This window comes from Macaca mulatta, chromosome 11, assembly GCF_049350105.2.
Source record: "Macaca mulatta isolate MMU2019108-1 chromosome 11, T2T-MMU8v2.0, whole genome shotgun sequence".
Lineage (NCBI taxonomy): Eukaryota > Metazoa > Chordata > Mammalia > Primates > Cercopithecidae > Macaca > Macaca mulatta.
In genome coordinates this window covers 64,122,418-64,184,828 of record NC_133416.1, presented here as the reverse complement: position 1 = coordinate 64,184,828, position 62,411 = coordinate 64,122,418, and the positions used below count along the sequence as shown (strand labels likewise).

Here is a 62,411-nt window from a genome sequence, read left to right as displayed (position 1 = left end):
TGAGCATCCCTATCTTGGCAGAAACTGGGATCCTTTGGCAATTTAGCCTGAAAAGTGGCCCAAGGCTGGAGGGCTTATGTATGCTAGGAGTGCTGCGGAATGCAGGGTCTCCTGAACGTGGGAGAGCGCCATCACCCCCTCTACTCCCACACACAACACAGGGCTGCATCACACCAGCCTCCCCAACACCCCCTTCCTTCTCACACACCCGAGATGCCAAACTGCTGCCAACAGTTATCTTGCTCGTCGCTGTCCCACAGCTGGGGCCTGCAGCAGGTGGCCCTTCACTGGGAGGCTCCCTCATCAAGACCCTCCCATCCCTGTGACCTGGCCCTTTCCTCTCCTCTTCCTTTATTTTTCCTGCATCATCGTCATTATCTTTTTCTCACCCTCCCAACTATCTCACACCGTCTCATTGTCCCTGTTTCTGTGGGCTCTGACTGATATCAATATGTAATATTTTGTAAAATGCTGTAAATATTTTTCTACTCCCCCTCATATCTATTTTCTCATAGATTCTGTCTTGTCTCAGCCTCTCACCATCCTGGCCCCTACCTTTGGGGAACAAGCTGCTCATATATTCACAGTAAAATTTAGATCTGTGGTCTGTGAGAGCTTACCAGGGGCTGCCTTTGTTTTTGTCTCTGGCTGTCTCTTCCTCCTTTCAAGATCTCTACCTTGCCTATCTCTTCCCACTTCCTTCCCTGAACTCACTGTGCCTTGAGACTGGGGTCTCCCTCCACTTGACTTCCATCTGCAGGCAGCTCACGGCCCGGCTATCATGCTGGCCAGGGAGAACTGATTAACTTCTCTTCCTGCCTGCAGATTAATCTGCTCTCCGAGCACAAGCCACTTGCTTCTGGCACACCCTGCTCTAAGCTGAGATAGGACCTGGGGAATCATCTGTTTTCAGGCGGGTGAGGGGCTAGAGCCTGCCTTGTTTGGGAGAAGGGTGGCTCTGTTCAGAATAGGGGTAACTCAGGTTCTGACCAGCCTTCTCCCACCCCCCAACAGCTCTCCCCATCCTTGACTTCTCAGAATCAGGCCGAGAAGGGCCTATCTGGCCGAGAGGGGGGTGGTGACCTGCGCCTCATCGCCCCCGCTTTCCATCTCATCTCCTGCTCCCAGGGCCCAAATTGTCGTCACTTTCCCAGTGAAGTGGTCATTTTCAGAAGCAATTTCAGGAGAACATGCAGCTGCTGCTCCCTATCCTGCATTTCCCTTCACAGGGCTAAAGGCACTGTCAGCTCCCTGGGCTGTGGGTGGTGGGAGAGGGGAAGGGCTAGGGCCCTCACCCCTGTCCTCAATGTGCCCATCATGTGGATGGACTGGAGTTCGGGGAAGGGAAGGCACTCCCCTCCTCCTTTACTCTTCTGTCTCTTCCTTCCTCCTCCTCTTTCCTGTCTCTGCCTCTTTTCTGGAGCCCGAGTGTGTGTTTTCATCCCCTGAAACCAATAGGGACTCAGTTTCCTCACCTGTATTACAGGGTTGGAATTAGCTCCATCACTGTGGGAGAAGCTGGAGTTCTGCTACCAGTCCTCCCCTCCCCAGCCCTGCCTCTTCTCTCCTAGCCCTTTCCCTTCTGCCAGTTCAGCGCTGTCAGAGTCTGGGTTGTTTCGGCCTCTGAGGGGGACAAGCCATCCTGGATTCCCCTAACCCATGAGGAGCCATCCTAGCATCTCACAGCTTAAACCAGCTCTAGCTCAGTCCTCCTGGCTTAGTCCATTTCTTCCCCAGGCTCTGAGGGCCTCTTGTTCCTTGCTCTGTGGGGTTTTCTCCAGCTGTCTCCTGGCTGCAGGACATGGCAGGACATAGAATGCTGTCATCCTTCCACTCTTCATTGGTATCTCCACCCAGTGTCACATATGACCCTAGCCCTGCCCTCCCCTCGCCAGTACCCCTCTGGGATTTTGAGAGAGTCCACAAGTTGTGCGTGTGGTGGATATATTCAGGCCATCTCGTGTGCACAAGCTAGAGGGTCTGCTTCTACCTCTGGCCCTTAGTGAATTGCTGACTAACCTGTCTCATCACAGCACAACTGTACACACCTTTTCCTGGCCTCATCCCTAACCCATCATAGCGGCAAAGAGGGGAAGTTGCAGGGGAAGAGCTGCTAAGGACCCTGGACTCCAAGTACCCTGCTCCTCTAGGCCAGGGACATCATCTGAGATGTGGCTCAAATAAAGGGTGGGTGTTCAAGAAAAAACACTTGGGCACTCTATAGCTGCAACACCCACTTTACGTGCCATTTCCATATGATTTGTAGGCAAAATGAAGCCCAGGCTGTCCTAGCCCTCCAATACCTCCCTCCCTCATCACTTCTCCAACATAGCCTAGCATTAGCTCTTTCAAGTCTTTGCTAATCCCAGAGATCAAGGGGTGATCAGCTCTCCCTGCCATCCCCTTGTTCCCTGCCCCCTGCCACCATCCTTGGCTCCTGCCATCCTCTTTGAGATGCTGCATCATCAAAGGACATTATTTATGGTGGACCTTTGCTGAAGCCCTGCTTCCCTGGTGCCAGGGCTTGGGAGCAGGGACGGATGGGTTGGTCGGGGAGAGGATTGGATGCAGAGATTAGACCCAGGAGGCTTTTGGTCCTCAGCTCTTGGCTTAACACCTCCTCCTCTTGCACACGCAACTCCCTTCAGCCTGCTTAGCTTGGGCCTCCAGCTCCAGATTGGTGGGGTTAGGAGAGGAGGAGGAGGGAGATGGATGGATCCAATTAGGAACAGCACCTGGGCTCCTCACAGGAGTGAAACAGTCATGCCATTTGCATGTAAACAGCTTCCCACTTCTCATCCTACCAAATGCTCCCAACCCTGGGTCCTGGCCCATGTTCTTTGCCCACATAGCCCAGTAATTAGCTGGGTAATGAGAAGCTTTTAATGAGTCCCATTAGCATCTTGTGTAATAAAGAGGCCTTGAGACCCAGCTGCTGTCCTCACTTTGGGATGAACACGGGTCCCTATGTAGCCAGTGACTTCTGTCAGTACAGTCTAAGTTCTCGGGTGGGGTGGGAGACAAACATTTCAGGACGCCAGCAGCACTTGAGAGGTTCCATGGTGGATTCATGTTTTTGACTGTGATACAAGAAACTTGGCTCTGGCTTCCTTGTTCATTTTGTAAATAACATTTTTTCTTCTTTTAGGAGACAGAGTCTTACTTTGTTGCCCAGGCTGGAGTACAGCAATGCAATTATAGCTCACTACAGCCTCAACCTCCTGGGCTCAAGTGATCCTCCTGCCTCAGCCTCTGGGATAGCTGGGACCACAGGCGTGCGCCACCATGCCTGACTAATTTTTAAAAATGTTTTTGTAGAGATGGGGTCTTACTTGCTATGTTGCTCAGACTGGTTTCGAACTTCTGGCTTCAAGCAATTCTCCCACCTTGTCCTCCTAAAGTGCTGGGAGTATGGGCATAAGCCACCATGTCCAGCCTTGTAAATGTATTTTTATTGAGCACCTATTTTATGTCAAACATTATAAAGTGCGGGATACAGTAGCAAACAAAACAGACAAAAATTCTTGCCATCATGACACTTGTATTCCTGGGTGGGAGTGGTGGTAGAAAGACAATAAGTAAAATACTTAGCGTGGTGGATGTAATAAGTTCATGAAGGGAAAAATGGGAGTGAGATATATGGAGTTTTGGGGTGGTGATAATTTTAAATAGGGTGATTGGGGAAGGGCTTATTGCACAGATTGTTTTTGTAGTAAATATGTGATAAAGATACAGTTCTTTCCCAATCTCAAGATGTAGAAGAGCAGAAGGTCCCAAATATTCAAGTCTCTTGGAGAGGGGGGCTCCCCATTCCCTCTGGGACAGTTAACTGTTCCCTCACAGGTCAAAGTTTATGCCAGTGCAGTAAAAAAAAGTGGGAGACCTGGGGTGAGACAAACCTGGATTTGAGGCTGTTCTTCACTGATTAGTAGCCATATGTGCTAGAGCAAGTGACTGAACCTTCTGGGCCTTTTTCTCATATGGAAAATCAGAATATTTCCTACTTACATGGTCATGGTGATGAAAACCAGATGGACTGCTCTACACCAGAGCACCCTGCAAACATTCAAACCCTGTACCCATTACAAACACTGGGCTGACGGATGGCTCTGGCTTTGCTTTTGCATCTCCGCTGTCTCATTCAGCAGCAGCAGCTGGCTCTGGCTCTTGGCTCTGATCCTGGCTCTGACTCTCCCCTAGGGCTCTCTCCCTTGGGTGAGAAATAAGCAGATAATCTCCCTCATCTGTGTGGGGTGTGAACAAGAGGCTTGAAAGGTTAGAGAAGAAGATGCCTGAACTGCAGGGAGACAGATTAGAGTGGGGAAAATGTAACTCTGAGGAAAAAGGGAAGCAATTAAGAGATCAAGGCTGGGGGCGGTGGCTCATGCCTGTAATCCCAATACTTTGGGAGGCTGAGGCTGGAGGATCATGAGATCAGGAGTTCGAGACCAGTCTGGCCAACATAGTGAAACCCCTCTCTACTAAAAGTACAAAAAAATTAGCCAGGTATGGTGGTGTGCACCTGTAATCCCAGCTACTCGGGAGGCTGAAGCAGAAGAATAGTGTGAACCTGGGAGGCGGAGGATGCAGTGAGCCAAGATTGAACCATTGCACTCCAACCTGGGTGGCAGTGTGAGATTCTGTCTCAAAAAAAAAAAAAAAAAAAAGGAAAAAAAAAAAGAGATCAAGGCTGGGGAGGGGATGGGGCAGCACAGTTATCGAGTTCTGTTCATCTTCTCTGAGATTACATCAGGAAGCATAAAAGAACTCTAGAAGGATGCAGGTAAGTCCAGCTAATTCAGGGGTCAAGAAGGATTGAGGTGGGAGAGGCATGAGCACTGCTGAGGAGTGGAGGGAGGCTGACACTGGAGCTTTCTTTGCCCAACAGCAGGGGAGGGGTGTGACACTCACAAGGACCAATGTGATGGGGCAGCTCCCTCAGGGAGGGGGACGGGAGAGGACTGGAGGGGATGCTCAGCTCACCTTGTAACCCTCAGGGGCCTGAGCCTGGTGGTCCTAGGTGGGGAGGGGCGCCTGCCTGAAACTGTTTTAGCCCAGGAGTCAAGCCTGAAGGTTAAAAGGCAAGGAGCTGTTGGATGAACAAGGTGGGGAAAGAGGCCCAGGGTCCACATCTACTGAACTGGACTCAGACATGGGAATTGGTGTTGTGAGGGCCAAGACACGTGGCCTCCTAAAAGTTTGCTGAAAATCACTGACATGAGACTAATTGATTCATAGGAGAAAAGGGAGATACATTTATTTAATATGTATATATGAGCGCCTTTAGAATGAAGACCCAAAGATATAGGGGAAATTGCCAGTTTATATATATATATATATATATATATATATATTTTTTTTTTTTTTTTTAAATTTCTATTTTTTGGAGACGAAGTCTTGCTCTGTCTCCCAGGCTAGAGTGCAGTGGCATGATCTCGGCTCACTGCAACCTCTGCCTGCTGGGTTCAAGCGATTCTCCTGCCTCATCCTCCTAAGTAGCTGCGACTACAGGCATGTGCCACCATGCCTGGCTAATTTTTTGTATTTTTTAGTAGAGACAGGGTTTCCCCATGCTGGCCAGGCTGGTCTCGAACTCCTGACCTTGTGATCCGCCTGCATTGGCCTCCCAAAGTGCTGGGATTACATGCGTGAGCCACCGTGCCCAGCCTGAAATTGCCAATGTTTATGTTTATGTTTTACAAAGTATGGACAGCTGTGTAGCAATATGGCTGGACAGAAGGGCATGCTGTAATGTTAACAGACTGAGTGGGGAAACCCAGGAAGGCCTGTTGAGATTCCTCCCGCCTCTCACATTCCTTCCTTCTGGGTATGGGGCACGACCCTCTCTGGACGGGGGAGGCAGGGAGTCTTAGGACCTAAATCAAATAAGGTAGGTCAGACAATTTTTTATGGCCAGTTTTTTTTTTTTTTTTTTTTTTGAGACGGAGTCTCGCGCTGTGTCACCCAGGCTGGAGTGCAGTGGCGCGATCTCGGCTCACTGCAAGCTCCGCCTCCCGGGTTCACGCCATTCTCCTGCCTCAGCCTCCGAGTAGCTGGGACTACAGGCGCCCGCCACCACGCCCGGCTAGTTTTTTTTTTTGTATTTGTAGTAGAGACGGGGTTTCACCATGTTAGCCAGGATGGTCTCGATCTCCTGACCTCGTGATCCACCCGCCTCGGCCTCCCAAAGTGCTGGGATTACAGGCTTGAGCCACCGCGCCCGGCTTTATGGCCAGTTTTTACATAGAGTAATTTTAGGTTTTATGGCTGGCTTTGGGGAAAAGAGGTTCTGGTTTGTATAGCTGGCCTTGGGGGAGAATGGGACCCAGCGACAGGAGGACAGGAGAGGGTCAGAGAAAAACTTCTGCTTTTGAGGTTGCTACTGAGGCCTTCATTTTAGGGTATTGTCTTCTGAGCCCCAGATTTCCTCGGGGTTAAAATTAAAAAAAAAATGTTATAGTCCAGAAATTGAGTTGGTGAATTGTCTTATAAGCCATGGAACTAGTCTCTTAGTCCTGAGAATAGGCCAGTCTAGTTAAATAGTTATTAGTTGTGTCTCATTTTAGGCAGTGGTATTGCAGATGGGCTTCCACCAAAGCCAGGCCTCTATATGATATGAGTAATCAGTTATTTAGTAAAAGGCATTTTTGTCTCAAAAAATAAATAAAAATATATGAATAAATGAATGTATGTTTCTTATCAGACTAAGTCTGTTCTATCATTAATTCCAAAAGGGAGGAGGGTCTGGTTCCCCCTTCCCATCATGGCCTGACCTAGTTTTCAGGTTAAGTTTACAATACCCTTGGCTGTGAGGAGTGGTCCATTCAGATGGTTAGGGAGCTTTAGAATTTTACTTTTGGTTTACAAAGTCATGTGAATTAAACAGACATTTGAGTTAAAGTTTTTATTTTTTAACAAAATACTTGAAGTAGAGCTTATAGATTTATCCTTTTTTTTTTTTTTTTAAATGAGACAGATTCTCCTTCTGTCACCTAGGCTGGAGTGCAGTGGTGCCATCACAGCTCACTGCAGCCTCGACCTCCAAGGGTCAAGCAATCCTTCTACCTGACTGACTAGCTGGGACTACAGGCGCGTGCCACCATACCTGGCTAATTTATGTATTTTTTGTAGATACAGGGGGTTTTACCATCTTGCCCAGGCTGGTCTTGATCTCCTGGGCTCAAGCAATTTTCCCAACTTGACCTCCCAAAGTGTTGGAATTACAGGCGTGAGGCACTACGCCAGACCAGATTTTTTATTTGTCAGTTTCTAGGTAGTTTTCCCCAACTTCAGACTATCAATTTTGTAATTATCTGTTTTATGTCTTAATTATTAACTAGGCAACTCTAAACTTGTATCTCTAAGACATGACTTTTAGGTGAAATGAGGTAGAAAATGTATATTTCAAAGGCATAGAATTTAGATCTAAATAAAAGTAAAGTTATCTAAATTTTAAGCCATTGTCTTTTCTATTCTAAAAGGTTTTGGAGGTTTGGGTGAGAGAGGGAGATGCCCTTACAAATGGCATTTTTTGTTGTTGTTGTTGTTGTTGTTGTTGTTGTTTTGTTTTGTTTTGAGACGGAGTCTCGCTCTGTCGCCCAGGCTGGAGTGCAGCGGCACGATCTCCACTCACTGCAACCTTCGCCTCCCGGGTTCAAGCGATTCTCCTGCCTTAACCTCCTGAGTAGTGGGGATTACAGCTGTGCACCACCACATCCAGCTAATTTTTGTATTTTTAGTAGAGACCAGGTCTTACCATGCTAGCCAGGCTCATCTCGAACTCCCAATCTCAGGTGATCCACTTGCCTCGGCCTCCCAAAGTGCTGGGATTACAGGCATGAGCCACTACGCCCGGTCTTCTCTGAGTTTTTTAAGGAGTCTGAGTCATTAGAAGCCTTTTCTAGATTTTTTTAAAATGTGGTATTGGAGATGGCAAAGAGGAAGGAGGAATAGGGTGGAGTAAAAGTGAACGGGAGAATAGATTTTAAGAAAGGAAATGAATAGAGACATCAAGCACATTTTTAAAAAAAGATTTTAGTCGACTGAACAAAATTTGTTTAAATAGGATTTAAAGAGAAAACACAGGAAGGCTTTAAAAATATACACATAGCTTGAATATTAGCTTTTAATTAAGCTGACTTCTAACCATGGAGCTCTTTAACAAAAATTCTTTTAAATTTCTCTGTCTCTCTCCCCCTTTAAAACTTTTTGTAGACATGGGGTTTCGCCCTGTTACCCAGGCTAGTCTCAAGCCCAGGGAACTTCTGGGCTAAAGCGATTTGCCCGCCTCGGCCTCCTAAAGTGGTAGGATTACAGGTGTGAGCCACTGTGCTTTGCCTTAAATCTCTTGTTACCAGATTTTAGTTGGGACAAATGCTGATATTTTAAAAATCACATAAATTTTAAGCTGAAAAGGACTGATTTCTGATTAGGAAGGAAACCCTAAGCCACGGCGGGAATTTTAATTATTACACTGTAAAATGGAGCAGCCTCCATTGTTAATTTTGTATGGAATCCAAAATGGCAGTTTGAGTGTAATTGTTTTAAGTCAGGTTTTCATGCTTTAATCAAGACAAGTTTTAAGGATAGCTATGACACTATTATGTGTCCTTTTAATTTGGTCTTTCTATCAATTCTTTAGAACAAGTGATTTTTTTTTTTAATTTAGGAATTTTAGTCTAAAGGATTTATCTTTTGACCATTGACAATTAGATTTTTTAATGGGGTATTTAATTCCAATAGCGACTTAATCCAAAGGTTTCTTTATATCAAAGAAGACAGAAGCCCAGGAGGGATGAGACCTTGTGAGACAAAACTCCTCTAGGAGCTTGGAATGTTTGAAAAGACATGTCTTGGGCTCCCAATCTTTTCATACTGGCTGTGATGTTACCCGAAAATCACATCCTTTGGATGGTGGATACCAAGCGGGAATATCCCCATCTAGTCACGTCATGCTTTCAAGGACATAAGACAACAGGGAAACCTCTCACCCTGTTTTTATTTCAGGGACTGGCAGCAAAGTTTGTCGTAACAGAAATCAGTCTAACCAGAACCACGAAACTGACTGGTTTGCGGGGCCTGCTCAAACAGTGGGTTGCAGGCCTCTTCTAGCCTAGGGTACCCCTCCTTATGACAGAACACCAAAAGACAAAGACAAAAACAAAGGAAAATGGCAGCAACAACAACAAAAAAGCTATTTCTGAAAGGAACGGGGTCAGGCCGGGTGTGGTGGCTCACGCCTGTAATCCCAGCACTTTGGGAGGCTGAGATGGGCGGATCACAAGGTCAGGAGATCGAGACCATCCTGGCTAACCCGGTGAAACCCCGTCTTTACTAAAAAATACAAAAAACTAGCTGGGCGAGGTGGCGGGCGCCTGTAGTCCCAGCTACTCGGGAGGCTGAGGCAGGAGAATGGTGTAAACCCGGGAGGCGGAGCTTGCAGTGAGCTGAGATCTGGCCGCTGCACTCCAGCCTGGGTGACAGAGCGAAACTCCGTCTCAAAAAAAAAATAAAATAAAATAAATAAGAAAGGAACGGGGTCAAACAATATGAATACTCATACCACAAAGTACTAAAAAATATATCAGACTCACTATACCAAGGTTAGTCACACACAAAACCTGTTCTCTCATTAATCTTACATTTGGAAAGGAAAAGGAAAACAATGATTTTTACTGTCCACTCATCCAGAGTCCACAGAGAGAGAGAGGAAAACTGGAAAACTGGGAGTCTGGCAGGAAATTCTTACTCTTCTGCTGGCTTGTCAGGTTCCTGTATTTCCTTCTCTGCGGCTTCCAGAAAAGCACAGTAGCTTTGGTGGTCTTATTTGTGATGCCAAACTTTAGGTGGTCTTGGCCCCCTAAAGTTTCAGTGAAAATCACTGACATGAAGCAGATTAATAGGGAAAAAGGCATACAAATTTATTTAATATGAATGGGAGCCTTTAGAATGAAGCCTTGCAGCTATAGGGGAAATTGTCTATTTTTATGTTTAGGTTTAACCAAGTACGGACAACTGTGTAGAAATATGACGGGACAGAAAGGGCATGATCTAGTGTTAACAGATTGAGTGGGGAAACCCAGCAAGGCCTGTCTGTTGAGATTCCTCCTGGCCTCTCTCATTCCTTCCTTCTGGGTGTGGGGCAGGACCCTCTCTGGAATTCTGGAATGGAGGTCTTATGACCTAAGTCAAATAACGTAGGTCAGGTAATTTTTTTTTTGAGACGGAGTCTATCTCTGTCAATAGGCTGGAGTGCAGTGGTGTGATCTCGGCTCGCTGCAACCTGCGCCTCCTGGGTTCAAGCCATTCTCCTGCCTCAGCCTCCTGACTAGCTGGGATTATAGGTGTGTGCCACCACGCCCAACTAATTTTTGTATTTTTAGTAGAGACGGGGTTTTACCATGTTGGTCAGGCTGGTCTCAAACTCCTGACCTTGTGATCCACCTGCCTCAGCCTCCCAAAGTGCTGGGATTACAGGCGTGAGCCCCTTTTTTTTTTTTTTTTAGAAAGTTGTATTTTGGGCTTTTTAACTAGCTTGTTTTTTAATTAGATTATTGACTTTAGGGTGGAACCCTTTAATAAACAGGGGGAAGAAAACATAGTTTTTAGGGCCTTATATTTAAATGTGTAAAGCAGGCATAGCTGGAAGGCAGAATACAGATCCTCACCCATCAAGGATCCCATTTTTATATTGAATCCTAGGCCCCCCCAAAGAGGGAAATGTCATGGGACAAGATGTGTGGCATTTTTATTGAGTGCCCCACTGTAAAGATGCTCCCCCAAGGCTGGCAGGCAGCCCAGTGCCGATTAGCCCACTCTGTGCTTAGCTTATTTTTATTTTTATTTTTTTTGAGGTGGAGTCTTGCTCTGTTGCCCAGGCTGGAGTGCAATGGCGTGATCTCGGCTTGCTGCCTCCCAGATTCAAGCGATTCTCCTGCCTCAGCCTCCTGAGTAGCTGGGATTACAGGCACCCACCACCACACTCAGCTAATTTTTTGTATTTTTAGTAGAGATGGGGTTTCAACATGTTGGCCAGGCTGGTCTCGAACTTCTGACCCCAAGTGATCCACCCACCTCGGCCTCCCAAAGTGCTGGGATTACAGGCGTGAGCCACCACGCCCTGCATGCTTAGCCTATTTTTAATGGGAGTTTCATCCTCAATGGTGAGTGCTTTCATTGTCCTTAGGTGCCCCAAACCATGTGTTTAAAAATTTAAATGCACAAAGAAATAAGTAGCCGTGTATAGTAGTAATAATTTGTTGTGAATAACTGTCATAAGTCATCTCTAAAACTGTATTTTTTATCTAGTTATTATATATGACTAGCTATACGTCTAGTTTTTTTTGTTTGTTTGTTTTTTGAGACGGAGTCTCATTCCGTCGCCCAGGCTGGAGTGCAGTGGCCGGATCTCAGCTCACTGCAAGCTCCGCCTCCCGGGTTTACGCCATTCTCCTGCCTCAGCCTCCCAAGTAGCTGGGACTACAGGGCCCGCCACCTCGCCCGGCTAGTTTTTTGTATATATATATTTTTTTTAGTAGAGACGGGGTTTCACCGTGTTAGCCAGGATGGTCTCGATCTCCTGACCTCCTGATCCGCCCATCTCGGCCTCCCAAAGTGCTGGGATTACAGGCTTGAGCCACCGCGCCCGGCCTGGTTTTTTAAATAATACAAAGTAATTTATTTTTGGCATCCTCAAAACCAAAGAGATTAGGTAATGTAGTGTAGAAGAGAGCAGAGTTTTAGACCTGAGAAGAATCTGCCCATGACTCTTGAAACTCCACAACGAAAGTAGGAGACCCCAAAAAAGGGGTGAGTGTCATCTTTTCTGAGGTTTTTTTTTTTTTTTTAGATGGAGTCTTGCTCTGTCACCAGGCTGGAGTGCAGTGGTGCAATCTTGGCTCAGCCTCCTGAGTAGCTGGAACTACAGGCATGCACCACCGTGCCCAGCTAATTTTTGTATTTTTAGTAGAGACAGCATTTCACCATGTTGGCCAGGATGGTCTTGATCTCTTGACCTCGTGATCTGCCCGCCTTGGCCTCCCAAAGTGCTGAGATTACAGGCATGAGCCACCACTCTCGGCTGGTCAGATAATTTTTTTGGCCAGTTTTTACATAGAGTAATTTTAGGTTTTATGGCTGGCTGTGGGGAAAAGGGGTTCTGGTTTTTATAGCTGGTCTTGGGGGAGAATGTAACTGAGTGACAAGAGGACAGGAGGGGGTCAGATAAAAACTTCTGCTTCTGAGGCTGCTGTTGAGGCCTTTATTTTGGGGTATTGTACAGTGTCAAACCATACACAAACCATACACAGCAGCCAGCTCGGGTGCTGTTAGGAAATGGGCTTATTGCTGGGTCTGTGGGGTATGTGTGTGTTGTGTGTGTGGCTGCTTCTGCATCCTCCTCCCCCCGGCAGCCTCCCCGCCTCCCCTCCAGCCACCCTGGGATTGGTGACTCTCAGCCCCTCCCCTCAGCTCCCCTAGACCCACCCAGAGCCTTTATCAGGGAGCTGGGACTGAGTGACTGCAGCCTTCCTAGATCCCCTCCACTCGGTTTCTCTCTTTGCAGCAGCACCGGCAGCACCAGTGTGTGAGGGTGGCAGGCAGCGCTCCCAGCCAGTTCCCTGATCCTGCCAGACCACCCAGCCCCTGGCACAGAGCTGCTCCACAGGTAGGCAGTCGGGAGAATGATGGATGGACTGGAGCTGGCACCAGGGGACAGGAGCCAGCGTCAAGAGGGAATAAAGCAGATGGCAGCCTCTGATAGGGGAGCAGGGGACTGGGAAGGTGAGCAGAAAGCACCTGTAGGGCCGAGAGCTGGTTAGTGTTTGGAGCCTTTGGCTACAGACTCATTCTTTCATACCAGAAAGTTTTTGCCTAAGTCTTGGGATTATCTAGTACTGGAAAATAGCATCCAGGATCCCTCCTCCAGCTCACTAAGGAAACAGACCAGTCCATGTCCTATAAATCTACCATCTTCCTTGGGAGCTAGAGTCCCCCGGCACCACTATAGCACTGCACGTCTCCGGGGGAGATGTCTGATGAGGGAGCAGGGAAACTAAGCCCAAGGGCTCTACCCCCTTCTCAGAAATACTTTCCACCCTCTCTCCAGACCAGGGCTTGGACAGTGGAGTTGGGGGCTGGGGAAGCAGGGTCAAGCCAAGCTGCTGGTAATGAATGTCTCTTGTGCCTTCACCCACGCTGTATCTTCCTCTTCTCTCCCTTACCTGAGTCCTGTCCCTTTGCTCTCCCAGGCACCATGAGGATCATGCTGCTATTCACAGCCATCCTGACCTTCAGCCTAGCTCAGAGCTTTGGGGCTGTCTGTAAGGAGCCACAGGAGGAGATGGTTCCTGGTGGGGGCCACAGCAAGGTAAATCTCACCGGGCAGAGTACTGGGGACATCACGGGAACCTGGGACTCTGCCTGTCTGGACAGCTGTAGTGAGGAAGCTGGGGTGGGAGGGTTGTCCATCAGAGAGCATTTTTCCTCCCTTTCAATTTCTTTGTTTCTCTGGTCCTCTCATGTTCCCACTATCTCCAGCTGTGTTTGTGTCCCTGTATCTCTGCATGTCTTTGACACCTTGTACATAAAAGGTGCCCTACAAATATGTTGTTTGGTAGGTTGATTGATGGGAGACTTGGTGATTGGATGGTACTGTGAGGGGTGAGCTAGGGTGGTCTAAGGCTCTCTATGGTCTACCTCAGACCCCTTTGCAAGGGACAGATCCCTTCTACTCCCTGGATGGTATGAAACAGTCAGAATTTCTTTCCTAAATGGTCATTTGTGTGCTATTTTACCTATCAGTTATGTATATTGTTTTATTTTCAAAATGCAAATAAATTCCCTTATCTTTTGCTCATCCACTCCCAGTAACCTCAGGTGCTTCTAAGATCCCAACCCCTTCCTTCTCTTTTCTCCCTTGCCTGCCTCTATCCTCTGCTTAGTCAGGATAGGAAAACAACAACAGCAAAAAAACCAGGTTGAACCTCGATTTCCACAGTTCCTCTACGAAAAAGAATAGGAATTGTCAGGGTAGGGATACAGGGGGAGAATAGGGAGGGAGTCTTTTCAAGGTTTTGAAATGACAGCAATTACATCGGTACAAATGCTTTTAAGATGATTACGGGTGGGACTTATTACAAATTCAATGCATGAAGTTTAACTGCCTCTTCAGCTCAAATCTGTTTAGCATCTCATTACAGGAGGTGGGCAGAGTATTCAACAATTTGGGAAAAGTGGCTGCCTGAACGCCACATGCTGGGCCAAGGGAGATATTGCCAGGGTAGCCTTGCAGGTGGCAGTGGTTGTGCCATATCCAAAAGGCCAGAACCATTAAAAAAAAAAAAAAAACAAAACACCCAGGCCCAGGGAGTGCCAAGTATGGGCTGGACACCGTTTGGAGCCACAAAGTTCCAGCCCAGGATAGTTAGAATATCTGGGTTTTTCTGAGACAAACTTGTTTCAGGACTTTGGCCAATGAGATGTCCCCTCTGCCCTCTTGGTCAATGAATGAGAGGGATTGCCATCCTACCCCTTCTCCCTGAGAGTCTGTAAGGATGAGAGAAATTGGGGCAGGAAGAGGATAGTATATAGGTGTGCCTAGGCAACTGCGTTGGTATGTGTGGGGGTGCGTTCTGTGTAAATGCACTTCTGTGTGTGCACAACAGCCCAAGGATGCATGGCTTCTGGAAAGAGAGGCACTGCCAAGACTTGAGATTTGAGGTGAAAATCTCCAGCCATGATCATTGTTATTGTTTCTCTGCAGTTGCAATTAACTGGCTGTGTGGTGTGTGCCCACCACCCTGCTGTGCCCAAGTTGCTAAAAAAAAAAAAAAAAAAAAAATCACAGGGACAATCAAGAGCCCGTGCTGGGCAGCAGCTCTAGAACTTGGGGTTCAGTTGTGGAGAGAAGACATGCCTTCTGAGCATGTTGCCTTCCTGGAATTCTAGACCTAGGGCCGAAAAGGGAGAGGGAGAGAAAACTAGAGGCAGAAAGCCATGGAGAATAGAGAAAGAGGCGGTGGAAAACAGGGAGAGAAACATCCGTGGACATCGTGCAGAGTGGGGGAATCGGGCAGATGTGCGCCTCTAACCTCACCATGCCTGTGAATCACCTAGGGGGCTGCTTAAAATGCAGATTCTGTCTCAGGAGGTCTGGGGTAGGACCAAAAGTCTGCATTTCTAACAGGCTCTGCATAGTGCTGGTGTTGCTGTTGGTCCACAGGTCGCTCCTGGAGCACCTACTTCTCGTCCAGTGTGAACCAGAGGAAATTCTGAAAGAAATCGGGTATCGGATTCAGGATGGGCTCAGGAAGAGGCTGTTTCTTGTGGGAAAAGGATGAGTGGATCCGGGTGGGAGCCTCCTGCCTCAGCCCTCTTTGTTTCTTCCCTAGAGGGATCTGGATCTCTACCAGCTACTCCAGAGACTCTTCAAAAGCCACTCATCTCTGGAGGGATTTCTCAAAGCCATGAGCCAGGCTAGCACAGGTAGGAGGCGGCCCTAGGAGAGAGGGGAGTGAGGGGCAGAATTCTGAAGATGAGAGGCCTGGGAGATCCTTTCAGATGGGAGGGAGATGGGGGATAGCTTAGTGAATCGGTGAGGGTTGTGATCTGAACCCCCTCTCATCACTGTCCAACTTCACTCCCCATTTAGACATTTGTTCTTGGTTTCACAGATCCTAAGGAATCAACATCTCCCGAAAAACGTGAGTAGCCTCTTCTCCCTCCCTATCTCTTGCCACTTTCCCAGAGCTCTGTGGGGCATTGGGCCCAGGGGCCATTTTGTCCAGCCCCTTCTCACCTGGTACAAACAATATGCCAGCTCCCACTGCTCAGCCAACCTTTCCTGAAAGGGAGAGGCCATCCAGAACTAGGAGGAAGCTGGTGTGAGGGGCATAGTGGACTCTCCCTCTGCTGGTTGGTCATTGGAAAACAAGAGGATCTCTTGGTGGCCCTGAAGATTCCAAGTCAGGCACCTGCTAGAGCAGAAAATTCTTGAAATGTGGAGGAAGGAAAGGTGGGCAGAGAGAGTGGGTTTAGGGGAGACACGTGCTAACTGTGAGGAGTCATGCTTTGACAAGAAAAAGGAACAGAGACCAGAAACCCAGTCTCAGAAGTATTGACCCATGTCTGGGAAGATGCATCACTTTCTCATAATCACTGCTGACAATGTTGGCCCTTTTCTGCAGGTGACATGCATGACTTCTTCGTGGGACTGATGGGCAAGAGGAGCGTCAAGCCAGGTAGGAGTGTGTGGGGGTACAGTGGAAGGCCTTAGGGTACTGGCAGAGTATGATAGAAGTCACGTGCCCCATATTATTCACCAGAGGGAAAGACAGGACCTTTCTTACCTTCAGTGAGGGTTCCTCGGCCCCTTCATCCCAATCAGCTTGGATCCACAGGCAAGCCTTCCCTGGGAACAGAGGAGCGGAGACCTTTATAAGGTAGACCTGCTGTAGTTGGGAGGAAGGACAGGGAGACTCTGCTTCTCCCCAGTCTCCCAACTCTGTCTTTGAACGCTGCCCTTCATAGCCAGCCCTTTGCTGTTGGATCAGGGTGTAGTTCACATTCAGAAAGATCCCTCTTATTTACACTGTTCGCTTTACCCTAGACTCTCCTACTGATGTGAATCAAGAGAACATCCCCAGCTCTGGCACCCTCAAGTATCCCCTGAGAGCAGAATGAAGTAAGGATTGTTCATTAGAGAGCGGAGAGGGGACTGGGGAGGGGGCTGTGGGGGTTGCCAGCTGTGCATTTCCTCACATGCTACAGGTATTAAAGCTCATAGATTTGCCCTGAAATACACTGCCAGTGCCCAGCACACTGTCGGTCAAACACAAAGACACTTAGAGGCATGTGTATATGTGTGTGTGTGTGTGTGTGTGTGTGTGTGTGTACACATCCTCCCGTCTTTCATCTTTTTCCTCTGGATCATGGACCTCAGCTGACTATTGAGCAGGAGTGAGTGTTGGGAGATGAGGAGAGAGGGGCTTCTCTGATGGGTAACTTCTATTGTTTGGACTTCATTCTTTTGTGATCTATGCAAAAAGATGGAGAGATTATTATCTGATAATTACAAATACCACAACCAATTCACAGGCAAGCATTTGCCTCCCAGGCAGGCTGAGCCTTTTGGATCACTCGGAATCCTGGGTTACTGGGTCCAGAGGGTAGTCATACACAAGGATGATTCAGGAAGAAATGCAAGGAGCTCTGAAATCTAATGGGAGTAGCAGGAAACCATATCTGAATCTCTCTCTTTAGCGTAATGAATAGGAACATGGCCTCAATGTGAATCCTGGATCTGCCACTCTATCTGTATCTTTTTGGCAAAGTTACATACCCTCCTGTGCCTCAGTTTCCTCATCTGAAAAATAAAAGTGATAATAGTATCTCGCAGGGTTGTGGTTTTGAGGATTGAGTATAGATAAAGTGTTCAGAACAGTGCCGGGTGCATAGTGCTGTGTGCCAATTTTATAATAATTGTCCCAGTCTGGGGGGTGTGGGGGATGTCCTAATGTTTCCCCTGACTAGGTCTGTCTGGACCCCAGGCCTGAGTGGGCTGACAGATTCCTCACTTGGTATGCGAGTGTGAGAGTCCCCCAGGGAAATGTCTAGTCAAAACACGAACCTTCCGCCTTGACACTGTCTTACCACACATAGCAATAGCAGCTCTGCCAATGGCTTTCTTTTCACTAGCTTCCAAAGAAGTGGGGCGGGGGGAGTGAAAACGAGAGGGAGAGGGATTGGGAAGGCTCTTAATCATGAATAGCCTCCTGCCTTCTTCCTGTGTCCCTGTTACCCATACTCATTGGTCTCAAGGTGGCATGCCCAAGACCCAAGGAGCTGGTGCTTGATGATGCTGCCTGTGCATGAATTCCTGGGACCAGAGACTGGGTCTGGCCCCCCATTTAGTGTTGGGTGAGAGGGCACAAAGAGCTATAATAACTGTAACTCGCTGATTACATGGTAGTTACTGTATCATTTTGCTCTCATTAGATGGTTATTTCAGTCCTGCCGACGGCCAGATAATTATACAAGCAGCTATATCTGGATGACATACTCTCCTCCAGCGTTATGCACTGGCCATAAAGATAATTACAGTGCAATTTTGCTATAGCATTTTATACAAATGGCAAAAACAAGTGTATTGTGGAAATCTACTTTTAATGCTTGTTTGTGCATCCAGGCTCTTTCAGAGGGACCCATAATTGCAGCCTTCATAATCTTACCACTGAGGGAGCATTCCCAACCTGTTAGGTGTCAGGCAGAATAGGACATAAGGTTTCTGGGAGCCGGCATTTAAAGATTACATGAGATGGATCAGCAAAGATCATTGTGTCATCTGATTTCATTCATGTGAAACTGTTGAAAAAGGAAGTAGGCCGGGAGCGGTGGCTCACGCCTGTAATCCCAGCACTTTGGGAGGCCGAGGCGGGCGGATCACAAGGTCAGGAGATCGAGACCACGGTGAAACCTCATCTCTACTAAAAATACCAAAAAAATTTGCCGGGCGCGGTGGCGGGCGCCTGTAGTCCCAGCTACTCAGGAGGCTGAGGCAGGAGAATGGCATGATCCTGGGAGGCGGAGCTTGCAGTGAGCCGAGATCGCGCCACTGCACTCCAGCCTGGGGAACAGAGCAAGACTCCGTCTCAAAAAAAAAGCAAAAGGAAGTAATCCCTGGGCCTGTCCTTTCTCTAGGAGGTTTCTGGGAAGAGGAGGAACTGGATAAGGCAAGGGGAGCATTCCTAGTAGGGCACCTTGGACAGGGCTGTGTGTATGTCTGGCTCATGGGGGTGCCAGGATGGCATGAACTTAGTTCCTACTTCTTTGGTCCGCATGGGCCCCACTGGCCATGCACACAGGTGTGTAGAGTAATGTGAATATGGCAGCTGGGAAGGTGCAAGTACCTGCTGCTAGGAGAGTTCCATCCTCAGGCCCAAAGCCTGCAGGGCAGGCTGAGGGTCAAGACTCTTGTTCTTTCCTCTCGCACAAACGCCCCTCCCCTTCTCTCCTGCTGCCCCAGCAGGTTTTAGTGGGAGTTTTTTTTTTTACAGGACATAAGATGTGATTTCAGTGTTTTTTGTTTGTTTGTTTGTTTTTTGTCCTCAGCACTCCACTTCCGGACTCCTGGACTGCATTAGGAAGACCTGTTTCCCTGTCCCAATCCCCAGGTGCACACACTCCTGTTACCCTTTCTCTTCCCTGTTCTTGTAACATTCTTGTGCTTTGACTCCTTCTCCGTCTTTTCTACCTGACCCTGGTGTGGAAACTGCATAGCGAATATCCCCAATCCCAATGGGCATTGACTATAGAATCCCCTACAGTTCCTGTAGTGTCCTACATTAAAAATATAATGTCTCTCTCTACTCCTCAACAATAAAGGATTTTTTCATATGAATGATGTGATGTGTGTGTTTACTCATTTGGTTAGTGGGTTTTTCTGTCCCTTGACTCTTCCAGCTACATGGTAAATACACACATACTTATGATACACACACTTCATATTTAAATGTAAATAACTTTATATATCTTTTTGTATATATCTATTTCATGAACAGTGCCTTACACAGTGCTTTGCACAATGAGTATCAGATTTATTTAGTAATTAAAATAAACACATGAATTTGGAAGATGGTTTCTAACACATAAATATTTTCACAGACCAGTTTTAGATAAAGAAAAAACAGGCTGGACCTGGTGGCTCACGCCTGTAATCCCAGCACTTTGGGAGGCTGAGGTGGGTGGATCACGAGGTCAGGAGGTCGAGACCAGCCTGACCAACATGGTGAAACCCCATCTCTACTAAAGATACAAAAATTAGCCGGGCGTGGTGGTGCATGCCTGTAATTCCAGCTACTTGGGAGGCTGAGGCAGGAGAATCGCTTGAACCCGGGAGGCGGAGGTTGCAGTGAGCCGAGATCACGCCACTGCACTCCAGCCTGGGCAACAAGAGCAGAAAACTCCCCGTCTCAAACAAACAAACAAAAAACAAAAAAGGAAAAAGAAAAAGAAAAAATATATTCAGAATGACTTGTATTACTAGGATGGGCCTGGGAGACATCCATTCCTGAATCTGACCCTACTTAATTAGAGAAGGAGGTGAGGACCAAGGCTGTGCAGAGACCCAGCCACAGAGGAGGATGAATCTATAACACTATACAATTTTTCTGTCTCCAAATGCTGAGCCTGGGTTCTGTGACAGATCCTAGGGATGAAATGATGACTCATACAGAGAGTTTACACTTTAGCAGGGCTGTGGACAAGCAAACAGAACTTGATCCAGCTAGGACAGGGTGTGGACAGGGAAGTTACTACTGAGGCCAAGAAAGAGAGGAGCAGATATCTTCATTGTTAACTGGCTGCCTTAGTTATTATAAAGGGAAAACATTATTTCCTCTGACTCCTCTCTAATATGCCTGTTACCAGCCCCTGCAGCTCTGACTTAACAGTCCCCAGAATGTGTAAGGCACTTACATGTGGTATATGCATGGGTATGGGTGTCTTTTATTAATCTGAGATGTCAACTATCACAGCCCGTCATCCCAAGGGGGGTTCTATACCCTAATGGAACAGCCAGTGAAATCCTCAGGCTCCTTATCTTAGCCTGGTACAGGGGCCTTGGTTATGCCCCTGAATTGCACTGATAAAACATCGACACATAGATTTCCCAAGGCAGTGTAGGGACAGGGCCACAGAGCCAGAGGCCACTTCCTGCAGTCCTTTCATTCTAGTGAAAGTTCTGTCTTCCTACAGCCTGACTTGGGGCCACTTTGGAATGACAGCTATATGGGGGGGTGGTGAAAGGAGGGAACACTCACCTTAGTATTACTTATGTCAGCTTTATAGCCAGAGGTCAAAGAATGCTCCCACCCCAGAGCCTAGACCCTTTTTCCAGTGAGTCATCTCTTTGACTTTTCAAAATTATCTATCTATAGGGCTTAAAACGGGGTACACTTAAGCAGAGTCTAGGGACTTTCTTTGGGTCTTGAAAGCTATAAGAGTTGGTTCTGCTCAGACTTAGTGGGAGTTAGGCATATAGGCTGAGATGAGAAAATTGCTTTGCAGGTAGGAACGTAAGTGCAGAAAGATTGCTCTCTAGTGGGACTGACAAAAATTGCAGTACTGGGGACTCCTGGAAAAAATGAAGACAAATGTTAAGTTAGATTCCTGTGTTTGTACTTGAAGAACGTGTGAAGGGATCCTGATCTTCCCTTTCCTGTTGTAAAATGGTTGATGCCTAAAGAGATCTGGTCCACAAGACCTTGACTAAATTCCTGGCCCTTTCTTCTCCATTTAACTTTGTATATGTTTGTTATTGTGACTATATGGTGATTTACTTTAAAAAGACTTCAGTATAAGTGGTATATACTTTCACCTGCGTCTTTGGGATGCTTTGTTTTCATGTGAAGTTTATTGGGGTCAACCCTCCAGAGATGGCTGGGGCAGTTGGTTAGAAAGATTGAACAGGCCCAGGCCCTTGCAAGCCCAGCAGCCCTCTGTCTCCAGAGTCATGCTGGAGGTCTGGACCTGCTGGCTGTGTGATATTCCACTTTAGGGAGACTCCGTTCCCTTGCACAACCGTGAGAGCTGGGCCTGCCACTGAAACATTGTGTCAGCCTCTAAGTGACCCTTTCACTAGATGGTAAAGTGAGATGCCTCATCCCCAAACTATAAGAACAGTTGTATGGCTGTTTTTGTGTCTCCTGGCTAACAAATGTTACATGTTTGGCAGCATTTGGTATAGTGCTTGCTTTCAGTATAATCTACCACCAGTTAGTGAGGTTGTGGAAACAAGGACACACAATCTCCCAAATTCATCAAGAGAACGGACAATTGCTGAATGGCCAAACTGGCTTAGATCTGTTGGCGACATTCAGTGTGTCCCTTCCTTTCCATTTATCCATCAAGGAATTACTGAACCCTACCATGCACCTGTCCTGGGAGTTTGTCCTTGGCTGCAAGCTATTCTCAGGCAGTGACGGGGATGGGATGGGAGAGAGGATGAAACTGAAGGATCCTGGAGCCTAAGAGCTTCCTCTGTACCGAGGGAGGGAGGGTGACATGACCAAGACTTCTAATGTCTTTGGTGGTGGTGGGTGGGGCTGGCAGTGTAGGTGGTTTTGGTTTGATGACAATTCTTGGGCAGCAGCATTTGAGAAGATGATTTGGGAGGAAGAGTGATCGAGTTCTACACAGAGTTGGGGAGGGCAGGCTTCAGGAAACAGGCCTGGGGTGCCAACGTACAGTGAGATCCTGTGACTTTCTTCATTTGGCCACCTGGGTGGAAGGAGGGACAGCAGAGGATTACCAGAAGGGTCCAGTAGTAGCAGTCTAGCCCTCAAGTGCTCCTTCATTCATTCAAGCAGGCTTAATGTATTAAGCACTTATTGTGCCAAGAAGTGTGGTAGCAGTCAGTGTGGACGTGCCGCGGTGTGCAAAGCCACAGATCCCTGATCCAGGAAGCCCACAGCCTAGTGGAGGAGATATATAGTGATCAAACAATCTTACAACTTTTTGTAAAATGCCCATGTTCTGAAGATGAAGAAGATGTTCTGAAGAGAAGCTTTTGGAACTGTGAGCGAAGAATAGGGGAGGCGAAGAGAGTTTGGATAGGGTTTTTCACTCTTCAGGCACCAAGTCCCCCACACAGTGGATCAGCGCTTAGAAAAAGCCAGGCCTGGGGACTTGGAAGCCCCTGCACCCCTCGCGCGAGTAGGGGCCCGGCCCCGGCCCCGCCGTCGGGGGGCGCTGCCTCCTCCCGGGCGGCGGGGGGCGCTGCTGTCGGGCGGCGGGGGGCGCTGCCTCCTCCGGGACGGCGGGGGGCGCTGCGGGCCGGGCGGCGGGGGCGGCCCGGGCCGGCGCGGCGAGCCGCGCGGCGGATGGAGAGTCTGGCCGCGGCCGGCGGCGCCGCCTCCTCGTCGGGCCGGGCGCGGCGGGCCGGGGCCTTTGTGTAAGGCGGCGGCGGCGATGGTGCTCGGGGCCCCGCGGAGCCGGGTAAGCGCGGCCAGGCCGAGGGCTGCCCCTGGTCGAAGCCCGACCCCCGTGCCGGCATTTCTCTCGCTCTTCCTGGGGTTTTCTTGCCCGCTCCCTTCGGCCGGACCCATCTTCCCCGCCCGCGCGCCGACCCCGGCCGGCCCCGCCGCTCCTCCCTTGGCCCCTTATTCAGCCCCGTGCCCCCGCCAGGCTCACCCGGGTGAGCCCTGCGCTGTTTGTGGAGGGACCGAGGCGTTCGGTGCCTCCAGAGGGAGCGCCCCAGCCGATGCAGCGCCCTTCCCTTCCAGATGCGAGTCTCCGGAGGGGAGACCGCGGCGCCCGGAGATTGTTGGGGTGTCCTCAGAAGTTCCCAGCCTCCCCCTCTCGCACCCTCCACTCTGGCTGCCCGGCGCTGCGACCCGCCGATCGTTCAGGGGTGGCCAGCAGGGCCCGGGAGATGCTTGGCCGGTACCCCACAATACTCAGATTCTTCCTGGGCCCCAGAAAAAGTTGGGAGTTGTTGGTAGAATCTGGAGAGATGGAGAAAGGGGCTGCGTTGCGCACAGTTGTGAGACTGAACAGGGATTCAAGTAGCTCTTCCTCCTTAGTCGTGCAGGAGTCAGAAAGGGCAGAAAGTGGTAGTGAACAAGCCTCTAGGAGTCTTATCTGTATAATTAGAAGTCTTTCTTGCGGCATCAAGTAAATACATGTTAGTGCAGGGCTAACAAAATATAAACCCCGAAAAGGGTGGCCAAAAAGAATACAACATATTAAAATAATATTAAATACTACCACAGTTGTGTTCTGCTTTGCTTTGCTGTGCATTCTGAGTGTTTTAACTTCACAGAATACAGGGACTGTGATGGCTCTGGGTTATCTAAAGGCCAGAGAGCAGGTATGTAGTATAGGCAGAGAGAGATGGGGATTCAAGAACGTGAGATTTATTTAGAGATTGATTGAGAGGTTGAAGACACAGCAATGACAAAGCTAAAAGATGGAACTAACTTACCTGTTCCTCAGTAGCTAGTGGAGCTTTGATAGTTGTGTTCAAGCATGTGCATGGCATTTGGCATCATGAGGGAAAAGAATATATGCTCAATGAAGTAGGAAAGCTTGTATTTGGGAGGAAATTAATAGAGAAATCTGATCCAGTGGCTCTGGTAATGAAGTATAAGATTGTGTCCGAGGGAATGCCTCTAGTTCGTCTCTAGGCACCAGCTTAAGACCAAGCTATCAGATTGTCATCAATCCTTTTGGTTTTTGTCTTAACTCTTTGAGTATATACAGGGGGAGATGTCCTTGTCTTGTCATAATGGAGGAACTCTCCATGCCAGTTTACTCCTGATCCCCACCCGGGGCTTGGAAACATTCAGAGTGGTGGTATTTTCTCCTGCATAGCCTCTCTTTTGCACGGATGTGTTTGGCCATCCATCTTTTTCTCTTGCTGTCCACAGATTAACTGTGCTGATAAGGAGGTAATTTCATAGGAGCTGCTAAGATGGGCATGAGGATCAAACTGCAAAGCACCAACCACCCCAACAACCTGCTGAAGGAACTCAACAAGTGCCGGCTCTCAGAGACCATGTGCGACGTCACCATTGTGGTGGGGAGCCGCTCCTTCCCGGCCCACAAGGCTGTTCTGGCCTGTGCAGCTGGCTACTTCCAGAACCTCTTCCTGAATACTGGGCTTGATGCTGCCAGGACCTATGTGGTGGACTTCATCACCCCTGCCAACTTTGAGAAGGTTCTGAGCTTTGTCTACACATCAGAACTCTTCACAGACCTGATCAATGTTGGGGTCATCTACGAGGTGGCTGAGCGTCTGGGTATGGAGGACCTCCTCCAGGCCTGTCACTCTACCTTTCCTGACCTAGAGAGCACTGCCAGGGCCAAGCCCCTGACCAGCACCAATGAGAGCCACTCTGGTACCCTGAGTTGTCCTTCGGCAGAACCTGCCCATCCCCTTGGAGAACTCCGAGCTGGTGGGGACCACCTTGGTGCTGATAGAAACTATGTGTTGCCCAGTGATGCTGGAGGGAGCTATAAAGAGGAAGAGAGGAATGTTGCCAGTGATGCTAACCATAGCCTGCTTCTGCTGCAACCGCCACCACCACCACCAAAGACAGAAGACCATGACACCCCTGCTCCCTTCACGTCTGTTCCTAGCATGATGACCCAGCCAGTCCTAGGCACTGTCAGCACGGGCATCCAGACCAGCACCAGCTCCTGCCAGCCATACAAAGTTCAAAGCAATGGAGACTTCAGTAAAAACAGCTTCCTCACCCCTGACAATGCAGTAGACATTACCACTGAGACCAACTCCTGTCTGAGCAATAGTGAGCACTCCAAAGATCCAGGCTTTGGGCAGATGGATGAGCTCCAGCTCGAGGACCTGGGGGATGATGACTTGCAGTTTGAAGACCCTGCTGAGGATATAGGCACAGCTGAGGAGGTGATTGAGCTGAGTGATGACAGTGAGGATGAGCTGACTTTTGGAGAGAATGACAATCGGGAGAATAAGGCCATGCCCTGCCAGGTGTGCAAGAAAGTTCTAGAGCCCAACATTCAACTGATCCGGCAGCATGCTCGGGACCATGTGGACCTGCTGACGGGCAACTGCAAGGTCTGTGAGACCCACTTCCAGGACCGAAACTCCCGGGTAACCCATGTCCTGTCCCACATTGGTATTTTCCTTTTCTCCTGCGACATGTGTGAAACTAAGTTCTTTACCCAGTGGCAGCTGACCCTTCACCGACGGGATGGAATATTTGAGAACAACGTCATTGTCCACCCCAATGATCCCCTGCCAGGGAAGCTGGGTGTCTTTTCAGGAGCAGCCTCCCCAGAGCTGAAATGTGCTGCCTGCGGGAAAGTATTGGCCAAAGATTTCCATGTGGTCCGGGGCCACATCCTTGACCACCTAAACTTGAAGGGCCAGGCCTGCAGTGTCTGCGACCAGCGTCACCTTAACCTCTGCAGCCTCATGTGGCACACGCTGTCCCATCTCGGCATTTCAGTCTTCTCCTGTTCTGTCTGTGCCAACAGCTTTGTGGACTGGCATCTTCTAGAGAAGCACATGGCTGTGCACCAAAGTCTGGAAGATGCCCTCTTCCACTGCCACTTGTGCAGCCAGAGCTTCAAGTCAGAGGCTGCCTATCGCTACCACGTCAGCCAGCACAAATGCACCAGTGGCCTTGATGCACGGCCTGGTTTTGGGCTACAGCACCCGGCTCTCCAGAAGCGGAAGCTGCCAGCAGAGGAGTTTCTGAGTGAAGAGCTGGCGCTGCAGGGCCAACCTGGGAACAGCAAGTATAGCTGCAAGGTCTGTGGCAAAAGATTTGCCCACACAAGCGAATTCAACTACCACCGGCGGATCCACACGGGCGAGAAGCCATACCAATGTAAGGTGTGCCACAAGTTCTTCCGAGGCCGCTCAACCATCAAGTGCCACCTAAAGACACACTCGGGGGCCCTCATGTACCGCTGCACAGTCTGTGGGCACTACAGTTCCACCCTTAACCTCATGAGCAAGCATGTTGGTGTGCACAAAGGCAGCCTACCCCCTGACTTCACCATCGAGCAGACCTTCATGTACATCATCCATTCCAAAGAGGCGGAAAAGAACCCGGACAGTTGACTGGGTCCTGGCAGAGCCACGGGGAGCTCCCACGCGGCAGCTGGAACGCTGATATCTAAGAGCTGTTGGTCCCTCCCCTGCTGAAGTTATAATTTTGCCTTGGTAGGAATTCTGTTCTGTGTTGTGTTTAAAGAAGGAAAGAAGAAGAAATAGCACATAAGCTGTTACTGTTTTTGAGAAGCAACAGCCCTATCACATTTACCTCCATACCTGTTCTTGCCCATGAAGGGCTGTGTTTTTTATTCTTTTGAGGCTGGTTTTGGGATCTAGTCAAGCAGTTGGTGTCCACTAGACCCCCTTCCCCAGCCTCTCTAGTTTTAGTTTACTGATAGGTTTTATGCTGCTACGAATCCAACCAACAGCCTCACTGGACAGAGGGAGTAAAGGGAGGTTTTCACTGTGGGTGTTACCGCCAGGCCTCCAGCTGGGCTGACCAGCTATGAGAAAGATTTTGGGAATGTGGTCATTCAGAAAAGACAGGTCAGCAGGGCAGTCCCCTCAGGTTCTAGCCCTCAGCAGGGACAAGGTATCAGGGATGTAGGTGTCTGCTTATCTACGACCCTAATCTGCTGATTGGACAGTGAAAATCTTTTGGCAGCTAGATCCATACTAGGGACAGAGCTTTCTATTTAGGTCAGAAAGCTTTGGGATGAATCCCTGCCAGCCAGAAGAGGTGTCCTGCGGTGCCGCCAGAAGTGGCAGCCTGGATGGACAGGAGAGGTTTCTCTTTTCTCCTAATTTCCAAAGAAACAGGATTTTATGGCGTGCTGGCCCGGGACGTCTGACCTTCTGTGGGGCAGAGAGGATAGGGAACCACTTGATACAGTCATCTGTTTTGGCCACTTCTGTTGGCTGTGAATGAGTGTCCTGGTGGAGAGGTGGGGATGTCTCTGACAGCAGCAGCCTTGCCTTAATTTATATCTGGTCTCCTGCCCAGAAGTGTTTGGCCCGTGGTTTAGATGAGCTGACTCCATGAAGTGGTGGAGTCGCAGACTGCGAGCCCTTCAGAATTAAAGGGACCTGAGTAACTGGTGGTGTGTAGCAGGGTGTGCGTTCTGACTGTCTGTCCTAGTCGGGTAACCTGTTGTTTACTTTGTGCTAACAGTGCCGGAGCTTTGGCAGCTCACCTTTGACCTGCTGGAATTTATCCTGATCTGTCGTTGCCATTACCTCCAGGGGTCGCTGTTGGATGGCAGCTGGTTCAGGCCCTCCGTGGGTGGCTGCAGAGTGTGCCGGCCCAGCCCACGCAGCTGGTTAGCTCCACTCTTACTTGGTTTTCTAAGGGGCTTTGCCCAAAGAAGGCTTGAGGGATAGGGCCCTCGATCTTGCATACTTGTGAGGTGCCACCTCAGTAGCTCATACTACCTCACCCTGCTCAGGTGAGCTCTGGGAGTCCCTGGCTTCAGCCCTGACACTGCCCCTGGTGGGATTCAGCAGCACCCCGGGCTGTTTCACAAGCAATTAGTTTTCATTAACTCACAAAGCCTTTTTGGACATTAATATTTATTTATTTTTGTTTTTGTATACACATTACCCAGCATGTCTTTTGTATAAGAGACTTTAGGAAAATGAGTTTTTCCCCAGCAAGTAGCCATATTCTAGAAAACAGCCTTGACCAGAGATTTGGAGAACCAGGGGTATAACTAAGGGAGGACGTGTCAAGCCCTTAAGCAAATTCTTTTCTTCTCCAGATTATCTCTAGCATAATAAACCCAGGGAACACTTTAGGCCATGGGTGTATGTTCTAGAAAGTTCGGGCCAGTTAAATTCCAGGCCTTTCAACCCCTTTCCATCCTGTGATGGAGTAGATTGGGGACAGGGTTGAGGGGAGCAAGTGACATGAGGGACCTATTTGCACAGTTTGGAAGCCTCCTGTCCTTATTTATATTGAGATGTCAGACAAACCAAAGCTCCATCCCTGTTGGACCTGCTGCTTCTCCCCAGCCCTGAACTGATAAAGCCTCAGAGTCGGAGTGCATGGCTGTCTGGTGGGGTGACCATTAGATGAAGGGACTTGTACAGTGGCCAGTTTAAAGGTCCACCTTAGACCATCTAAACCCACCTTGTTCAGTGTCCCCTCAGGACATCCTCATCAGGAAAGCAGTGTTGAGACTTCATTGCTGACTGGCTTCTCCCTTTCTTACTCACACTGACCATTAGAATTAAGAAGGAGATGTGTAACAGACTACAATCAAGTGTCTGCTACATTTTCAAGCATGAGCAGTCCCTCCCAGACTGTTGGTGAGGACTGATTTTTGAAATGCTGGCGTGAGAGAGGTGGTAATTACTGGAACCAGCCAAGTGGCTGAGAGCAGATACATGTGCTGGAGAAACCTTTTTCCTTAACAGAGGGCATCATGGGTGCTGGGTGGTCTGTGTACTTAACCTGAAACTGTGAAGTTTTCCTTTTTTGCCAGTAAACCAAAAAGCAGATCCTTGAAACTGTGCCCTTGAAACACGAGACAGAAAACTGCATCCCCTGATCCCCCTGGGGCTGATCAGATTGATCAGGGTGGCCCAGTTGGTCCCAGTCAGATATGTCATAGGATCAGTAGCTTATGAGATTTGTTGACCAAACCCTCTCCCTGTTGGGGACCCTTATATTCACACCTGAACTTCCCCGTTTCCCTCCACCCCGCCAAAGTCATGTCTGCTTCCTCTGCCTCTAGCTCACCCTCTTCTGAATGGTTTTACTTGAAACACTATATTGTGGCATAGGGCACCCTGGGATACCTGGTAGAAGGTATTCATTTTATTTTGCATTTTTAATTGTTTTGACTTTCCGTTCATTTGATTTTGTTGCTCCCTCTCTCCTGGAGCCTAGTTTAGTACTGTCTTCTGTGTTACTCTGAAGTTCTGTTTAAGCCTTGAACATCCTCTTCTCCTGTTTACTTGGTATGTACTCAGGACCAGCTACATCATTTGTGGAGCTCTCTTATTCACAAATTATTAAGAATGATCATAGAGCATTAAACCAAATATGAGGCCATTCCCAACTTGTTTTCTGAGGGGAAAATGGTAATACTTGTGTGGTATCTGGGGTTAAACAGCAGAGGCTCCATGTGGCCAGAGGCAGAGATTAGTATCCTGGCACTCCAGTGACCCACTGGTGACTTACTGATGCCATAGCACCTGCTGGGAAGCTCTGCTAAACCTTAGTATTTGGTCCTAAATTTTATGACTCCATGGAGTTCCCATCGTCCATGGCTAGTTAGGAAGAAAGGAGGTGGGATAGGGGTCAGGCCCAGGTGACCTTTAAGAACCAGGAGATGGGTAAAAGTTTTTTTTTTTAATATCCTTCTTTTCTGATCTATGAGTACCTGTTTGTCTCCAGGCCAAACCTTTGGGCTTAAATATCTTTTTCCTAGACATGTTTTTGCTAGTGTTGAATTTTCTTCCTCCTCTGGCCTCCTGTGGCCCTTTCCCCAAGCCCCAGACTACTTCCAAAGCAAATTCTAGATGGACACTGTATTTGTTGGTATGGGAGTGGGCTCTATGGAGTGGTCTGCACCCATCTGGGACTCTTTTCCCTAAATCCTGCACCAAATGAGTCAGGAGGCAGGGTGCACAGCATTAGTTTCAGTGTGGTTATGCATCGTAAGCTTAACATCAGAATGAAAATGAAACTCGATTTTGATGTTTCTTTAAAATCCTTCCCCTGTTCAATCCACTCGCCGCCCCCACCTTGAATAGCTAAAGTCTCTTACGAAACAGAGAAGAGTTGTTGACGTCTAACTCCTTCCATTAAATTAATAAGTACTGACCTCCTAATATTTAAGTGTTTACTATCTATTGCTGTAAAGTTTTGTATATTTTGTAAACTTTTTTCCCCAAATAGTAGATGTCTAAAATCATTGTACATCTGATTCTTTTATATTCCATTGTTCAGCACAAAGTGTGGTTTTTATTTAGAATAAAAAAAGAAATTTGAAATGAGAGTTCTCTTCCTACCTACTATGAATATGCTCATACCTGGAGTTCAGAATATCTGGGCTCATCACCCTTTCAGTAGCACATTTCTGCCCAGCAGATGCCAGAATTCTCTCAGGTAGTACATTTTCCTTTTCTGTAGCTGGAATTCCCCAGGATTAACTTGTTGACCTGTTTTTAGTGGGAAATTAAGTCAGAGACTCAACCTTTTCAGGGGGTATTCCTGAGAGGATCCTCCATCAGCCCAGAGAGAGTGGTGGGTCCCTGCCCGTGTCTACTTGGACTAATGTTACTAAGTGAGAGATTTGGCTACAATTTGTTTTGCCAGTGCCATTTGATTTGCTGGGACATGGTGTGTCTTTGAGTGGAGCGAGACAGATTGAAAGAGGGAGGAGGCAAAAGTTTGGCATAGTTTAATGAGGTTGATATACGGGTGTTTCCACAGAGGAGACAGACCTCAAGAAGTTAGGGAGTGATGTCCATTTGGCCCCAGAGCACATGGCCCAGGCGGGGCTCCCATCAGTGCTCAGTAGATGCTGAGTGTAACAGCTGGTTACCACTCTTCCCCTCCATGGATGGGAGGCCTTAGGGAAGTATTCATACTGCCAGGGTGATAACTAATCTTGGGAGAGTGGCCTCTGAGGTGACCTGCAATGTGACAGATGTAAAATTAGGTTTCCTTTGGGAAACAACTGTAGCCCACGTCAGAGGAGGCAGTGATAGGGGCATCAGATCTTGGCTTACTTCTTTATGTTGGGACAAGAGAGGAAAGTCTTTTTCAGTGTGAATTCTGCATTGGTAGGCTAAGCCCTTACTGCGACCCAAGCCACAACCCAGACTCCTGATTCAAAAAGCCTTCAGCTCTGTGCTACTGAGCAGCTGTCTGCAGCATAAGACCCTTTCAGGTTTGGGCCCATTGAGCAGGGAGATGCAGGTTTCCTTCCATGCTCCTGACAAACCTGGGTGCTGTGCAATTGGAGCACGTGGTCAGTGCATCCACAGAACAGGTCTGATTTCTCAAAGCAGAACAGGTGGTCTCCAGGTCAGTGAGTAGTTGCTCCAAGTTAAACATTCCAGATACATCAAGCACTTGAGCAGGACAGAGGAGATGGCGAAGAGGCTATCAGTGATTCTAGTCCCCTCACCATGGGCAGGATTAAGAGGCAAAGGACGTGGAATTGGAAGGCGGAAACTAGATCCTGTTCTTAGGCCTTTACTTCAGAGTTCTTCATGGACAGGGTCCTAGTCTCCCAAACATAAGTGATCCTTTTCCAGAAGATCTACTTGTTCACAGAGGACTTCTTTGCTTCATCTGTAGAAGAAGTGTTAAGGAACCTAAGTTGTGGGACAGGAAAATTATGAAAAGACATGGCCAGGGAGAACTGACTTATAACAGTGTCAGAGCTCTGCCCTGTGACGGAATTGAGAAGTTTCCACTGTGGCCTTCCCCATCTGGTGCTGGGGACAGGGTGAAGGACAGAGCATCTGTCAGCACCTGCTGCTGGCTGTCCCAAGGGCTGCTCCCAGAATGACATCCCTTGATACTTTCCTATGATCTGGAGAGAAAGAGATGGGGGTGGGTTGGGCTTTCTGGTAGCTCTGTGTCTCCCTAGAAGAAGTCTGGAAGTTTCCTAGATCCGAAGCTTGGAGGAGGTCAGCTATGAGGAGCTGACTCTGGGACAGCTCCTCTGCTTGTGGGGAGGGAGCAGGATGGACAACGGGGAGGGGAGGGTGTCAACAAGGAAATGGAGCTGTGTTTCCTGGATGGCCGAGGGTGGAGATACCCTGCAGCTGACCCAGCTGCAGGGTGCAGGTCTCAGACCTTGGCTTTGCCCCCACCCCTGACATCCCCATCCCCCTTCACTTATAGCTGTGCATAGGATGCACAGCTGGAGAACGTCCTGCTGGGGTCGCCTGGTTCCTTGGCCTCTGGCCTCTTGTCCCCATAACCTGCATAGTGAGCTGGAAGATCAACAAGCTCACAAACACAAAAGGAGTTTTGTGACGTTCTTGCAGAGCTCACTCTTTCCGGCCAGAGTGATTTATGAAATGAATGTGTCTAGTTTCCTCTGCCGAGCACCTCTTTAGCCTCAGCTCCCTTCCCAATCCCAGCTGGAAGTGCAGATTTTTAAAAGATCCAGAGTCCATGACTATCTCTCCCATTTATTTCACCTTTTTTTTCTGCATGGCTCCTTAGACACAAGGACCAAGACAAATAGTACAACACTGAGGGCCTGCTCTCTATCCCTCCCGACCCTGTCTCCCTCTCCATACCTCTGTATTTTAAGATAGACACAAATTTGACCCTCCCCTCTACATCCCCCCAAATCTCCCACCTATACTCTCACCTGTGTCTTTTCCTTCACTGTTGGAGGAGCCTGGCCTCTACCTCAGCTGGATGTAAGAGGCTGAGGGGGAGAGAAGGGGGAAGTATTTGGAAGCAAAGGGGATGCCTGAAAGCTCAGGCTTGGCTCGGGGTGGGGGGTTGCTGCAGCAGGCTGGCTGTCCCCCTTGGTGATGATGATGGAATGCTGGGTGGAACAGGAGGAAGAGGAGGAGTGTGCGTCTGCCCTGGTCTGGTCCTTAGGAAGGTAATGGACTACAGCGTTCAGGAGCCGGCCCCGGAAGTGTGGGCTGAGAAAGTTGTAAAGGATGGGGTTGATGACACAGTGCAGCATGGAGAAGCAGTCGATGACATCATAGAAGAAGTAGAGCAGGTGGACCAGGTGGCAGTGGAGGGAAATGTGGGTCCCATGCAGTGTGAGCAGCAGTAGGGTCACATGATAGGGCATCCAGCAAATGACAAAGACGGCCACGTAGGCACACATCAGCAGGCAGTGGCGCCGGCTCTTGGGTTGTTCTGCCTGCCGCAGCCGGCAGGCCGTCAGCACGTTGAAGACTGCGATAAGAGGGAAGGGCAGCAGGAAGCCCAGGATGGTGGTGGACAGGGTCACCGCCAGGGCCCAGGTACTGTACGTTTCAAAAGGTGCCATGAAGAGGCACATGGGCTCAGGGCCCTCCACCAGCTGGATGTGGACCACCTCAGGTAGCGGGATGATGGCCGAGAGGACCCAGATGCCCGCACACATGGCCCGCCGCACTCGGTGCTGGTAATGCTGCCAGGAGGGGGAGGCACTGGTGAGGGTGACATAGCGGTCGACGCTGAGGCACACCAGGAAGAAGATGCTGCTGTACATGTTGACAAAGTAGAAGTAGTGAGTGAAGCGGCAGGAGAAGCTGCCCCAGAGCCAGGTGTAGTCCAGCGTGACCTCCAGCATCCACACGGGCAGAGACAGGACAATGCCCAGGTCCGCGATGGCCATGTTGAGGATGTAGAGGTTCAGCAGCCCCGCCCGGCCTGAGCTGCGCCAGTTGACGCATATCACCAGGAGGTTCTCCACCAGCCCAACCACAAACATGGCCAGGTAGAGGGCAAAGAGGACCACGCGCTTGGTGCTCTCGCTGAGCTCCACATGGCACTCAAACAAAGTGTGGTTGAAAAGGTTGAGCAGCTCGGTCCAGTTGTGGATATCTCCAAGGTCACTGGCAGGCACTGCGGTGACCCCCTCCGAGGGGCCGGGCCCCCAGCTGGGTTTCACTGACATTGGGACCAGCACACACCTATTGGGATGAAAGGAGAGTTGGAAGGGAAAGCAGACCTTGAGAGCCTTGTGTCCTCAAGGTAGAGGCCAGAGGGAGTCGGGGGCTTTGGGGAAAGATTCTGGGCTGATGAGGCAAGAAAGGGAAGTTTAGCTTTCAAACTATGAATAAATAATACACAACTTACTTGCTAGCTCTGACCCAAGAGCAGAGATACTTTCTTAAGGGGTTTCAGGTGGAAGAGGCCAGGGCTGTTGGTGTCCACCAACATTTCTTCCCACCCCCAGACAGTTCTCCCTCAACAACCCCCTCAATGCCCCCACACCCGCCATTCCTAGGTGGTCTCCAACCTCCACCTCTCTCCTGGCACTTCATTCCTCAGCCCTTTTGCACAGATCTTCATTGCTCTTTTTCTGTCTCGTTATTTGGACCGTGAGTGTGGAACACACACACACACACACACGCACACCACACACATCTGATTCACCCCTAGGAAAACCTGTGGATCACACGGGAAAGCCAGTTGTCTGCAAGCCCTGATTCCCATCTTCCCTGGGAGAGGGCGACACTCACCTGAATTTCCCTTGGGAGCCCCTCCGTCCTGGAGGGAGGGCCGGCAGGTCCAGGCTGTGGGGAGCTGTGAGGAGGCTGGAGGGCCCTTGACTGTGGGGCTGGCTTCACGGCCGCCCTTCCCATCCGGGAAGTAGCTGTCACTGCTGAGGCTCTGTGGAGAAGGCGGGGGTTTTTCCTGCATTCCCCCAATCCGGTTACAGGGGACGTCCCAGCAAAAGACCTGGTGTGCCAGTGGCAGGGAGGTCATACTGCCAGCATTAAAATCCCAACTCCTCCCTCACTCGCTGAATGAATTTACCTCTTTCCTTAGCCTCAGTGCTCTCCTCTGCAAAGTGGGGTCAACAATATTATCTACTAAAAGGGATGCTGTGAGAATTAAAGGAGCTGTTGAGGGAAGGAAAGTGCTTAGCTCAGGCCGGGCCTGTGGCAAATGCTTCACATATATATGTATTTTCCTCTCCCTAAGTCAGGTTGGAATCCCTCTCTCCACTGTCTTTTTTTTTTTTTTTTTTTGAGATGGAGTCTGGCTTTGTCGCCCAGGCTGGAGTGCAGTGGTGCTATCTCGGCTCACTGCAAGCTCTGCCTCCCGGGTTCACGCCATTCTCCTGCCTCAGCCTCCCGAGTAGCTGGGACTAGAGGCGCCCGCCACCGCGCCCGGCTAATTTTTTTTGTATTTTTAGTAGAGACGGGTTTTCACCGTGTTAGCCAGGATGGTCTCGATCTCCTGACCTCGTGATCCGCCCGTCTCGGCCTCCCAAAGTGCTGGGATTACAGGCTTGAGCCACCGCGCCCGGCCTCCCCTGTCTTAATTCCTACTAGAGTGAAATTGGATGTGGAGGTGTAGGGGAGGGTTAAAATAAATCTGAAAATCAGTTGGGCTTTTAATGACTCTGGCCCAACCCTGCCATTCTCCCCAGCCCCTCACAGGGCTGTGAGCTCCCTGCCTTCATCTTGTGACTGGAGGTGAGAATCTGGGGAGAAAGATAAGATTAAATGGCTGGGCATGGTGGCTCACACCTGCAATTCCAGCACTTTGGGAGGCTGAGGCAGGAGAATCGCTTGAGCCAGGAGGCAGAGGTTTCAGTGAGCTGAGATCAGGCCACTGCAGTCCAGCCTGGGTGACAGAGTTAAAAAAAAAAAAAATTGAATGTGGGGTGTCAAGGGGGCTTTGTCAAAGCTTCAGGGAGATTCCTAAATGGGGAGGGAGAGAGAGAATGGCGCCCTCCCCCTGTGGCTCTATACTTCTCTGCGTGAAGGGTGTGGTGGGTGGCTGGCAGGGAATGAGCAGGGGATGGGGTGTGGGGGAGGGAGAGCAGAGTTGTCTCTCCCTCCAAACTAGTGGGTAAGGGATTCTGAGCTGCATGTTATGGGTGAACATTGTGTGTCAGCAGAGCTTCCTGCCTCTCAGAGGGCTTTCACCTCACTTCATACCGTTTGATTCTGGAGATATCCCTCTGGGGAGGATGGATTTCTTCACCCTCTTTGAGGCCCAGAGAGGTTGTGTGTTACACAAGCCACACTTGGCAGATGGCAGAGCTGCCTAGGCCTGAGCCAAAGGTGTGTCGCCTGGAGGGGATTGAGTATATATTAAGTCGAGGTGAAATTCCCATAGCATAAAATTAACCATTTTAAAATGTGTGATTTAATGGCATTTAGACATGCACATTGTGCAACCACCACCTCTGTCTAAGTGCTAAACATCTTCATTACCCCCAAAGAAAACCCTATAACCATTAAGCAATCAATCTTATTCCCCCGCCCCCAACCTTCTGCTACCTGTCCCTATGGATTTACCTTTTCTGGATACTTAATAGAAAGGGAACCATATCATATGTGACCTTCTGTGTCTGTTTTTTTTTCACTTAGCATGTTTTCAAGGTTCATTCACATTGGAACATGCATCCGTACTTCATTTCCTTTCATGGCTGAGTAATATTCCCTTATGTATGTGTGTATATATATACACACACACACCACATTTTATGCACTCAAAGAGAATATTTTTTAAAAGTTTGCTAATTGATTCTTTTATTATGGTAAAATATACATAAGATTTACCATGTTAACCATTTTTAGGTGTACAGTTCAGTGGCACTAAGTGCATTTACACTGCTGTGCAACCATCAGTGCCATTTATCTCCATTAAAGGGGATATTTTTAATTTTGCAGTTTTCTTAAACCTTCCACTTACATATCAGATCGCTCTGAGATCACAAAATCTATCATGGCCGGTGCAGTGGCTCACACCAGTAATCCCAGCATTTTGGGAGGCCGAGATGGGAAGACTGCTTGAGCCCAGGAGTTTGAGACCAGCCTGGGCAACAAGACAAGACCCCCATCTCTACAAAAAAATAAAATAATTAGCCAGTTATGGTGATGCAGTCTGTACTTGGAAGGCTGAGGTGGGAGGATCACTTGAGACTAGGAATTCAAGGCTGCAGTGAGCCATAATCACACCGCTGCACTGAAGCCTGGGCAAGAGAGCTAGATCCCATCTCTTAAAAAAAACAAAACAAACAACAACAACAAAAAAAAATCATGGGCTAGGCTAGGTGGCTCATGCTTGTAATCCTAGCACTTTGGGAGGCTGAAGTGGGCGGATCACCTGAGGTCAGGAATTCGAGACCAACCTGGCCAACATAGTGAAACCTTGTCTCTACTAAAAATGCAAAAATTAGCCAGGCATGGTGGTGCATGCCTGTAATCCTAGCTACAGAGTAGGCTGAGATGGGAGAATCTCTTGAACCCAGGAGGCAGAGGTTGCAGTGAGCTGAGATCACGCCACTGCACTCCATCCTGGGCCATGGAGTGAGACTCTGTCTCAATAAAACAAAACAAAACAAAAACAAACCATCATGATGAACCACGACAGTGTAAAATGTTGTTTACTTCAATTTTTCAGTTAGTTTTGCTCTCATTTTCTCTCTAGGATCTTAGTTTCTATCCCATTGATATTTCTCTTCAGTAAGGAGCCTTCTGAGAACTTCCCCTTCCCACTACATGCTTTTGACCCATGCAAATGAAGCCTATCCTAGACCAAGCACCCTCCAAGGAAGACCCTGGTTTGGACTTGGTCCTCTCCAGATGGCCACATCTGTGACCATTTCTGTTCCTCACAAGACTGCCCTTTAGTGGCTCCTATCTCCTGGGTCTCTGAATTGTCCTTCCCACATGGAGACATCCCCCGTGCAGCCTCACCTCTACCTGCTCCCTGCTCCCACCTACTCCTGTTGCCCAATGTGTATTTGTAGAAAGAGGAAGTGATGGTGGTTCCTTCTGGCAGAAGGGAAAGCTCCTCCCTCAGGAAGAAATAAGTGATAGCTCTGCAGTTTTCATGTGGGGCTTTTTTAGGGGGTGGGGGTGCAGCTGGAAAGAGAGAGACTGGGAGGAAGAGAAAGAGGGAGGAGCAGGAGGCCAGGCTCCTCGCCAACCTGGGCAAAAGGAGCAGGCCAGCAGCTTTGCCTTATGCAGCAGGAACAGCAGCAGTGAAACAATTCCTGGAAATTTACTTTTTCTCCTCCCCGCCCCACTTTTTTTCCCCAAAAAAGTGTAGACAAGACTTTGTGATCAACAATCAGAAAGGAAGGAAGGTACCAGGGAGGAGGTATTGAGAGGCAGAGATAAAGACAGACGACTTCCCAGAGTCGGGTCGGGAAAAGGGCTGTGCCTGGACCCTGGCAGAAGGGATGAGGCAGGCTGTCCCAGGGATCAACCCACGTGTCTGACTTACCGGTGGAGGCAGGTGCCTTGTGGACAGGTTAAGGCTGAGGCATTTGGCAGTGATTGCACTCGTGTCCACAGTGTGAACTTCCAGAAGGCTACTGAGTCAGGAAGCCAAGTGTAGTCGTGGAGGTTGCTCTGCCCTCCTGCCACAGCTTCCCCAAGCTAGAGAGGCATCTGGTTTGCCCAGCAGTACCAGATTGATTAGGAGCTTTCTAGTCTCCTCAAAGCCTGTGACCCACTCCCCTGTCCTTGGCTCTCTCTGCTCAGTTTTTCCCTTTTCACTGGGTCTTTACAAGACACTGTGGAGATAACACCAGTTTTTGAATCAGACCTGTTTTTGACACTTTTTTCCACCACTTGGTAGCTGTGTGATCTTGGGCAGGTCACTTAACCTTTCTGAATCTCAGTTTATTTTCTTTTGTTTTTGTTTTTTAAAAATATTTATTTGTACAGATTGATGTGGTGCATGTGCAGTTTTGTTACATGTATAGGTTATCCATCACAAGAATAACATGCATTGTACCCATCGACTAGTTTCTCATCATCCACCCACCTCCTATTCCCTCTTCCTTCCAAGTTTCCACTGTGTACCATTTCACTCTCCACATCCATGTGTACACATCTTTTAGCACTCACATATGAGTGAGAACATGCAATATTTGATTTTCTATGCCTCGTTTGTTTTACTTAAAATAATGATCTCCAGTTCCATCCACATTGCTGCAAAAGACATAATTTCATTCTTTTTAATGGCCAAATAGTATTCCATTATGTATATATACCACATTTTCTTTATCCTTTTATTCGTTGATGGACGCTTAGGTTGATTCCATGTCTTTGCTATTGCGAATAGTGCTGTGATAAACATACTAGTGCAGGTGTCTTTTTAATGTACTGATTTCTTTCCCTTTGAGTAAATACCCAGTAGTGGGATTGCTGGGTTGAATGGCAGTTCTACTTTTAGTTTTTTGAAAAATCTGCATACTGTTTTCCATAGAAGTTGTACTAGTTCACATTCCCACCAGCAATGTCTAAGAGTTCTCTTTGCTCCACATCCTTGCCAACATCTGTTTTTTTTTAAATCTTTTTAATAGTAGCCATTCTGACTGAGGTAAGATGATATGGCATTGTGGTTTTTATTTGCATTTCTCTGATGATTAGTGATGTTGAGCATTTTTTCATATATCTGTTGGCCATTTGTATATCTTCTTTTGAAAAATGTCCATTCGTGTCATTTGCCCACATTTTAGTGGGATTATTTGTGGGTTTTTTTTTTTTTTTTCCTTGCTCGAGTTCTTTGTATATTCTGGATATGTCCCCTGTCAGATGAGTAGTTTACAAATATTTTCTCCAATTCTGCGGGTTGTTCATTCTGTTGCTTATTTCTTTTGTTGTGCAGAGCTTTTTAGTTTAAGTCCCATTTGTTTGTTTTTGTTTTTGTTGCCTGTGCTTCTGAGATCTTAGTCATAAATTCTTTGCCTAGTCCAATGTCCAGGAGACTTTTCCTTATATTAGATACTAGATTTTTACCCCAATACTAGATTTTCTTCTAATATTTTAATAATAGTTTTGGGTCTTATATGTAAGTCTTTAATCCATCTTGAGTTGAATTTTGTGTCTGGTGAGAGATAGGAGTTTAATGTCAGTTTCTTAATATATAAGGTGAGGATAATGATGCTTCCCTTACAGGTTATTATATGGGATACATGAGATAATATATACAAGCATGCCCTTTTTCCACTTGTTGGGGATAAGGAAAAAGGAATCCCCTCTTGTGGAACTGACATTGAGAGACCTCTCTAGTCCTATTACCACCAGCCATTTTTTCCTCTCTGAATTAGATCAACATGAGCCAGGTCTTTTATTTGTCTGTCTTGGGTTGTGTTTTTTACATAGAAGGGTGGGAACATTCCCAGATGTCACTATGAATTACCACAGAGAGATGTAGTAATAGTAACAGCTAATGTTTATTGAATACGCACCATTGGCCAGATGCAGTTGTAAGGGGCTTTATCCATATCACCTCATTTAATCGTCGTAACAACTTCGCGGAGTGAGTACTACCATCGACAAGGAAACCAAAGCACAGAAACTTTAAATAACTTGCCCCAGTCACACAGCTAGTAGTTCAATAAGCCCATGTTACAAGGATTCTTGAGCTGGATTCCATGCAGCTAATGGTTTTAGGTGTGAACTCTATGAAAAGTATACGCAAGTTTTTGATTGTTGTGTTATGTGCATTTTTGTGGGGGCTTATAACCTTCCGTAGATTCTCGACGGGGCCCACAATGTCCAAAAGTTTTTTAAAAAAAAAAGACCCGTGGAGAGCTTCTCCTAGACTGGGGTCAGGATAAAAAAAGCAATGTTGGTTATCCACTTCTGTGGAGCTGACTCAGCCCTAGGAATTCTAGGAAATTTCTTGCGTGAGGAAGGAGGTGTCTCCATGAAGGCTGAGGGATTTGTAGGATGATCTCAGAGGGATTTGAGAAGGGGAAAGTGAATGTCTTTGCTTCCCACCCCCTATCTTTCACGAGATGAAGGACAACTGTTTCCTCTGTGATTTCCCAAGTGTGAGAAGGGAGAGGGTGTGACATTAGTCTAAGGAAGAGGAAGCTTGAAAAGACTGATAAAAGACTGGAAGGGACCCAGATATTATTAATATCCCTCTGCTGCCTACAGCATCAGCAACCTCCCCGCATGCCTCCACCCTTCCCCGCTCCTTCGGTCTCCTATCTCTCCCAGCTTCTGTTTCTCCCTCACTCTCCCACCTCCTGATCTGCACCCCTCCCCCAGCCTTTCTGTAGATGTGGTAAGTCTCTTGTTGATTCCAGATTTCTTCCGTTTCTGTTAACTTTTGTTGAGCACCTAATGTATGCTGGTCAGAAATTCTCCAGTGCTTCCCAAGACCCAATCTTTCTAAGTTTTCAACATTTTAATAAAGGCATATGGATTCTTCGACTCCCTGAAATTGGAGTTGGGAGGACTTGACAAAGTCATCGGGATTCTCCTCCCTCATTATAAAGATGAGAAAAATGGAGGCTTTAGGAAATCTCATAGTGTCGCAAGATGTAAGAAATAGTGATGAAAATGGAAAGCGAAGCCAGATGTTGCAGTGTCAGCTACCTCAACATTCATTATCTCTGCTAGAAGCTAGCGCTGCCAGGGGCTGGAAATAAAAAAATGACAGGACTCAGTCTCGGAGCCCCTGCGAGTCTGTCAAACCTCTAGTATGCAGCACACTCAAGGCTCCATCCATATTGCTTAATTAACACGAATCCAGTCTCTTACCAGCCAGCAGTCTTGCTGTTTCCCTCCTTGGAGGATTCGTGCAGGGAGATATGGGGGCGCCCTGATGCTGGAGAGCGTGACCATTGGTATGAGCTGAAGAGCCTTGGCCGATCCCAGGCCGATGCACACGTCGTGACTGCAGGGCTAGAGAAGAACCACCAGGGGGCGTGCGGCTCTTTGCTAGCCTCTGGTTTCTGCAGGAAACCTCTCCTTCCCCCTCCCAGTCCATCTCCACTTCTTCCTTCAATTAGGGGACAGAAATTGGGCAAACATGGACAGTGGGAGAGACGCCCAGTGCAAAGAAACCCTGGATTATTCTGTCCCACCCCTACTCCCTCAGCTCCTTGCCCCTCTACATCCTGCCCACCAGTTATGAAATAGTTTCCTCGACCTCACCTGGAGGGACCTTCCTTGGACAGCAGTGAGGTACAGTCTGTACCCCATTCTGTAGTCTCCTGAGGAGAAGATCCCTCCTGTCCATCAACACCTTGATACAAACTAAAGTAATACCTTTCCAGTTACTAGGGTTCATATCCTTCCCTGCTTGGGCAAGGTTTTGAACACACCATCCTCATTGTCCTTGTCCAAATGAGCAATGTTTTTAGCCTCTCAGTGTCTGAGGGGTCCAGATCCTGGATGTGGGCTCTGACAGGGGAGGGCGGAGGACAGTGGAGCCAGCACCCAGGGCATATTAGGAGGTGAGCGGGTGAGCCCTGTGACACCTGCGTAAGTAATTTCATTCCCCCTCCCAGCAGCCCTGGATGCTTCCTTCCTGTGGGTTCCAAGGCTCCATTCCCTTCTTTCCCCTTTCTTTACCTGTAAGGTTAGACTCCCCTGTGGATCTTCCACTTCTTTCTGCCCCAGAAAACTACTGTAGCAGGAGGGGACCTGCTCCTGTCCACTCTTTTGCCTTCTCCTTCTCATCCTAGAGAGCCTGATCGTGCCCCACTTTTCTGGGGAGTGATTGATTCTACATGCTGAGTGGGATGAGGAAACTCAGGCTCAGAGCAGGATTTCCACCGAATGTGCCTGCAAACCAGTAACTTCCCAGTAAAGTCTGTTCTGGGTGACCATGGTTCAGGAGTGCTGGTATACAGTGTGTGTTAGGCCATTCTTGTGTTGCTATAATAAATACCTGAGACTGGGTAATTTATAAAGAAAACAGGTTTAATTGGCTCATGGTTCTGCAGGCTGTACAAGCATGCATCTGCTTGGCTCCTGGTGAGGCATCAGGAAGCTTACAACCATGGCAGAAGGTCAAGCGGGAACTGATTTGTCGCATAGTGAGTGGGAGCAAGAGAGAGAGAGCTGGGGAGATGCCACACTTTTAAACAACCAGATCTCATGACAACTCATTCCAGTGTCTCCAGGACAGCATCAAGCTGTGAGGGATCCACTACCATGACCCAACACCTTCCACCAGCCCCTGCCTCTAATATTGGGGACCACATTTCAACATGCAATTTTGGTGGCACAGATATCCAAACCGTTTCACAAGATATGTAGAGACAAGTTCTGACCCTTGTTTGTAGATCAGAGTGGTGTGTGTCATGGTGTGTGTGTGTGTGTGGGCATCTGTGTGGATACTTGTGTGTACACCTGAGTAGGCACAGCAAGGCAGAGAGGCATTGATGGACTAGGGAAACATTGCTGAGTAGTGATAACTACTCACTGGGCAGGACTTGGGATTTGCAATTGCATGCATGAGTGCCTGCAAAGGCAGTTGAAAGAGCAGAGAGATGAAGCCAGGGTAAAAGATGGTGCAGAAAGACAGTGATCAGGGAGGAAAATGAGGACTTTCTGCTAAAATGCCTGAGGGCCTCCTTGCCTACCGCAGCCCTCTGTGTTCTTGAATCATCCTGTCTGAACAGAGGCCAGACTCTCATTTCACCCCAGCCCGTCTGGGTCTGTCCTCTGCAAAGTCACTTCTGCACTGGTACAGGGAGAGGCAGGTGGTGAGTCACCTGAGAGACAAGTATGCGTTCATCATGAGCTGTAACTCACGCTTCAGGAACCTGCTGGCCAGACAGCTGGATGCACAAGGCTTGTGGGAGCTGCGTGTAGGACAGAGAAGGGGGCCAAGCAGCTAAGGGCCAGACTTCAGACAGGCTGGAGATGGTGACCATGGACATCACCAAGACAGAGAGCATTGCTGCAGCTGCCCAGTGGGCGAAGGAGCGTGTAGGGGACAGAGGTACCAACCCAATCCCTCCTCATGCCTGTTTGTTTCTCTTCTCTGTGTGTCACTAGGGAAGACCTAGTGTCTGCTAACTGGGAACATTCCCAAGACTTTTATTTTCAGGGGCTTGAGCTTTCCATTTTCCAGAGCAGAAGTCCTAGAGTGGCCGTGGCTGGGCCCAGGGTTAGAGGAGTCCAGCCTGTGGTTAGAGCCCAGTCTCTGGAGAATGTGGGGTCCTGACAGTTGGCATGAGACCATCGAGGATGGGGCCGGGCAGGATCCAGGCTTCTGATCTCAGCATTCTCTTACTGGTTCCTTCACACTTGTCCCTGTTGAGGGCTTTAAGATGATCCCCACTTGACTCACCAGGACACTGGGGCTTGGAGAGCTGAAGGGACTTCACATCAAACACCGAGTGATGAATCCTGTTCCTTTTGGGGAAAGGGAGATCATTGATTGCTTTGTTCTGATTGTAAATGGAAAACATGGAGAAATTATAGAAGAGGATAAGATTGGATAGATAGGACAGTAAGAGAGGATTTCTCATTGGAGAAATGATAGAAGAGGATGGGAGTGAAACAACATTCACCCTAATCCCAGCCTCCAGGGTTAATCTCCCTCTACTTTACACATTCTGGGGTCAGCATTTTCATCATCAAATTTCTTCCACAACATAACAATCAAGGTCTCCATATTCCAGCATGTGGAGAGACCATAATTTGTTAAAGGGATTCTATATCGTTGAATGCTGAAGTTTTTTCCTGGCATAAGTAACATCTGAGTAATGATTCTCTACCAAGGTTTGTTGACAGGCTTAGCAGTGCTATTCAAAAAAAGTAAAACTATTGAATCAAAGAATCCTCATTCCTTCAAGTCCAGGAAAGGTTTCTGAGTGGGGGAAGGGCTACCATTGCAGGCCTTATTGTTTTTCTAATATTCCTAGGATCAATCTCTGTCTCCCGTATCCCCCAGTCCTCACCCACACACACCCCTGCCCCTGCCAGCCTGGAGTCTGTAGCTCTGTAGCTCTGACTACTCCAGATCTTTCATGCTATTAGTTTGCTCCCCTGTGTCTTCTGTAGAATCTTCCCCAAAACTTGCTGGGCCCTATGGGGATAGGGCAGAGGTGGCCTTATGGGATCATGGGAAGAAAGAGTGGTACTTCTTGGGGCAGAGAGTACAGTCTGGACACTGTGTGGCATAAGACCCCCTTCCCTCCTCCCCTCCTGCTCTCGCCATTCAGTCCACAGTGAGCTTTGGGATTCCCAGGTACACAGGGTGACCTTTTCTTCCAGGACAGATATTGCCTTGGCATTATTGCAGGTTGTAGCACAGCTTGTCCTCTGATGGCCAGTGCAGGCCTGTTCTCTAACTTCCCCTAGTCTTAGTGTTTAAGTGTATCTCTCCTAACCAGGATACAGAAAGTAATTACTCATGCGTTTTTCTTATTCTTTCCTTTCCTTTTTCTTGTCTCTTCTGTCCTTTCCCCTTGGTTTCTCTGTCTTACCCCATTCCTGTCTTCCTATTTCCTGTGTCTATCTCTCTCCCCTGGAGAGATATTTGTTTGGCCCTCATTCTGTTTTCTCAAGTTCTGTCCATGCACTTCACAGCATTGGCTTTACTGCATGCTGGGTGCCAGGCACTAGGAGCAGAGATGGGAAGGACCACCCCTCACCCCTAATACCTTGAAATGGGTGCAAACCTTGAAACTCTGAAGCCACCCCATTCTTATTTCCTCTCTTCCACTCCTTTCCCTTATTCCATGTAGCACATTTGTTGACTCAATAAATACATTGAACTGGAAAATGAACTTGCACCCTAACTGTGTCCAACTGCATAAACACAACAGTGATGCTCTCATCTTCCTACCATCCCAGGACTTTGGGGCCTGGTGAATAACGTTGGCATCTGCCTGGTCTCCAGCTGCAATGAGTGGTTGATGGAACAGGACTTTTTGACCATACTGTTGGGGGTGATTGATGTGACTCTGAGCCTGCTGCCCTAATGAGGAAGGTCAGGGGCTGTGTGATCAATCTCTCCAGTATCGCGGGGCAGGTTTCACTTTTTGGTGGAGGCTACTGCATCTCCAAGTACAGTGTGGAGGCCTTCTCCGACTCCCTCTGGTATTGGCCTGGGACAGGGCCCTCCCTCGTCCTCCTGCACCTGTTCTTCTGTGGGAGCCCTTTGCAGTAGTTTTATGTAATCATAGCCTTAGAGGCCCCTTATCGAGATGCCCCTCTCTCATTTTGTGTGTCCTGTTGCCCTTATGGATTTAGCCAGTCACTTCTTGGGAACAGCTTCTGCATGTTCTGGGGAGGGAGGGGCCCCAGACCACATGGTTCCTGAACTCACCTTTGACCCTATTGAGTGGGCCTCATAGGCAGAAAATGTCTGAAACAGACTGGAACTGGCATATTTGGCTCCAGAGCCCAGGATGAAGCCACTGTGACATGCAGTTGCAGGGAGCCTAGGAGACATGGGGTGAGCATCTTAGTCCATACAACAGACTCTTTAGGCCCTTGGTTGAGTGCCCAATATACTCAGTCCAGGACAACAAGATTTTGGCCCTGACTGAAAAGCTCTGACACCTGAGAGAGGAGCAAGAGGGCTAGAAGGTTGGTTGCCAATTCTCATAGGGGTTGTGACCCAGTCAGCCCTGCTGGCCATGGCAGCCACCTGAGTTGGGGAAGTTCCTGGAGATGGGGTCTGAGCTGGAGATTGAGGATTCCCCACCTGGCAGCCTTGAACAGAAATGGGGGAATGACTTTTGTCTTCAGCCTAGGCCCAGGGAGAGCCTCAGCCATCTGCCTGTGCTGTGGGGTCCTCATGGGGTGAAGCACAGGGCCAGGCCTTGGGGAAGGCTGGGCAGGTGGGTGCATGTGGGCTGGTGGAGGCCCTGGGCAGGAGCTGTGCTTCATGCTGTTGGCAGTGGAACCCCCCCAAAAAAGGATTTGCTCAGGAGAGCTCCTTGTTCTAGTTGACTTCTAGACACCCACTGACTGCAGGGAGCCCAGTGGCTGTGAGTGTGGGGAGTCAGACTAAAGGCAGAGGGATGCTCCACAGAGGACAGCTGCCATCACCCAGCTCAGAGGCCAGGGAGATTCCTGGGGCAGGAGAAGAAGGGAGGGGACTGAGGACTGCAGAGGAGGTGGAAGATGGGAATTCTGGTGATCCACTGGATGTGAGGGGCATAGGAAGTGATAGCACTGAGGTGCTGCCTTGCTCTTGAATTGGTAGGATTTAGGGCTAGTAAGCTTTGGTATGTGAAATGTGGAAACCCCAGAGAGAGGCAAGGCCACCATCATAACTTTCATCTGCTATCTGCTGCCCTTCCCAACTCTCCAAGCTTTCTAGCCTCTTCCACTGCTGTTGCATGCTGGATTTGTATTGGGTTTCTTTGTTTTTTGTATTTTGCCTCCTAAGATTTCTGAAGTCCTTGCCCTTCTGCATGTCTGCCATGCAGGAGGGAGCTCTCCCACTTTGGAGTGAAGATGGCTGTGATTGAACCTGGTCACTTCAAGACCAGTATGGCCAGCTCTGAGAGGCATTTACAGAACCTCAAGGAGCTGTCGGACTAGGCCAGCCCCGAGGTCAAGGAGATCTTATGGGGAGAAGTTTCTGACATCCTGTGAGTAAGCTGTGGACAGTGGGGAGATAAAGAAATCCTTGTCTAGAAGTCTAGGTCCATCACTAGTGCCTCCAACAGTGTGAGAGTCTGTCCTCCAGACTCTACCTCCCCAACAAAGTGAGGACATTTAGTCCATTTAGCCATGTGGTCAACTGGTCACCTAAAAGAAGAATCCAAGCTCCTATAATTGAAACCACTGGCTCATCTGAACCTCTCATTATTTTGAAGAGGAAACTAAAGCCAGAGAGGGTAGACATCTGTGGACTCATGGACAGCTGGGTTTAGAGATAGCTTATTTTCATGTTCTTAGGCTGTTACTAGAGACCTTCAATTTATGCAGCCCAGATATCTTAGGAAGAGAGGCCGAGGGGACTTAGTGTGGAACAGGTTTTGCTGGAGTGAGGGTTGGGGCACTCCCTGGGGAATATGGATGGATTAGACTTGAGGCATATCATTGAGGGGCCTAGGGATTCTTAGATACTCTCCTCCCAATTCAGAGCTCTAAGTGGGAGGGGAAGGATGTGCTAGTACATTAAGGCTCTTTTCTCATTTTGAACAGACCTCAAAAAAGCACGTAGGAGCCTTTGGTCAAAATGCAGTACAAATCTATCATTGGTGACTGACTGCATGGAGCTGACCATCTGCCACCCCTGCACTTGCTATGCAGCTGGCTGGGATGCCAAGTTTTCTACCTCCCCGTGACCTACATGCCCACCTTCCTGGTGGATGCCATGCTCCGCTAGGTTCTCCAAGGCTGGCCAAGGCCCTGTGAAGCCAAGACTCAGGTGCATGTTTTCATAGATTTGGGGTATGCCATGAGGGGTGATGTATCAGGGAGAGAGAAATAGGTTACAGGGAGGAAGCTCTTAATGTCAGCAGGTCATGGTTCCCGCCTCCTTCATGACCTCCTGGCTCAGATTCTCCTGGGAGATAATTCCATTCTCTGAAGATGTTGGTAGGAAGGTGCCAAGTTATCCAGCTGAGTAACAAGGGACTAAATAGCCCTCCTGGGTTCATTGTCACCTTGGGTGTTCACTTAAGGCTCCAAGCCTCTTGGACCATCCTTGGGCTAACAACTGGGGAGGTTTTGAGTAGAGGGAGCCTCAGACCACTCCATTACCTCCTGCCACCTCCTTGGGCTGTGCATTAATGCTGGACCAGTCTACACCATCCCACGGGGTGGAAATGGCCTGGAGGATGCAAGGGAACCTGTCCTCTGAAGATCCCTATGCACAAGGTGTGGAGATGGGGAGGTGACCATTATGCTGCCCCACAGGCCTCAGGAGTCATCCCAGCAGCAGTGACTAGAAGGTGGTGTCCTAGGTAGGGATCTGTATGAGAGAAATAAACCAATGTTCTATTTGTCCTGAAAGCATGAACTTCCTTAGATTCTTTTGTTCTAGAAAAAGTTGATAGGATGACCCATGTGCAGTGATTTGAATGTTCTTGTGAAGCTACACTTGGATTCCAGACACATGAGATTGCAGTCCCTCTCTGAGTCTGGGTTCCCTCCTTTGCTCAGTACCCAGAGTCACTCCAGAAAGCCAGGTCACTGTCAGCCTCTCTAGGACTACAAGTCAGAGGCAAAAAGAGTAAACAGGAATAGGTCCTCTCCTGATATTGGAATTCTCTGCAGGAAAAAGTAGGAGATCCCAAAGGGGAAGTCTGATCTCAGAGGCTAAGAAAGGGGAAAGAAGGGTAATAGGGCTGAGACCTCCCGAACTGCTGGGAGGGAGGAATGGAGTGACTTATATAAGTGGGTATCTGAGTTTATACCCTTTCATCTCCTGAAGATACCCTTTCTCTACCTTTGAGTGGCCTTGGAGAGCAGTGACAGGAAGAGGCAAGTGCCTTTAAGGAGGTCAGAGGATGAGAGGCATGGCCTGAGGATGGATTTGAAGAGGGAAGTTGGACTATCCCTGCCCTCTGTCAGCCCTTCCTACCACCAAGGTGAGGGAAAATTGTTTTCTTTCCAGGGTTTCTGGAGTATCTTTGGGTCACAGAAATAGACCTAAGGACAAGCCAGCAAGATGTCAATAAGGCACTGGCAGGCCCCAGGTCCCTCCCTGGGGCAACTGAAGCCTCCTCCCCTCACCTGTGCCCTCTCTGTGACCCTCAGTGACCAGCCCTTACTTTAAAGTCATTTCACTTTCCCTGTGCCATCCCTCAGGTCCCCCACCATATCCCAACACACCCCCTCCTCCAGTGACAGGGAGTGAGAGTCACATCTGGACTATCTTTCTTGTTTTCCCTCCCTTTGTTGAGCCCCTGCTATATGCTGGAGAGGAATTCTCTTGAATTACCTAGTCCTCATCCTCAGTGTCTTCAGTTTTCTGAAGATGTTGCAAGTGTGGACTCAACACAGAAAGCATTAGGAGAAAGGGGTACAGATTCCTGGGCTCAGTACAAATTGTAGTTACAGGGTACCATCATTGATTTCTCATTTTACTGATTTCAGGTTAAAAGTCCAGGATATGGAGTCTTTAGAGAGCCCTGTGTCATTGAACAAATCATGTTCAGTGTAAAAACAGATAGTGAGGTCAGATGTTGCAGGACCTCTGAATTTAAAACACGTAATGAGGCTGGGTGTGCTGATACCTGTAATCCTAGCACTTTGGTAGGCCAAAGCGGGTGGATCGTCTGAGCTCAGGCATTCAAGACCAGCCTGGGCAACATGGCGAAACATGGACTCTATCAGAAATGCAAAAATTAGCTGGGCATGTTGATGCATGCCTGTGGTTCAGCTACTCAAAAGGTTGAGGTGGGAGGATCACTTGAGCCCAGGAGGCAGAGGTTGCAGTAAGCCAAGATGGCGCCACTGCCCTCTAGCCTGAGTGGCAGAATGACACTCCGTCTCAAAAACAAACAGAAAAAAAACCCCCAAACAAACAAAAGACATGCAAAGAGGAGAGGATGGAGAAAGATGGTGGAATAGAAGGCTTCACAAATCCTTCTCCAGCCCCAACCCCACACCAGGACAACAAGTTAACATCTACACAGAAAAGAACACTTTCATAAGAACCAACAACCAGGTGAGCACTCATTTTACCTGGTTTTAATTTCATATTGCTAAAAGAGGCACTGAAGAGATAGGAAAAAATAGTCATGAGTCATGGACACTGTCCTTCCCCAACCCCTGGCTGCAGAGGCATGGTGCTGAGAGTGTCTGTGAGTGCTGGAGGAGGGAGAACACCGTAATTGTGAGGCACTGACCTCAGAGTTGTCCTGTTAGAGCAGAGAGGAAAACCAGACCAAACTCAGCTGATGCCTGCCTGGGGAGGGAGCATTTAAACCACCCCTAGCCACTGGGGAATCGCTGATCCCAGCAGTCCTAACTTGAGTGCCCATGAACCTCACCACCAAGGGCTATGACGCTCTGTGTCTCCAAGTAAACTTGAAAGGCAGTCTGGGTCATAAGGACCGCAACCCCTAGGTGAGGCCTAGTGCAGAACTAGGCCCAGAGACAGTGGATTAGGGGGACACATGACATACTGAGACACCTGCTGGGGCAGCCAAGGGAATGTCAGCATCACCCCTCCCCTAACTCCAGTCTGCACAACTTGAGGCTCCAAAGAGACCCCTTTTTTCACTTGAGCAGAGGAGAGGGAAGAGTGGGAAGGGTTTTGTCTTGCATCTTGGATACCAGCTCAGCTACAGCAAGATAGGGCAATGATCAGAGTCATGAGGCCCCTATTTGAAGCCCTAGCTCCCATATGAAGGGAACCCATTGCCTTCAAGGAAAGGACCCAATGCTGGCAGCATTCATCACCTGCTATCTGAAGCGACCTTGGGCCCTGAATAACCAGTAATTCATAGGTACTAATCAAGGGCCTTGGGTGAGCCTCTGAGACTTGATGGCTTCAGGTGAGACTCGGGACATTCCCAGCTATGCTGGCTATGGAGAGAGACTCCTGCTTGAGAAGAGCAGAGGGAAAAGTAAAGGGGACTTTGTCTTACACCTTAGGTGCCAGCAAGGCCACAGTGGGGTAGAGCACCAAGTGGGCTATTGTGTTTCCTGATTCTGGGACTTGACTCTTGGATGACATTTTCTGGACATACCCTGGGCCAGTGGGGAGCCTGCTGAGCTGAAGGGTGAGTTCCAGGCCAGGCAGCATTCACCACAAGCTGACTTAAGAGATGTTGGGCCTTAAGGGAACATCGATGGTTGTCCAGCAGTACTTCTTGTGGCCTAGGGAGGCGGTGGCTGCAGGTTGAGGTTCCTCTGCCTTTGGAAAAGGAAGGGAAGAGTGAGAAGGACTGTGTCTTGTGGTTTGAGTCCCTGCTCATCTGCAGTTTAGTAGAATACCAGGTACACTTCTAAGGTTTTTGACTCTAGTCCCTGACTCCTGCACAACACTTCTGGGCCCATACAGGGTATGGGGTACCTCACTATCCTGAAGGGAAGGACACAGGCCTAACTGACTTTGCTACTTGCCGACCATAGAGCCCTAGGGCCTTGAACAAACATAGGTAGTAGCCAGGGACTACGTACAGCAGGCCTTCGGGGAGACCCAGCACTGTGCTGGCTTCAAGTCTGATGCAATGCAGTCATAGTGTTGGTGACACAGGGGTGCTTGTGTCACTGCATCCCCAGCTTTACATGGCTCAGAACACACAGAGAGGGAGATTCTATATGTTTGGGAGAAAGTCCGGGAAGAGAATGAGACTCTGTCTGGTATTCCAGAGAATTCTCTCAGATCTTGTCCAAGACTATCAAGGTGGTACCTCTACCAGTCTGCAAGAACCATAGCATTACTAGGTGTGGGGTGTCCCCTAAAGCAGATACAACTTGAATCACAACACCTAAGTATTTTCAAATATTTGGTAAGCCTTCCCAAGAACGACAGTTACAAATAAGCCCAGACAGTGAAGACTACAATAAATACATAAGTCTTCAATTCCCAGACACTGAAGAACATCTACTAACATCAACACCATGAAGGAAAACTTGACCTCACCAAATGAACTAAATAAGGGACCAGGGACCAATCCTGAGAAACAAATATGTGACCTTTCAGACAAAGAATTCAAAATAGCTGTGTTGAGGAAACTCAAAGAAATTCAAGATAGCACAGAGAAGAAATTTAGAATTCTATCAGATATACTTAACAAAGAGATTGAAATAATTAAAAAGAATCAAGCAAAAATTCTGGAGCTGAAAAATGCAATTGGTTGGCCGGGCGCGGTGGCTCACGCCTGTAATCCCAGCACTTTGGGAGGCCGAGACGGGCGGATCACGAGGTCAGGAGATCGAGACCATCCTGGCTAACACGGTGAAACCCTGTCTCTACTAAAAAATACAAAAAACTAGCCGGGCGAGGTGGCGGGCGCCTATAGTCCCAGCTACTCGGGAGGCTGAGGCAGGAGAATGGCGTGAACCCGGGGGGTGGAGCTTGCAGTGAGCTGAGATCCGGCCACTGCACTCCAGCCTGGGCGACAGAGCGAGACTCCGTCTCAAAAAAAAAAAAAAAAAAAATGCAATTGGCATATTCAAGAATGCAGCAGAGTTCTTTTTTTATTTTTATTTTTTATTTTGCTTTAAGTTCTGCGATACATGTGCAGAACATGCAGGTTTGTTACATAGGTATACACGTGCCATGGTGGTTTGCTGCACACATCAACCCATCATCTAGGTTTTAAGCCCCGCATGCATCAGGTATTGTCCTAATGCTTCCCCTCCCCTTGCCCCCAACCCCCTGACAGGCCATGATGTGTGATGTTTCCCTCCCTGTGTCCATGTGTTCTAATTGTTCAACTCTCGCTTATGAGTGAGAATATGTGGTGTTTGGTTTTCTGTTCCTGTGTTAGTTTGCTGAGAATGATGGTTTCCAGGGTCATCCATGTCCCTGCAAAAGACATGAACTCATTCGTTTTTTATGGCTGCATAGTATTCCATGATGTATATGTGCCATGTTTTCTTTATCCAGTCTATCATTGATGGACATTTGGATTGGTTCCAAGTCTTTGCTATTGTAAATAGTGCAGCAATAAACATACGTGTGCACATGCCTTTGTAGTAGACTGATTTATAATCCTTTGGGTATATACCCAGTAATGGGATTGCAGAGTCAAATGGTATTTTTCATTCCAGATCCTTGAGGAATCGCCACATTGTCTTTTACAATGGTTGAACTGACTGACATTCTCACAAACAGTGTAAAAGCATTCCTATTTCTCCACATCCTCTCCAGCATCTGTTGTTTCCTGACTTTTTAATGATCGCCTTTCTAACTGGCGTGAGATGGTATCTCATTGTGGTTTTGATTTGCATTTCTCTAATGATCAGTGATGATGAGCTGTTTTCATGTGTCTGGTGGCTGCATAAATGTCTTCTTTTGATAAGTGTCTGTTCACATCACAGTTCTTTAACAGCAGAATTGATCAAGCAGAAGAAAGAATTAGTGAGCTTGAAGTCAGGCCAGTTGAAAACATATGGAGGAAATAAAAGAAAAAAAAACAATGGCGCATGCCCTCAGGATCTAGAAAATAAACTTAAAAGGGCAAATCTAAGAGTTATTGGCCTTAATGAGGAGGTAGAGAAAGGGATAGGGGTAGAAAGTTTATTCAAAGGCATAATAACAGAGGACTTCCCAAACCTAGAGAAAGATATTAATATCCAAGTACAAGAAAGTAATGGAACACCAAGCAGATTTAACCCAAAGAAGACTACCTCAAGGCACTTAATAATCAAAATCCTAAAGGTCAAGGGTAAAGAAAGGACCCTAAAAGCAGCAAGAGGAAAGAAATAAATGACATACAATGGAGCTCCAATATGTCTGGCAACAGACTTTCCAGTGGAAACCTTCCAGGCCAGGAGAGAGTGGCCTGATATATTTAAAGTGCTAAAGGAAAAAACTTTTACCCGATAATAGTATATCTGGTGAAAATATCTTTCAAGCATAAAGGAAAAAGAAAGACTTTCCCAGACAAACAAAAGCTGAGGGATTTCATCAAGACCAGACCTGTTGTACAAGAAATGCTAAAGGGAATACTTCAGTCAGAAAGTAAAGGACATTAATGAGCAATACATAATACCTGAAGGTACAGACCTCACAGGTAATCGTAAGTACATAGAAAAACACAGAATATTGGAACATTGTAACTGTGCTGTGTAAACTACTCTTATCCTAATTAGAAAGACTAAATGATGAACTGATCAAAAATAATAACTACAACAACCTTTTAAGACATAGTACATATGATATAAATAGAAACAATAAAAAGTTGAAAAGTCAGAGAATGAAGTTAAGGTGTTGAGTTTTTATTAATTTTCTTCGTGCTTGTTTGTTTATTCAAATAGTGTTAAGTTGTTATCAGGTTAAAATAATATGTTATAAGATAGTATTTGCAAGCCTCATGGTTACCTCAAACCAAAAAACATACAATGGATACACAACAAGTAAAAAGCAAGAAATTAAATCACATCTCTAGAGAAAATCTTCACTAGAGGAAGACAAGAAGGAAAGAAAGAAGGTAAAGAAGGTCATAAAAAACCCAGAAGACAAATAACAAGATGGTAGGAGTAGGTCCTTACTTATCAATAATGACATTGAATGTAAACTAAACTCTCCAGTCATAAAACATAGACTGGCTGAATGGATGAAAAAACAAGAGCCATTGACCTGTTGCCTACAGAGACACACTTCACCTATAAAGACACACATGGACTGAAAATAAGGGATGGAAAAAGATACTTCATACCGATGGAAACCAAAAAGGAGCAAAAGTTTTTATCACAGATAAAATAGTTTTCAAAACAAAAACAAGAAGAAAAGGTCTTTCCAAGAAGGTCGCTATATAATGGTAAATGGGGTCAGTTCAGCAAGAGGATATAATAACCACTTTAAATACGTAATATATGCACCCAACACAGGAGTACCCATATATATATAAAGAGAGTATTATTATAGCTAAATAGAGAGATAAACCTCAATGCAATAATAGTTGGAGACTTCTGTACTTCATTTTCAGCATTGGACAGATCTTTCAGACAAAAAAAATCAACAAAGAAACATCAGACTTAATCTTCACAGTAGACCAAGTGAATCTAGTAGATATTTACAGAACATTTCATCCAATGGCTGCAGAATACACATTCATTTACTCAGCACATGGGTCATTCTCAGTGATAGATCACATGTTAGATCATAATACAAATCTTAAAATATTCAAAAAGTTGAAATACTATCAGGCATCTTCTCTGACCACAATAGAATAAAACTAGAAATGACAAGAATTTGGGAAACTAAACAAATACATTAAAAAATTTAAAATATGCTTCTGAATGATCAGTGGGTCAATGAAGAAATTAAGAAAATTGATATTTTTTATTTTTATTTTTATTTTTTATTATACTTTAAGTTCTAGGGTACATGTGCATAACGTGCAGGTTTGTTACATATGTATACATGTGCCATGTTGGTGTGCTACACAGGTTAACTCATCATTTACATTAGGTATATCTCCTAATGCTATCCCTCCCCCTCCCCCCACCCCACGACAGGCGCCCGTGTGTGATGTTCCCCATCCTGTGTCCAAGTGTTCTCATTGTTCAATTCCCACCTATGAGTGAGAACATGTGGTGTTTGGTTTTCTGTCCTTGTGACAGTTTGCTCAGAATGATGGTTTCCAGCTTCATCCATATCTTTACAAAGGACATGAACTCATCCTTTTTTATGGCTGCATAGTATTCCATGGTGTATATGTGCCACATTTTCTTAATCCAGTCTATCATTGATGGACATTTGGGTTGGTTCCAAGTCTTTGCTATTGTGAATAGTGCCACAATAAACATACGTGTGCATGTATCTTTACAGCAGCATGATTTATAATCCACTGGGTATATACCCAGTAATGTGATGGCTGGGTCAAATGGTATTTCTAGTTCTAGATCCTTGAGGAATCACCCATTGTCTTCCATAATGGTTGAACTAGTTTACAGTCCCACCAACAGTGTAAAAGTGTTCCTGTTTCTCCACATCCTCTCCAGCACCTGTTGTTTCCTGACTTTTTAATGATTGCCATTCTAACTGGTGTGAGATGGTATCTCATTGTGGTTTTGATTTGCATTTCTCTGATGGCCAGTGATGATGAGCATTTTTTCATATGTCTGTTGGCTGCATAAATGTCTTCTTTTGAGAAGTGTCTGTTCATATCCTTCATCCAGTTTTTGATGGGATTTTTTGTTTTTTTTTTCTTGTAAATTTGTTTAAGTTATTTGCAGATTCTGGATATTAGCCCTTTGTCAGATGGGTAGATTGTAAAAATTTTCTCCCATTCTGTAGGTTGCCTGTTCACTCTGATGGTAGTTTCTTTTGTGCGCAGAAGCTCTTTAGTTTAATTAGATTCCATTTGTCAATTTTGGCTTTTGTTGCCATTGCTTTTGGTGTTTTAGTCATGAAGTCCTTGCCCATGCCTATGTCCTGAATGGTATTGCCTAGATTTTCTTGTAGGATTTTTATGGTTTTAGGTCTAACATTTAAGTCTTTAATCCATCTTGAATTAATTTTTGTATAAGGTGTAAGGAAGGAATCCAGTTTCAGCTTTCTACGTATGGCTAGCCAGTTTTCCCAGCACCATTTACTAAATAGGGAATCTTTTTCCATTTCTTGTTTTTGTCAGGTTTGTCAAAGACCAGATGGTTGTAGATGTGTGGTATTATTTCTGAGGCCTCTGTTCTGTTCCATTGGTCTATATATCTGTTTTGGTACCAGTACCATGCTGTTTGGGTTACTGTAGGCTTGTAGTATAGTTTGAAGTCAGGTAGCATGATGCCTCCAGCTTTGTTCTTTTTGCTTAGGATTGTCACGGCAATGCAGGCTCTTTTTTTGGTTCCATATGAATGTTAAAGCAGTTTTTTCCAATTCTGTGAAGAAAGTCATTGGTAGCTTGACAATCTATAAATTACCTTGGGCAGTATGGCTATTTTCATTATATTGATTTTTCCTATCCATGACCGCGGAATGTTCTTCCTTTTGTTTGTGTTCTCTTTTATTTCATGGAGAAGTGGTTTGTAGTTCTCCTTGAAGAGGTCCTTCACATTCCTTGTAAGTTGGATTTCTAGGTATTTTATTCTCTTTGTAACAATTGTCAATGGCAGTTCACTCATGATTTGGCTCTCTGTCCGTTATTGGTGTATAGTAATGCTTGTGATTTTTGCACACTGATTTTGTATCCTGAGACTTTGCTGAAGTTGCTTATCAGCTTAAGGAGGTTTTGGGCTGACGATGGAGTTTTCTAAATATACAATCATGTCATCTGCAAACAGGGACAATTTGACTTCCTCTTTTCCTAATTGAATACCCTTTATTTTTTTCTCTTGCCTGATTGCCCTGGCCAGAACTTCCAACACTATGTTGAATAGGAGAGGTGAGAGATGGCATCCTGTCTTGTACCAAGTTTTAAAGGGAATGCTTCCAGTTTTTGCCCATTCAGTATGATATTGGCCGTGGATTTTTCATAAATAGCTCTTATTATTTTGAGATACGTTCTGTTGATACCTAGTTTATTGAGAGTTTTTACCATGAAGGGCTTTGAATTTTATTGAAGGCCTTTTCTCCATCTATTGAGATAATCATGTGGTTTTTGTCATTGGTTCTGTTTATGTGAGAGATTACATTTATTGATTTGCTTATGTTGAACCAGCCTTGCATCCCAGGGATGAAGCCAACTTGGTCGTGGTGGATAAGCTTTTTGACGTGCTGTTGGATTTGGTTTGCCAATATTTTATTGAGGATTTTCACATCGATGTTCATCAGGGATATTGGTCTAAAATTATCTTTTTTTGTTGTGTCTCTGCCAGGGTTTGGTATCAGGATGATGCTGGCCTCATAAAATGAGTTAGGGAGGATTCCCTCTTTTTCTATTGATTGGAATAATTTCAGAAGGAATGGGACCAGCAGCTCCTCTTTGTACCTCTGGTAGAATTTGGCTGTGAATCCATCTGGTCCTGGACTTTTTTGGTTGATAGGCTATTAATTATCGCCTCTATTTCAGAGCCTGTTATTGGTCTATTTGGAGATTCCATTTCTTCCTGGTTTAGTCTTGGGAGGGTGCATGTGTCCAGCAATTTATTCATTTCTTCTAGATGTTTTAGTTTATTTGCATGGAGTTGTTTATAGTATTCTCTGATGGTAGTTTGTATTTCTGTGGGATTAGTGGTGATATCCCCTTTATCGTTTTTTATTGCATTGATTTGATTCTTCTCTCTTTTCTTTATTAGTCTTGCTAGTGGTCTATCAATTTTGTTCATCTTTTCAAAAAACAAGCTCCTGGATCCATTGACTTTTTGAAGTTTTTTTTTTTTTTTTTTTTTTTTTGTCTCTCTATCTCCTTCAGTTCTACTCTTAGTTATTTCTTGCCTTCTGCTAGCTTTTGAATGTGTTTGTTCTTACTTCTCTAGTTCTTTTAATTGTGATGTTAGGGTGTCAATATTAGATCTTTCCTGCTTTTTCTTGTGGACATTTAGTGCTATAAATTTCCCTCTACACACTGCTGTTAATGTGTCCCAGAGATTCTTATACGTTGTATCTTTGTTCTCATTGGTTTCTCAGAACATCTTTATTTCTGCCTTCATTTCATTATTTACCTAGTAGTCATTCAGGAGCAGGTTGTTCAGTTTCCATGTCGTTGTGTGGTTTTGAGTGAGTTTCTTAGTTCTGAGTTCTAATTTGATTTCAATGTTGTCTGAGAGACAGTTTGTTGTGATTTCTGTTCTTTTACATTTGCTGAGGAGTACCTTACTTCCAACTATGTGGTCAATTTTGGAATAAGTGTGATGTCGTGCTGAAAATGTATATTCTGTTGATTTGGGGTGGAGAGTTCTGTAGACATCTATTAGGTTGCCTTGGTGCAGAGCTGAGTTGAAGTCCTGGATATCCTTGTTAACCTTCTGTCTCATTGATCTAATATTGACAGTGGGGTGTTAAAGTCTCCCATTATTATTGGGGAGTCTAATTCTCTTTGTAGGTCTCTAAGGACTTGCTTTATGAATCTGGATGCTCCTGTTTTGGGTGCATGTATATTTAGGATAGGTAGCACTTCTTGTTGAATTGATCCCTTTACCATTATGTAATTAGCCTTCTTTGTCTCTTTTGATCTTTGTTGGTTTAAAATCTGTTCTATCAGAGAATAGGATTGCAATCCTTGCTTTTTTTTTTCTTTCTATTTGCTTGCTAGATCTTCTTCCATCCCTTTATTTTGAGCCTATGTGTGTCTCTGCATGTCAGATGGGTCTCCTGAATACAGCATACTGATGGGTCTTGACTCTTTATCTAATTTGCCAGTCCATGTCTTTTAATTGGAACATTTTGCCCATTTACATTTAAGGTTAATATTGTTATGTGTGAATTTGATGCTGTCATTATGATGTTAGCTGGTTATTTTGCCCATTAGTTGATGCAGTTTTTTCGTAGCATCGATGGTCTTTACAATTTGGCATGTTTTTGCAGTGGCTGGTACAGGTTGTGTCTTTCCATATTTAGTGCTTCCTTCAGGAGTTCTTGTAAGGCAAGCCTAGTTGTGACAAAATCTCTCAGCATTAGTTTGTCTGTAAAGGATTTTATTTCTCCTTCACTTATGAAGCTTACTTTGGGTGGATATGAAATTCTGGGTTGAAAATTCTTTTCTTTACAAATGTTGAATATTGGTCCCCACTGTCTTCTGGCTTGTAGAGTTTCTGCTGAGAGATCCACTCTTAGTCTGATGGGCTTCCCTTTGTGGGTAACCCCACCTTTCTCTGTGGCTGCCCTTAACATTTTTTTCCTTCATTTCAACTTTGATGAATAAGACAATTATGTGTCTTCGGGTTCCTCTTCTTGAGGAGTATCTTTGTGGTGTTCTGTGTATTTCCCGAATTTGGATGTTGGCCTGCCTTGCTAGATTTGGGAAGTTCTCCTGGATAATACCTGAAGAGTGTTTTCCAACTTGGTTTCATTCTCCCTGTCACTTTCAGGTACACCAATCAATGTAGGTTTTGTCTTTTCACATAGTTCCATATTTTTTGGAGGCTTTGGGATCACTGATATTCTTTCTTCCACTTGATCAAATCAGCTATTGAAGCTTGTGCATGCATCACGTAGTTCTCATGCCATGGTTTTCAGATCCATCAGGTCATTTAAGGACTTATCTACATTGTTTATTCTAGTTAGCCATTCGTCTAGTCTTTTTTGAAGATTGTTAGCTTCCTTGTCATCGGTTCCAATGTCCTCTTTCAGCTCAGAGAAGTTTGTTACTACTGACCTTCCAAAGCCTACTTCTGCCAGCTCATCAAAGTCATTCTCCATCCAGCTTTGTTCCATTGCTGGTGAGGAGCTGCAATCCTTTGGAGGAGAAGAGGCACTCTGGTTTTTAGAATTTTCAGCTTTTCTACTCTGGTTTCTCCCTATCTTTGTGGTTTTATCTCCCTTTGGTCTTTGATGTTGGTGACCTACAGATGGGGTTTTGGTGTGGATGCCCTTTTTGTTGATGTTGATGCTGTTCCTTTCTGTTTGTTAGTTTTCCTTCTAACAGGTCCCTCAGCTGCAGGTCTTTGGAGTTTGATGAAGGTCCACTCCAGACCCTCTTTTCCTGGGTATCACCAGCGGAGGCTGCAGAATAGAAAATATTGCAGAACGGCAAATGTTGCTGCCTGATCCACCTCTGGAAGCTTTGTCTCAGAGGGGCACCCAGCTGTGTGAGGTGTCAGTCGGCCCCTACTGGGAGGTTTCTCCCAGTTAGGCTACTTGGGGGTCAGGGACCCACTTGAGGAGGCAGTCTGTCCGTTCTCAGATCTCCATGCTGGGAGAACCACTGCTGCCTTCAAAGCTGTCAGACAGGGATGTTTAAGTCTGCAGCAGTTTCTGTTGCGTTTTGTTCAGCTATGCCCTGCCCCCAGAGGTGGAGTCTACAGAGGCAGCAGGCCTCCTTGAGCTGTGGTGGGCTCCACCCAGTTCAAGCTTCTTGGCCGCTTTGTTTACCTACTCAAGCCTCAGCAATGGGGGATGCCCCTCCCCTAGCCTCGCTGCCACCTTGCAGTTTGATCTCAGACTGCAGTGCTAGCAGTGAGCAAGGATCCGTAGACGTGGGACCCTCTGAGCCAGGCACGGGATATAATCTCCTGGTGTGCCATTTGCTAAGGCCGTTGGAAAAGCGCAGTGTTAGGGTGGGAGTGTCCCGATTTTCCAGGTACCATCTGTCATGGTTTGCCTGTGCTAGGAAAGGGAATTCCCTGATCTCTTGTGCTTCCCAGGTGAGGCGATGCCCCACTCTGCTCCGTGGGCTGCAGCCACTGTCTGACTGGCCCCATCTTCTGGGTCACTCATGCTGGGAGCTGCAGACTGGTGCTGTTCCTATTTGTCCATCTTGGAAGCAGGAGGAATTGTTCTACCCTTTATATACTTTTTAAAAAGCTCTGCCAATTCTCTCCCATTCATCCAACTCCATAGTCCCTTGTTCCGGGAACCATGGGCAAAACTGCTTTACTGCACTAAAGAGTGAAAACAAATTCTGAGTACTAACTTTCACTCCCCCTCTCCATAATAAATCCTTTAAGAAATTTAAATAAGCAGAATGTCTGCTTTCACTTTGTCCCATTGTTACCCTGGTTCTTCCGAGCGCTCAGTTTTACTGCCAAGCTTCTTTTAGACGTCCTTGGTGTCCTTTGATGATGAATCCTTCGCTTTCACATGCTCTGGTGTTCTTTCACCGGGGTCTTTGTTGCCCCACGTTGGGTGCCAGAAATGTTGGGGTTGCCAGACCCAACACCAGGTCATGGGGGTGACAAAGTGTGATGGAGTCAAAGGATTGAGAAAAGACAGTTTGAAAGAGAGAAGTGGGACCGGGGGACCATCACGATCATGGAGGCTGCGAAGGCTGTCAGACAGGGATGTTTAAGTCTGTAGATG

The 62,411-nt window shown here is 47.1% G+C and overlaps 3 protein-coding genes and 1 pseudogene across 10 annotated transcripts; 2 read left to right on the top strand and 2 right to left on the bottom strand.

The window, feature by feature from the left end:
* The first annotated feature begins 12,521 nt into the window (after positions 1-12,521).
* On the top strand, positions 12,522-19,393 carry TAC3 (tachykinin precursor 3). Of its 4 annotated transcripts, none has more exons than XM_001115535.4 (7): positions 12,522-12,664; positions 13,248-13,366; positions 15,390-15,483; positions 15,672-15,701; positions 16,185-16,238; positions 16,607-16,681; positions 19,108-19,393. In XM_001115535.4, the coding sequence occupies exons 2-6, from the start codon at positions 13,253-13,255 to the stop codon at positions 16,678-16,680; spliced, it is 366 nt and encodes a 121-aa protein (XP_001115535.3). In that variant the 5' UTR covers positions 12,522-12,664; positions 13,248-13,252; the 3' UTR covers position 16,681; positions 19,108-19,393. The 4 variants fall into 4 exon arrangements, with proteins under 4 accessions (XP_001115535.3, XP_077809322.1, XP_028685468.1 ...); XM_077953196.1 differs by having other exon boundaries at positions 13,226-13,366; XM_028829634.2 differs by lacking the exon at positions 12,522-12,664 and adding an exon at positions 13,033-13,163.
* Positions 19,394-22,960: 3,567 nt separating this feature from the next.
* On the top strand, positions 22,961-30,498 carry ZBTB39 (zinc finger and BTB domain containing 39). The gene is given in 2 exon segments (NM_001266147.1): positions 22,961-22,992; positions 24,426-30,498. A coding segment is annotated over 1 exon segment (2,139 nt). The 5' UTR covers positions 22,961-22,992; positions 24,426-24,469; the 3' UTR covers positions 26,609-30,498.
* A 438-nt stretch (positions 30,499-30,936) lies between these two features.
* LOC100428267 (uncharacterized) lies at positions 30,937-32,686 on the bottom strand (annotated as a pseudogene). Its single transcript, XR_013400637.1, has 2 exons — positions 32,619-32,686; positions 30,937-32,488 (listed from the first exon to the last, which is right to left on the bottom strand). The product of XR_013400637.1 is annotated as an uncharacterized LOC100428267 (transcript).
* On the bottom strand, positions 30,937-34,903 carry GPR182 (G protein-coupled receptor 182). Of its 4 annotated transcripts, none has more exons than XM_015152071.3 (3): positions 34,712-34,864; positions 32,887-34,159; positions 30,937-32,094 (listed from the first exon to the last, which is right to left on the bottom strand). In XM_015152071.3, exon 2 carries the CDS (start codon positions 34,141-34,143, stop codon positions 32,929-32,931), a length of 1,215 nt encoding a protein of 404 aa, XP_015007557.3. In that variant the 5' UTR covers positions 34,144-34,159; positions 34,712-34,864; the 3' UTR covers positions 30,937-32,094; positions 32,887-32,928. The 4 variants fall into 4 exon arrangements, with proteins under 4 accessions (XP_015007557.3, XP_001115515.4, XP_015007558.3 ...); XM_001115515.5 differs by having other exon boundaries at positions 30,937-31,873; XM_015152072.3 differs by having other exon boundaries at positions 30,937-31,850.
* Between the last annotated feature and the right edge of the window lie 27,508 nt (positions 34,904-62,411).

What these genes read in the sequence shown, in the direction of transcription:
- TAC3 (XM_028829635.2), top strand. Translation starts at nt 13,028, where the DNA reads ATGTCTGATGAGGGAGCAGGGAAACTAAGCCCAAGGGCTCTACCCCCT. An exon ending in AGGGTCAAGCCAAGCTGCTG is followed by an intron (nt 13,164 to 13,247) that starts GTAATGAATGTC and finishes TTGCTCTCCCAG; the next exon opens with GCACCATGAGGATCATGCTG. An exon ending in ATCAACATCTCCCGAAAAAC is followed by an intron (nt 15,702 to 16,184) that starts GTGAGTAGCCTC and finishes CCTTTTCTGCAG; the next exon opens with GTGACATGCATGACTTCTTC.
- GPR182 (XM_028829631.2), bottom strand. Translation starts at nt 34,143, where the DNA reads ATGTCAGTGAAACCCAGCTGGGGGCCCGGCCCCTCGGAGGGGGTCACC.